Raw genomic sequence first — 60948 nt, forward strand, 5'->3', positions numbered from 1 at the left:
AAGTTAATTATATTATAAAATGAATTATATCAATTAGTTATATTGTAAACCGAAAGTTAAGTATTAATTTATTACATTATGAAATTTACATGTAAAAATTATTATTTTAAAAAATTGAAAGGATGGAGAAAAAAAATATATTATAAGACTAGATTTCATATAAACCATTTACCTTATATTTTTTGTTTATACGATTTTTTGAATACTTTCGGTACATGAAACAAACAATTAAGAGAGGAAAAAAAATAAAAACAATTTTTAAAGGTATTATTGAAATAAATAAAGTTATTAAATTGAAATTTTTCCTTTTATTTTAAAATTTGAAAATGGCTTAAAATAACAAACTCTTAATTGGTTTTTTAAAATTATTATTATGTTTATTTAAATAATTATGTTTTATTGATTGAAATTAAAAGATAATTATTAGTATTCAATTTTTAATATTTTTTATATGTTAAATTATATTTTAAATTGTAATAGTTTTAAAATATATGGCATATTTTTATATTTTATATTTTTTAATATGATGTTTATAATTAATATTAAGTTTAAGATATTACATAATGAAATGCTACATCAACAAACTAAAAAAAAAAGTAAAATATAGATGCTTGTTTTTTCAATAATATTTATATAGAAAACTATTTTTTTCATATATGAGATTAATCGAACGGACAACACAATTCTAGAGAGGTTAGAGGAAATATTACAAAAGAGGATTTATAGTCATCACATCACTACTACTTTTTTTTCACGTGGTTTGTTTTACATACCCACCAACAAAAAGATCTCAAATTTTTGTTGTTTCTAAAATTTTGGCGCTACAACTTTTTCACAAATTTTAGTTCGCTCCATTTTTTACAAACGTGTTCCTTTTCTTTCTCTCATTACCTTGTGTCTCCATTATCAATTATTGCTTCTTCTTTTCGATGGTTTTACTCTTGACTTGAAGAATCCCAAAGTATTTCTCTATCTCTAAATCTTCTATCTATATTAAGTTTTTAATAAGATGTTCTTAATTGTTGGGGGAAATTATTATGTTTATTTATCTACTCATGTTTTCACGCATTGGAGAAAGGGATTTATTTGTTTTGTCTTCCTTGAGCATCATCAAGAATTTTTTGTTTTCTATTTTTTTTTCATGCCTCTCATTTCTTAATTTAAAAACCACATTTCTTTTCTCATTTTTTGTATTTTTTTGAATTTCTATCAGTAATGGCATCCTTAAGTTTCATTACCAATTTAATATTTCAAAATCTATCAAATGATACTCAACAACAAGAAAGTGCTTTTATTAGTTTGTTATTTTATGGGATCTTCATTTTTCTTCTATGAAAATTCTTAATTATTATTCATATCTTTATTCTTTTCAAAAATGCAAAAGCATGTATTAATACAAAAAAATGGAAGAGGGAAAACAAGTGGTTTAAGTATTTCTAAGAAAAGAAGAAAAAATTCAATAGGAAAATTATGTGTAACTATTCGGGAAGATAAGATGGTAGTTGTTGGACTAAGAGCTACAGTTTTATCACTAAAATATCTGTTATTGTTCAAAAGCATGCTCCTTACAATATAGAGAAGTGGGAATTTATTCCTGATGTTGCAAAAGAAAGAATAGTTACAAGAGTTTTGTTAAATTCTATTTTAACACAATTTTTAATTTTCTTTTTTCATGTTAATAATACACATTTACATTTAGTTTGAATTTGATTATTATGTGTAGGATACTTTTAACATAGATGGTGCATATATAGAGCATTATAAGGCTGTTATTCTTGACAAAGCTAAAAGACTGTATTAAGTCATAGATGAAGACTTCACCAAAATTTCAAACAATATGAAACAATTGAGTTGGCTTTAGAGCATAAACCTCGGGATCTAAGTAGCAAGATTGAGAATATTTAGTAGATTATTTTTCAAGTTCTAAGTTCAAGGTATGTTACATATTTTAAATATAGTTAAATTAAATGTTTATTGATTATGAGTGTCAAAGTTATAACTATTTTTTATTTTTATCATTTTCAAGAAATAAGCATGAGAAATAAGTCAAATAAATCCAAACAAGTAATCAATCATAGATTTAGAAGAAAATCATTTCAAGTTAGCTTTGAAAAGGTAACTTTTTTGTTTATTAATTAAAAAATTTTCATTGCATAACTTAATTTGTTATAAAGATGCATGACTATGGTAATAACTTCTCAAAGAGACCCTGAAACATAAAAAGAACCCAATTTCCAAGATTTGTGGAAAATAACTCATACAAACAACAATGGAGAATGGGTAGATTAAGCATCAAAAGAACTTCATGTATGATTTATTAATGTTATTTATACTCAATTAATTTTTTTATCATTCTTAATTATAAACTATAATTGTGATTTGACTTTCTTAATAGATGAGGGTTCAAGAGGTTGCTTTAGAGAAGTTAGAAGAAATGAATGAAGAGACTGATAAAGATCAAGTTGTCAATGCGACTTTTCAATCAGTTGTAGGAGAGATCAGGATATTGTCATGGTCTTAGTGTTGGCATTCAACCAATAAAGGGAAAATCGATTACAGGTTTACGTGAACAATTAACAAATGAGCGTGAGAAGCGTCAGAGTATTCAAATGAAATTGAAAAAGGTTGAGACTCAACTTCAAGAAGAGCTTAATAGGAGAGAGGAAATGACAACACACTGATGGAAACCTCCCTTCCATTGATGAAGAAGGCGTCAATGGGGAAAGTCTCATTTGCCCAATGATCTTGGAACACCAAGAGGAACTAGTCTTCAAGGGTTAAATGGGGCATCAAGATGGAGGAAAGATTAGGTGTGTTGATGGAAGCTCATGGATGGTTGGCTCACTCCAAGGTGAAGGTGGAGGCCACTCTAGGGTTTTCACTCTCCAAGGGTGAAGATAGGAGTAGGTTAGCCAAATTTAACCTAGGGACTAAGGATAGGATTTTGAGGCATGAAATGCTCACTCAATATCATAATAATCCAAAGTGTTTACAAGAGGTGATGCCTAGGGTATTTATAAGTGAGGGTGAGCTCATAACCTAGGGAGGTGTGACGGCTAGGTCATCATTAGATGATCATTCCTTCCCTAAATGGGAATGACACCGAAATGAACCCTAAAAGGTGTCGCCCACTTTACCTTAAAAATGGTACCTTTTTTAGTTAAGCTAGGCTACATCTAGGTGCATAATGGAAGAATGCAACCTAGGTGCCCTTCCACTTGGGCCAATGTTTTCCTTAGCCCAAAAGGTCCATTATTATCATGGCCACACACTCATACCCTTTAGGAAAATAAAGCCCTATCTTCTAAGTGCCCCAAAATACAAAGGCGAAATAGGAATACAAGAAAAATAAATTCTAAGTCCTAAGAACCCCAAAATACAAGGGTAAAAATGGAAAATAACTTCAAGTAAAAATAAGCCCTACACTAATGGGGCTTAGCAGAGTAATTAGCACTTTATGATCATGAGGAGAGTGTTTCTCGGTGTGTGAGCTCCCTCCTCCTCTTCTACCTTCCTAGCCATGGACTTAGTGATGGAGCCCACATGGTTCTTCAATAATGGTCCTCCATCACACACTTTAAAAATACTCAGAGACAAATTGAAGAAAGTCCAAGAACACTCGAAGACAGAATGGAAAAGCATTTCAATGACACGATTATAGATATGTTTTTTAGAATGTGCACTTTTTCTATAAGTATGAATAATAATTAAAGCCTATAAAAAAATTTATTTTCTAAGAGTTTATTTACTATTCAAATTATTAATTATTAATTTATAAGCCTTTCTAACATTTATATAGGCCGGGCAATCTTTCATTGAAATCAACAATGTGTGCAAATCGAATGATAAACTTGAAGCAGATCTTAGAAGGTTTTTTAATTTAACATGTTTATCAATAAAAATGTTTCAATTTTACATTAGTTTTTGTTTATCATTTATTGTGAAATTGTATTTTGGCTTTATTCAGAGCTTAAATATTTTATTGTTGGCTTACGTAGAACAATCGAAAGATTATGTGTTATACATTTAAAGATAATATAAATTAGCATATAATAATGTTAATAACTTCCATACAAACATTTCCTCTTAATAATTTAATCTTTGAAAATTTTATATACATTTTTATGTTTAAATTAATTATAACTTTGAGACATTATTCTATTTGCAGGGATGATAATTGAAGCTTTTATGTTTTAAGTAATCACAAGTGATGTTACTTGTATTAGGTACATATGTATATCTAATACATTATATAAGGATAAGGATTTAGTCTTTATATTATCAATTAACTAAAATGTTTGTGAATAATAGTTAATTAATAGCTTTATCTATATGTACGTCGTGTCTTTGGGATGGTCATATAGGGGCTTGATTTGATTTTGATTTTATTAATTAGTAATATCGTACTTTATAAATGTCTCGATGAATTTATGTTTGATATGAAATTGCAAGAAAGGGTGTGAGGATTTAAGTAGAAGAATAATATATTAATGTTCATTATAAATTGGTCATTTTTGTCTTAAAATTAAGTAAATAAAAAAATTTAAAACCAAGAATGAGTAGGATGAAATTTTTTTAGAGCAATTAATGATTTTATCATCAATATTCCATTATAATACTTCAAAACTGAATTCAACATCCAATATATATATATATATATATATATATATATATATATATATATATATATATATTATTTGTTTAACCAACTAGTTTTTGAATGCTGAATTCAATTACATGTTTAGGGACATGCTAATTAGATAAAACATTTTGGATATCTGAATAAATATTAATTTTTTAAAATAATGTATAATTGTTAATAAAAATAAAATTTAATATATATATATATATATATATATATATAATTTTATAATGATGCACGTTGTTAAATAATGGTAATTTATGGCCACGACTTTTGTTATTAAGAAAAATTTTAATTGATATTATTGAGAAAAAAACTCTTTATTGTAACAATTTTAATTGTCGACAAAAAAAATACTTTATTATAACAAATTTAGTTGTTAAGAAAATATATTCAATTGTAGCGATATTAATTGTTAAAAAAAAGGTTATATTATCCTAATCATTTTTATTGATGAGAAATGTTGTCTTTTGTAGCGATAGTAGTCATTAGAATATGTAAAATATGGCAATGACTATAATGGTTAGTACAAATTACTAATGGAAACAATAATTATGTCAAATTATAATGACAATTGTGGTTGCTAATGTATAAGTAGTGAATTGTAACACCCCGATTTTCATAGATTATACGAAGGCTCAAAGTCTAATAAGAGTGATTTAGTAGCTCAGAACGGGTCGTTTCTAAACTGGAACGGGTCATTCCAAACTACTAAAATAGGTTGTAACCCTAGTTGGAAATGGGCTGTTCTGGTTTAAGAACAGGTCATTCCAAACATGGTCATTATGTGTTAAAACGCAATCCTAGAACGGACCGTTTTGGTTTAAGAACGGGCTGTTCCAAATGTGAATTTTACACATGACGAATGAATCCAGAACGGGTCATTCCGGATTCGCAACGGGCCATTCTGGCCACTTCTGAAATTCATAAATAGCATACTTTGACACTGCTTCTAGACACACTCTCTGAAGACCAATGAGAACCAAGAGAAGGAGATCAACCAGATTCCACTCTAGCTTCGTCTTCTGCTTATCCAAGTAAGGGGTGAGTGAGAAACCTCGCTCGGGGGTGTGGGAATAATTGTTAAGTAGTAAGATTGACCCCCAATCTCTTGCCTGATGCATGTTTCTAAAAACAGGCAAAATTTAAATATTTTCTATTTTGCCTTCTGATTATTCTATTGTGTTCTTTGTTGGATGTGATGTATGAGTATATGATTAATTTTGAAAATAAATAAGTTTTGATATGAATTAGAGTGCTCTGTGAGTTCTTGAGAGAACCCTATGAGAAACAAGAAAAATATAAATGTTTTCTGTTTTACTTTCTGAATGTTCTGTTGCGTTCCTTGTGTGATGTAGAGTGTAAATATGTATTTGATTTCAAAATTTGATAAGTTTGTATATGAATTAGAATGTTCTGTGGGTTCCTATGTGAAACCCTGTGAGGAACAATTATGAGTATGATTGTGTGAAATATGAACAAATGACATGAGACATGATGTGATTGAGATTGTGCTAATGAGATAAACTATGACTATGAGAATGTGAAATATGATAAAATGAGATAAGACATGAAACTCCATGACAAGTGAAATGTTGAGTCAATGAAATAGTGAATGTGTGACATGCATAATGTGCATATATGATTTATTCCAGGTGTGCCGCTTAGGCCGCATACCAGTGATGTAACAAGCTAAGTGATGAAATGACATATTCCAGGTGTGTTGCTTAGGCCACATACCAGTGATGTAACAAGCTATGTGATGAAATGACATATTCCAGGTGTGCCACTTAGGCCACATACCAGTGATGTAACAAGCTATGTGATGAAATGATTTATTCCAAGTGTATCTCTTAGGCCACATACCAATGATGTAACAAGTTATGTGATGAAATGATTTATTCCAAGTGTGCCACTTAGGCCGCATACCAGTGATGTAACAAGCTATTCTAGGTGTACCTTGAGTCACCAGTGATGAAATGATGAGAAATGTGAAACTTCTGTATGGTGCCACATGCATGAATTTATGAGTCGAGTCCATGACATCATTGCATGATAAATGAGTGTGCATGTGATATTGATTGTGTATGTATATTGCTTACATGTGATTTGTGCTTGTGCCTTATGTTTGTTGTGTGTGTGTTATCTAACATTTATTTCTACACCTGAACCTGAGTGAGATGTTTTTCACTACCTTGTTGTTCTTTGTATGTACTTAAATTGTGTTACAGGTGATCATCAGCATGAGGATGTTGATGATGAGGCTTAGACTTCAGTTGGGCATGCTCTGATAGGATATGTGACATCAGGGCATAGCTAGGCTTAGTTTAGGATATTATTTCCATTAAAATATTTGAAAACTCAGTTTTATTTCTTTGTAATTTCACTGACATGTTATTTGGATTAAGTTTATGATTGTGAACTCTTTACCCTTATGTGGTTGGAGATTTGGTTTTTAATAATGAAGAATTTTATAATTATTGTATATGTATGTTGGGATAGAGGGTGTCACAGTGACAACGACATCAAATGTCGTTACAAAACTTTTCGTAATAACAGTTCTTGCAACGACAACCAATGATAATTTTTTCGCGGGACAACATCTTTTACCAACGACAATTAGCATTTGTCAACAACAAATGTCGTTGGAAATGAACTTCCTTCTTGTATAGTAGTTGAAGATTATGTACATGTAGTCTTTAATGAATCTAAGCAACAAGAGATAAAGCAAACCAAAGTGGATGATTTAATTGAATTGCTTGATCAACCACTCTTAGAGAATGAACAAAGTAAGATGCCTAAAGAGAGTGAATTAAGAGAAACTGTAGAAAAGACAAGTGAACATTTGCCTAAAGAATAGAGAACTTCTAAAGACTTATCAATTGATAACATAATTGGAGATTGGTAAAGGAGTAACTACTAGAAGATCTATGAAAAACATATGTAATAAGATACCGAGCTAGGACGTTGTGGGGTGCCTAATACCTTCCCCACACGTAATCGACTCTCAAACATGACTCTGTTTATGAAGGCCAAAATCGAAGTTTTCAAAAACCCTTTTCTTTTTTTCGATGTTTTGTGTAAAATATTGATGACAACTCCTTCAAGCTTTTTTTTTTTCAAAACCATCAGACACGGGATTAGTATGATCTTTAGGCAATCCAAATCTAATGAGATTTTCAAATTGGAGGGCCAAACCATCTGATGACAAGGCTAGAACAAGTAGGTGTCGGGCAAGTAGATCCAATGAAGAACCGGGTCCATGGTTGGATCATCCATGGCCTATATGGCTCACCAAGCATAGTAGGCAAACATGGAGAAGATCCATAAGAGAGCTCAACAACAACATGATTTATCTCCAAAATTTGAATCTCCAAGTGTTGTCTCTCTAGGAAGTTAAGAGTTTGACCATCCACACCCAAGGTGGGTTTGATAGGTCAACCTTTAGACAAACAGACTCCACAGGTGGTAGACATTCAACGATGTATGGTTCGAGAGCATCTTGTAAATGATGATTCTCAAATGTGTTGAAATCTATCAAATGAGAAGTGAAATCCAAGTCTTTTAGAATGAGGATCCAACTTTCGTCTAAGTCTATGGTGGCCTCCTCAAGTAGACACTCAATTTCTAAGTCTACACCACCTGAATCAGACTCAACAACTTATGAAGGTGGTATGGTCGATACGAAATCCTCAAGTGTAGAAGAGGAGGGCTGAACCATGGAGCTATCAAAACTAAGGGGAAAAATAGAGATCACCTTAGTTGACACCATTAGATCATTGTCACGCATAGGTTCCACAAGAGTGGGGAACTGTGGAGCTGTAAGAACTATTGGCCTTAATGGTAGAATCTAACTATAGGCCTCAACTTCAACTTCATTGGCTGTAGAAGGAACTTCCTCTTCATCTGAAACCTAGTCTTTAATGATTGGACCGTCAGGAAAAGTCATTTGTGTGTCAGACAATTATGCATCAGCAACTACCTTCAAGGACTCCTCCTTAGCAGCTAGAACAAGAGAGTCTACAACGACCCCTTAGAAGAATAGGTTTGTAGATGATGACTCCTCCTAAGTCAAGTCTACAAATGTTGATTGAGCAGTTAGTTCCTGAAGAACCTTTGTTGGTGCCTCCAAGTCCTCTGCCTAGTCTGTAGTTGTGGCATATGCACTAGTCTCCTCTTAAGCCAAGGAAGATGAAGTTAGTCTTCCAACCTTGGAAGAGGAGGGCTTGCACAGAGACAATTTTAGAGAAATTTTCAAATGTTCCTACTCTAGGGAGGTGAATGTTGCATCAATGACATCTTGTTGTTGATTTTCAGCAATAGAGAAAAGCTTGGCCCTCTTTACTTCCCTATCTCTCTTTATCTAAGGTTTGAAGCCTCGCACCAGATGCCTCTTCCTCTTTGGTAGGGGTTTAGGCTAAGGTGTAGGTTGGGTAGGTGGAGTCGGTGGTTTATGTGTAGGATAAGGAGGTTGAGATGGACCAGTTAGAGGTTTGGAAGTGGTAGTGGTAGAGGATGATTTGGATAGTTGAGGGTGAGAGGCTTGGGTAGCAGCAACTGAAGGTGGTGTTAGAGATTTGGAGGGTTTTGGGGACACGTTGGTGAGGTGGTCGACATTTAGGCTTGGGTGGTTATGTAGGTGGGTAAGATGAAGAGGTGGATGATGGTGATTTGGGTTTTGACTAGGGAGGATTTGGTTCATGAATGGTGATGGAAGAGGAAATTTTCTAGTGTTTCTTTTGCAGCGATTATGCTTTGGGTTTGCTCTTGAGTTGAGTGAAGAGGTGAGTAATCCCCATTCACTTCAAGGTGGTGACATTCACCTTGCCACAATCTAGGCCCTTCTCACAGCCAGCGAAATCCACTCCATGGTGGATGAGGATTTTGGTGAAGAGCATGGCGTACATAATCGGAGCACTCTTTATCCTATCATGATCCCTTGAGGCCAAGCAAGTCTTCCAGTAGAGGTAGATAATTACAGGCAGATTAATCTTAGCCCCAACTGAAATTTTGTAAAGGAAAAACATGTCAATGTTTATGACATGGTCTCACGACCCAGTGTGAGGGAGGATGACATTGAAGAGGAAGTTGTGGAGCACTTGGTAGATTGGCTTCAGGTTCGCCTATCTGAGAAACTTCTTCAAGTCTCCTCACGAGGTTGGGCAAGGCCCATTCTATTATTGCAAAGCATCTACTATTCTTGGGGTGAAGGCAACTTCCTAGCCTTCGTCATACTTCTCTAGTTCCTTTGTTAACTTGGTGACAGACGCAATGATCAAGGGAGAGATCCTAACCATTATTTCTCGGACGTACTCAACAATGGCGTTCGTCTTCTATACAGTAGATGACGCCCAAATGTGAGCGGAAGGCGCATGAAACCAATTTGCCTTCAACAACACATAGTCTATGCATCTAGAGAGGTCCAACAAATGTTGGATTTGATAGCCACCAACCTAAAGGTCAACGATGGCCACGATCTTCCCAAGGAGGAAGACGTTAAGAGAGTACTCCTTTATTAGTACCTTTCATACTAAGGGTGTTATTTTGGGTGCCATTTTTGTGTATGTGAGGTGTTTAGGAAAATTTTGCATAGAAAAGCTGGAAGTTGAAGAAGATGAACAGGAGCAATTTTTCAAAACGAAGGGAAAACATTTTTGAAGAAGTTATTTATAGACTAAGGGAAAGAGAGGTTAGATGGTTTCTTTTCGGTAGGTAGGGTTTAACACGTCACCTCAACTCTTTTCCCCACATTCTCCTTTTTTGATGCTCGTGCACTAATGATGTTTTGCATTTATGAGCATTAACTACACTTGACACACTTAGACAAAAAGTTAATGCACATTAGGTTTATTAACATTGCCATGTCAAAATACACAGGTTGTCAGAACCCAAAAAATTTTGATCTTACCTATAAATGGTTTGGACTTCCTTTTTAAAAATCTCATTAATTAAGAAATATCCAGACACCAGACTAATGTCTAACTAATGGTTTTGAAAAGAGTTCATAGATTCTCCATCGATGTTTTACTCAAAACATCAGAAAAAGAAGGAGAGAGTTTTAAAATACTGAAATGGCCTTTACAACCAAAATTGAGTTCGAGGGTCGATTACGTGTAGGGAAGGTGTTAGGCACACTACGACGCCCTGAATCGGTACTCTAATGAAACTAGCATGATTGAAAACAATAATTCAAATATTAGGTTCCTTTTTTATTATCAATTAGTTACATGTTCACATGATTCTCCCTAAAATGTCTACATGATTGTCTTCATTTATGATAGAAAGAATAAATAGTAAAGAAAGGTACCTCTTAAAAATGAGTTTTTATAGATACTTCCAATATAGTAAATTTAAGATGCTTTTTGGCTACCCTTCACACTTCAAAATACCTCACAGATTTCAAGAAATACAACAAAAAGAGATAGAAGAATTTTATATTTTAAATGGACTATTCAGATACAAAATTTCTGACCCTGAGCACTGTGCTTGAGCCTACTATTTATAGGCACAAAAATCCACTAGAATGGGCCGTTCTAAATTTGAAATGAATAGTTCTGGACTTTTTTGTTACATGTAAAATTTGAACCTAGAACAGTCTGTTCCCAAAGCGGAACGGGTCGTTCTGGATTTGAGTTTTCCATGTAACAGACTATGTCAAAATGGGGCATTTTGACCTAGGGTTATAGCCCTTTTTCTCAGCTTAAAATGGCCCGTTCTAGTTTGGGAACGACCCATTCCAGGCTACTAATCCTAGCACCTTGCGCTTTTGATCTTTGGATGTCATGTTAGCCTGTTCTAACATTGCTTTCGGGTCTTTGGGAGCATCTTCTTCATGCTAAAAGTCTATTTCCTTGTTTTTTCCCTCTAAGATGTAAGCTCTTTTAACTGCTCATACCTATTCTTTTATCTTTCGCTTAGATTAGAGAAGGATATGGTCTATTGTTGGCTAACTTCCCACCATTTCTGAGCCTCAGATTAGGTCTCCGATAGGTCCTTTTATATGCGCTCCACTAGTTGTACTTGCACTTTGATCTCGAGTTCAAGGTGTGTCGATGGAGTTGGTTGTAGGTTTGCCTAAGATGCTTAAGAAATTTAATTCTATTTGGGTTTTAGTGGATAGACTCACCAAGTTTGCTCACGTTGTCCTTATTAATATTAGATATTCCTTGAAAATATTCATAGAGTTGTACATCAGTGAGTTAGTGAGGTTACATGGGATTTACTACTAGTATAGTTTCTGATAGGAAATATTTAGGAAAGTGTTATTTGGGAGTATAGAGTAAGATGCATGAGGTTTATCCGTTCTTGATTTTGATAAATTTCGATGACAAAATTTCTAAAAAGAGGGGGAGAGTTATAACACCCTATATTTCATAATTTATAATAATAATATTTTAGAAATTATTTTAATATTTTAAATGTGTTTATTAAAGGATTTTGATATTATTTAACTACTTATATGAGCACTATTTTGTTATAAAGCATGATTTGTAATTATTATTTTGATTGGCGATATATCGATAACTTTTATAATTTGTATTTTATTAATAATTATACTTATATTATTTGATTATAGAGAAGAGGTGATATATCTATGTGACGGGTACGATGTGGAGTATACCATTAGGGAAGGCCCTCCTTTTGTAACAGCTTGGGGGAGTCCTAGGAGATAGTATGGTTTGGATGTCTCGATTCCGCCCGTTTGTGAGCACGAGACGTAACTTGCACAGCTTCGCTATCCCGACCAGACCCTAGCAATATATCCTTCTAGTTGAGAGTGTATGGGTAGCTCCCTACATATACTCTTAGACTACCTTAGGTGTGTTGTTTAGGCAGCACACCAGTGATACGTGACATGTGACTGGCGCCACATGCATGCATTTGCGAGTTGAGTCCATGGCATCATTACATAATGAGTGACTGTGTATGTGCTACTAATGTATGTATGACTTGAGTTGTGCTTGATTAATGTGTGCTTTGTGTTGTGCTTTGTTATGATTTGTGTATGTGTTTCCTGATCGTTATTTTTACACCTTAACCCGAGTGGGATGTTTGTCACTCCCCTGTTTCTCTTTGTATGTATTTAAATTATGTTGTAAGTGATCATCAACATGAGGATGTTGGTGATGAGGCTTAGCCTTCAATTTGGGCATGCTCTAATAGGATATGTGACATCGGGGCATAGTTAGACTTAGTTTAGGATTTCATTATTGTTATTTGGTTTTGGAAAAACTCATGTTCCATTTTCATGTAAATTTCGCATTTGACCATGATTTATGTTTACGAATGTGAATTCTCTACTCTTATGTTAGTGGAACCATTATTTTAATTCAAAAGATTTATTTACTCCGAGAATATTTTTTATAATTATTGTATATGTATGTTGGGGTAGAGGGTGTCACAGAAGGTGTGTCGGGTGTGGTGGAGCCAAGCTCCATTTATAGGTGTCAGGGAGTGGGAATGACCATTCCAAGGGGAGAACGGTCGTCCTCACTCATTTTTGCAAGTGTAAAAAATTGTTTGGCAACGACCATACCCAATTTGGAACAGCCCTACTCAGTGGCATTGAGTATGGTTGTTCTCATGACCAGTATGATCGTTCTTAGTGTTCAAAAACTTGTTTTCTTAGTTCTTTGACTTCTTGGAATGTCTTATAAGGGTCCATTAACTCCTTTTGAAGTATTATTGAGTCTACAGCTCCTATTGGGGACATTTCCTTCATTTATTAAGCTTCCCGCTTTCGGATTCTCAACCTGGATAGAAACTGGTGTCTATAAATGGCACCCTCGTTCTCTCTCTCTCTCTCTCTATGTATAAATCACAAAATCAAGGCATGTCCAGTCCCTTGAACTACACTAAATGGGCATGTATAATCAAAGATATTATTTTTAATGTTATACATCTCTTTATTTCATTTCTTTTCTTCCTTTAATCTTATAATCTATGCCTCATTAATAAACCTAGAAGAGCAAGTACATTTGAAATAGGGAAGTCATTAGAAACAATAGCTCAATATGCGTTAAAATAAAAAAAAAAATATATATATATATATATATATATATATATATATAATAACATATAAAAATCAGTTAGACAAACATAGCATGACTTGTGGATAAAGATCCAAATCAAAATAATGAAATCAATGCAAGGGGCATTTCCTTTTTAGTGAAAGAATAAATGGTGATCATTTCATAAATGCTACAAAAATAATAATAAAAGTCTGACAGGAAACCCAAAAAGGAGGTTGTGCAAAATTAGGGCAAAACTCACTAGAAAGTCCACAGAAAGGGTAATCTAGGCAAAAGTTAGGGTTCAAAATAAAAGTTCACTAGGAAGCCCACAGAGGGGGTGACCTAAGCAAAAATTAGGACACAAAAAGTAGCATCCCGAGCTAGGAACAAAAAGGAAGCTCGGGAAGACCATTAGATCAAAATGCAATCCCAAGTCGTCGTTTGACTCTCAAAGAAAAAAATAATAATAAGCTAATGCAGAAAATGATTTTCCTATTTTGCATATGCTCACTCATTGGCCTAAACAATAGCCAACCTTGGCTAGCCATGATGCTAAAAACAATTTTGAAAAACCCTTCTGAACAAACCTTTTGCAAACATCAAAGATATCCCTTTCTTTCTCTTTTCTTGACCCATATGGCATTAGGGCAGTGTTGAGAGACACGCAGAGTTTTCATAGTAAACAATCATAGAGAAAGGTTAGAGGTGTCCCAGAACCAAGTCTAGGAATACTTGATCTAAGGTGCTGATAGATCATATCCTGTAAAGGCAAGGAATGGCCAAATTGTACAAACCTCAAGTTCAAGGAGGAATACCTGACAAAGATGGATTTGGCACAATTGAAGGCTAACAATCCATGCCAATAATTAATGCCATAGATTAATTTCTTGAAATTAAAAATTAATCTTCATTTTAAGCTTAACATAGAAGCATCATTGCATAGCATGCATATGACACAAGTGTGCAAAAAAAGGTTTAAGTTTAAAAGCCACGCAAAAAAATAAAAAATAAATAAATAAAAGGAAAAAAGAAGAAAATTTCCAATCCATTCCCGCTTTGCATTCTCTTTGCATCCTTGCATTATTTGCTTGTGTATGCTTGTTACGGATCACGAGGAGTCATCAATCCAAAACACTCGTAAACGCCAAAAAGCTCGACAGCCGAGCAAGGCTACATAAGGACAATGGGGTATTAAAAGCTTAATCCAACAAGAACATTCCCTAAGAATGGTTCTGTAAGGGCACACGGAAAACCAATAGCCACTAAGGAAAGAAAGGCAGGATAACAACATGACAGAGTAAAACCTACCCAAGAGGAATAAGCAAGTTTATAGATAGCATGAGGCACAAAAAGGCCACCCAGCTAAATGGTCAAGAGGCCAAACGAAAAACAAGTGAATCTCAAGCATTTACTTTGCCAAAGAGAGGCGTCATAATGACACAAGTCAAGCTTCAAACCTAGGAGGTTCTATCTTCAGCTGAACAAAGGATGATTCAAGAGAATGTTAAGGCCAAGGATGGCTCACAAAATAACAAAGCCAGGAATGGCATGGAAAGAATACTCATCAAAGCCAAGGGTGGCTCCAAAACAATACTCATCAATAATGCTTCAGCAAGCACCATCATTATGGAGAAAAGATCTATTCACCATAACCGACTACAAATAAAAGCCAAAAATAAAACAAAATAGAAAAAAACTAATAAAAGTAAAAGGCTAGCTTCAAGTATGTAAAAAAGTCAAAGCATTTAGAAAAAAGGCAAAAATAGCGGGAGAAAGGCTATGCTTCATTCATGTTGATAGAGTCTAAGCTAAGAAAATGAAAATTCAGAAACTCACCAACAAAAAGCCTCAACCAAGCCTCCAAAACAAACATTTATTCAGGCTACTGGATATTAGAGATCTAAATAAGGGGCAGAGTCGTCATACCTCCCTTATCTAAAATAAAGCCACCACTTTCTCCCCGAGAAGAGCTAGTTGAGAGCCAAGCAAGGACTAATAGCCATGTAGGCTACCAAATATCCAAAGTCCGAACAAGGGGCGAAGTTGCTCATATCAAAAATCCCTAGTCAAAAAAGACTGAATACTGAGTATCCAAGACCCACACAAGCAAATCTGGCTAATGAGTAGCCTACCCCCAATGGAGGGGACCAAGCCTAGAGAGGCTTTAGTGAAAGAACACTCACATGTCATAATTGCACAATCCCCAATGGATGACTGCCCAGACAGAGGCAAAGCCAGAAGCATCATCTACATCTCCTCCTAATTTCGCAACAAAGAAAATAAAACAACATTGTAATGATCACCCTACTAAGAGGATGATCTTTCTCCTATCAGCACAGGGAAACTATTCATGGATTATCCACGTCTTCATCAGACATCCCCGCCTAAGAGAAGAGGCAGTCAGCTTATGGAAATCACCTTAGGCCTAGAAAGGCTATACAAAGAATACTCACACTAGGCCTGGAGAGGCTAGCAAAGAATATTCACCCTAGGCTTGGAGAGGCTAGCAAAGAATACCCACCTTAGGCCTAGAAAGGCTAGCAAAGAATACTCACTCTAGGCTTGGAGAGGCTAGCAAAGAATACTCACCCAAGGCCTAGAGAGGTTATGCAAAGAATGTTCACCTTAGGCCTGGAGAGGTTGTGCAAAGAATACTCATCTTAGGCTTGGAGAGGCTGTGCAAATAATACTCACCCTAGGCTTGGAAAGGTTGTGCAAAGAATACTCACCTTAGGCTTGGAGAGCCAGTGCAAACAATACTCACCCTAGGCCTGGAGAGGCTGTGCAAAGAATGCTCACCCTAGGCTTGGAGAGGCTGTGCAAAGAATACTCACCCTAGGCTTGGAGAGGCTATGCAAAGAATACTCACCCTAATTTTTTGCGGTCTTTCCCTACAAGGATTGAGATACTTCTAAAACAAAGAAAAACAACCCCTGAAGGCCAAGGGAGGAACGAAAGCCAGCCGAGACAAAGCACGGGAGACCCGTGATACATTTCTACACAAAAAGGGCCAAAACCCTAATTAGGGCTTGGAACAGTTGTTCCCAATGATAATTTTTAACATAAATCCTAGGTTAGGAATAGTCATTCCACTTAACCTAATCTATTGTAGTTCTGAGGTGCGAAATGAACGTTCCAGTGTTGGGAATGACCATTCCCTTACCTAGATGCCTATAAAAGCGTGCCAAGGGCTATTCTTCCACACACTGGATTTCTTTCCCCTCCTTAAGTGTTCTAAGTGATGGTGAAGTTCTTGTAGAGTGAAAAGGCTGTCAAAAAGTGCTCATGTGTTGATTTACAATAAGGTTTATAAAAGCTTGCTTTGGAGGTCCCTAAATTCTTTTCTATTATTTACGACTTTATTTATCATTCCTCTTGTATGCAATAGAATAGGCATCATGTAGATAATAAAGTAGAATATATGCTATAAATTAGGAATAATGTAGAAAATTAAATCACTTTATGTTTAATAAGTAAAAGGGGTAGAATTTTATTACGTTATTATTATGCTAAATTTTTCATAGGGTATCGAATTTGGGCGTTGTAAGGTGCCTAATACATTTCCTAAACGTAACCGACCCTTAAACCCGACTATGGCTATGAAGGCCAAATTTAACTTTTTGAAAACATTTTCTTTTTTTGATGTTTTGTGTAAAATATTAGTGGCGACTCCTTCGAACTCTTTTCAAAACTATCAGACAGAGGATTAGTCTAGTCTTTGGGCAATCCAAAGCTGATGAGATTTTTAAACCGAAAGTCCAAACCATTTATTGGCAAGGTCAGAATTTTTTGGGTTCGGCATTGCTTGGTCTCCCAAGGACACAATGTGACATCCTTACTACCCCCAACACATATATCATGAAAACGTAAATAAACTAAGGAAATAAATTTTTCAACGTTGGTAAAAGGGTCCATGTAAAACCTTCATAATTGTTCTTCAATATCCAAAATAATTGAAAATAAAACTTAGAAAATAAAACCTAAGAGTTTACAAATTGTTTTCAAAATAATAAGTACAACTCCAAATACATATAAAAATACATGTCCTATAAATCCTCTTCCCCGATGTCACAATAACACACACATAACTCAAATGTTGGCATATTGGATGCCACTCATAGCCGAATCTTTCTCACCTAAAACATCTACAAATTATATGGTAAGAAAAGAAAACATTTATATGTAAAGCAAAAAAAGAAATGCCACGACATAATCTCATCATAACCCATTACATAATGAAATATTTACAACCATTTCTACATATCATAATTTTATCAATCATGCATCATCTTTACATCACAATTCTCAATCTCACCAATCCATCACATCATATAATTTGTACTATGTTAAGCTTACGCCACCCCTATAGCATCTCTTGCCCAAGTTCGTGCCACGCCAACATAAATGTGAGGAACCACAATCACATTTCATTCATAATTATCACAAATCTTGCAATTAACATTATGTCATGCTCATGCCACCCTTGTAGCATCTCTTGCCCAAGGTCGTACCACGCTGATATACATGTTAATTGTCTCACACATCCCACACTATGCCATGCTCATGCCACCCCTATAGCATCTCTTTCCCAAGGTCGTGCCACGCTGACATAAGTGTGAGGAAACACAATCATATCATATTCACATTCAACACATCTCATTTCATGCCAACATACTCACTTCATGATTAATTGAACAATTAAGCCATAACATACCCTTTGCCACATCATTCTATCAATTCAATACTAAAATGGTAGTTACAATATGTATAAATTTGTGCCAAGACATCACACCACAGTCTATAACTCAATTCCACATCACATACACAATATAGATAAGTCCACACAAAATAATGGTTCACATACCCCTCAAGAAATTCACCATGAATCCACATCTCATCATTATACATATATGAACTAAATCTACAACCTAGTATCATACTACTTTAAACAACTTTTCATTTCATGTGATAACACCTTAGAACATCAAAATAACATACGTCTCCCTTTGACAACGGTCAAAGAAAACAATACACATAGAGTTATACTCATCCAAATAAGCTCAAACCCATCTCAAAAGAAATTTAAGAGGGTCATCTATAACTCTTATGAAGATATGAAATTCTAAAAATATCATCTACTTAACTAAATATGTCAAAAACCGCAACAAATATAATCCACGCTGAGAGCTTGACCCCTGTTCACTAAAATAGTCATATCTAGAGTTATAGACATCTTTTTTGAGTGATTCCAAAGCCATTAAAAATATAACACCCACATATAAAACCTTTGTGAGGAATATGAAGCCTAAAAATGTCCTTAAGGTTTCCTCGCATGGCTGACAACACAAAACTTAATCTTTCGCGCACTAGAATGAAGACTGAACTTATAACTCGCATAACTCAATCAATTCTTGACATTTTTACACGATTCTAGAGTCTAAATTATAGCCCCAAGTGTCTAATTTCTAACCCAACAAACGAAAATTGATTTGTTTAATCACACAGAAATATACCACAAAAATACTAAGGTACGTCCACAAGGATAAATCTGCCAATTACTCATCAATTGATATAATTAAATGTGCTCATCAATCTACAAGAACCCTAACTTACAGAGCACATCCCAATGAATCCTGTTATCATCTACATCATCAATTTTACCAAATATTATAGCAACCACATTTATAAATCAATATAAAACATTATTGAATCATCAATTTTATAGAATTTTAACTCAAATAGTAAAATCTCCAAATTTCCCAAAACCTAACTCATAGACATTTTTCTACAATTTCATTCTCTCTCCCAGATCATCATTTTTACAAATTGTTTGCATATTCTTAATCCCAATACATGCAAAATTTAATGGGAGCATTAATTTCTCAAACAGAAATAATTATAAAATTACCCATAATCTTATGGGATTCCTCCTCTACCCAATTTTCTCATGTAACTTTGCATACAAATAATTCATTCTCTCCCGTACCTGGCTGCATTAATCAGAATACTCTCGATGTAGTAGAAGTTACTCCTAATCTCTTCCTGGGCACTCCTCCTCAGAGCTCTTGTTTCCCTTTTTTTTCTTTCGTAACCCTTCAAAATGCAAATGAGACAAATAAGGTTAACTGTACCTGACCCATTTCTTAAAATAATTCATTGGGCTGGGTCAACGCAACTCATCTTCTTTCTCTTCCGACCCCCTTCTCTTTTTCGTCAAAATAATTAAATAAAATAAATACATATATTATATAAAATATTTTTCCTCGATAATAATAATAATAATATTTTTCTGACCAAAAATATAATATTATAATTTCAATATTAAAATATCATATAAAGTCAATCTTTTAGATTTTATAATAAAATATATAATTTATCAACTCCCAAATTATCCCTTAAAACATAAATAATTATTTAAAATGCTAATAAAAAAATACTTATTTAATACGTATAAAATAATTATCCAAAACAATAATTATTTAAAATGTCTAAAATAATATTTCTCTATAATTATAAAAATAATTTTGACCAAATACCATATAATAATAATAATAATAATAATCATAATAATAATAACCTTTTTGGAAAACTGGGGTGTTACACACAAAAGGGCTTTGATTCTATCTTTGTGGTTGTGGATCGTTTTAGCAAAATGACTCATTTTATACCATGCTACAAAGTAGATGATGTCAGATTACATGGTTTACCAAAACCATAGTGTCAAATGGGGATACAAAGTTCCTTATCCACTTTTGGAAAATCCTTTGGGAAAGGCTAGGAACCAAACTTGTCTATTTCACTACTTGTCATCCCCAAATAGATGTACAAACCGAAGTAGTGAATAGATTCCTATCCACGCTATTGAGGGTACTTTTAAAGGGCAACAAAAAGTCTTGCAATGACCATCTACCTCATATAGAATTTGCTTATAATAGAGTAGTCCACAAGACTACTAATCTTTCTCCCTTTGGGGATGTTTATTGTTTTAACCCTCTCATACCTCTTGACTTACTTCCACTCCCAAATACTACTTCCTTATTTCATAAAGAAGGAGTATCTATGTTTGAGTTTGTCAAGAAGTGCCACGAGAAGGTTGAGAACCAAATTGAAAAATAAACTCAAAAATATGTTGATTACAACAACAAAGGGAGGAAAAAGATGACCTTTGAGGTAGGGGATTAGGTTTGACTTTACTTGAGGAAGGATATCTTCCCTACTCAAAGGATGCCCAAACTCAACCCTAGAGGAGAAAGTTCATTCCAAGTCGTCCAAAAATATTAATGATAATGCATATAGGCTAGATCTTCCCTTTGATTATGGACTGAGCCCTAGTTTTAATGTTAGTAATCTTACTCCTTTTGTAGAGGCAGTTGACACTAAGGATGAGGATGTTGATAGAGGTCAGATCCTTTACAAGAAAGAGGGGATAATGGAGGACCATCCTTGGAGCTACATGTGGGATCCATCACTAGGTCCATGGTTAGGAGAATGGAGGATGATAAAGGAACTACCATGCCTAGAGCCATACTCATCAAGATTATAAAGTATTTATTATTTCTTAAGCCTTGATATTATTAGTATAAGATTTATTGCCCTTTATTTTTATTTCCTGTTTTACCCTTATGTTTTGGGTACCTTAGATGGTAGGATTTATTTTGTATTTTCTATTTTCCCCCTGTATTTTGGGGTATTTTAAAGTATAGGACCTTGTTTACTAGGGTATTATAAGTGGGCTAGAGGTTAGCGTGTTCATGAGTGGTTCTTTTGGGCTTAGTGAAGCATTGGCCCAAGAGGAAGGTCACCTAGGTTGCATATACTTATCATGCACTTAGTTGTAGCTAAACTAAAACTCAAAAGACGCCATGTTTGACCTAGCATGTGCATCACATGGGTGGCACATTTAGGTCTCATATAGGATGCATTTCCTTCTCATTTTGGATGGAAATGATCATCCAATGATGACCTAGTTGTAACCTACTCCTAGGGTTATAACCTCACCCCTCACTTCACTAGTAGAAAATCAGTATTTTACGTCACTGTTTTCTCATCGGTCATAATAAAAACCGACGTAAAAAAAATGCGGTGGCAGTATTGTAATTTTTTTGAACTTTTTTACGTCGGACCTAATAGAGTCCGACGTAAAATATAAAATCTACATCGGACACATAGTGTGTTCGACGTAAATTTTATATTTTACGTCGGACTCTATTATATCCAACGTAAAATTACTTTCTATATACTCACTATCAGGGTCCCCTCTCGAGCTGGTACTTCATGAAGTGCCATGACGAAGTGGAACGAGAGCAGGGAGATGGCGTGAAGATCTTCCACCACTTCACGGAGCAGGGAGATGGCGCCAGGATCATGGCCACGAAGCAAGCAAGGTATGCTGAAAAGAGCTCTTTGTATAGGTTGGGTTTGCTGGGCTTTGATGCTTACCTTTTTTTTTTTGAAAAGGGGAAGGTTTGATAAAGGAGCTTTTAAGCCCTTTTGCTGGATTGTTGGTCTAGATCTGCAGCCCCGCCCTATAGAATGAATCCAATAAGGAGAGGCCTATGGATGACCGAGCCACTCTTATACTACTCCTTACCTCACCCCCTTCTCACTTAAGAGATTAAGAGCAGTGGCCAGAGAAGAAGAAGCTCAAGGCAGAAGTGAGTGAACCTCCTTTTGTTTACTTTCCATCTTCACCCTCTCGTTTCTTCCGCTTATTTGTTGATTTTGCATCTGGAACGGGTCGTTCTCCTTGCAGAACGGGTCGTTCCAGCATAATTTTTTTTGGGTTTTTGCAATTTTTTTACGTCGGGGTTCGACAATCTCCGACGTAAATTTACGTCGTTCTAAACCGCTGACGTAAATTTACGTCTCCCGCTTTTACATCACATGTTTTTTTGACGTAAAAAGCTTAAAATAGGCGACGTAAAAAGCCTCTTTTGCACTAGTGCTTATAAATATCCTAGTTATACCTTTTGTACACACTTTGGAGTATATTGATTTTGAGTGAGCCTTAGTGCCTTAAATTCTCTCCTTAGTCTCTTGGTCATTTTCGGTCAAATCCCTTTTGTCTCCACCTTGAGTGAGTGAACCCTAGGAGTGACCTTCATCAACCTTAGAGTGAGCCAAAATCCTAGAGCACCTCTCATACATTTCATCAAACGTAACCTCTATTTCCATTTTTGGCCATCATCATCATCTAAGGCTAGGAAGCTTGAAGAATCATGATCCTTGGAGTAGAGTAGAGGAAGCCTCCCATTGGTAGTTGTCATCCATCAATGGTTGGAGGGTTCCATCACACAATCATGCTTGCATTTGTTCTCATCGTGTGACGATAACAACTCACCGTCACCACTCACACCACAGAATTACAAGGTACCACTTCACTCTATAAGAAACCTTTCTCATTATGCTAAGATTTTTTTCTACTCATTTGTTCAAATATATTTACCCAACAAATAATTAAGTCTTTATTTTTTGTTATGACATTTTTTCTATCTCATTTCAGTTATCATTTGTTACTTTATTACCTGTTGTTGATGTTGTCCCCTAGTTTCAACTTTTACCAAATACCGAGTATGTTAATTTTTTAAAATGTATTTTTTTAATTATATTCGAGAAGTCACAATAACAACTTATTAGAGCAACAAAAGATTAGATTTTGTTATTTTTCATATTCTATTTTAACATGTTACTTTGTTTTCTATTTTCTATTATTATGATTTTTTTTTTGGACTTTATACTTATACATGTAGAGACCATTCTTTTTATCTTTGTAATATAATCACCTTTTTCAATAAAATTTTACTTTTCTTTTTCTTAAGATTAGATTATAATTAAGTTAATTTAATCTGATTGGTCGATGCTCTAACATAAGTCAGATTGGACCAAAAATTGACAACTTAAAAAGAAAAAAACAATAATAAAACACGTCATCAATTTAATCTAAAATAGAATTTAATTTATATAGATTGGAGTAGATAGCTCAACTTAACTTATTTGACACCTCTCATTAAGAAAAACCAATATATAAAAAGAGTAATAAAATATAACTTTGAAATGTAATTTTTATCGATAAAAATTACACTAATAATAATAAGATTCGAGTGAGTCATTGCCTTAATATTTTCCGTGATCCTAATGGTTTTTAATGAACATAAACTAACAGAGAAAAGAGGAAGAAATCCTTATCATATATATATATATATAACACGCCATCATATGCGGCTCAAATGGCAAGTTAAACAAAATGAGCAATAATTCGGTGATTTAAAATTCATGAGAAGACCACTGTTATGTTCCACCTCCTCTCAAAACAAAAGAACATAAACAAGGCATAATCTAACGTGTTGATAAAAAAAAAAAAAAAGTGCATCAGAAATTATAACGATAAGATGAAGTACGATGAGGTTAAAGAAAGAGAGAAAGAAGGAGTTAATTAGAATTGCAACAAGAAGGGACGAAATTTGTGATGGAAATGGTGGTGGGATGCAATGAGTTTGAACAGTGACGATGTCAAATGATTTGGAAATGATTTGACAAGTCGAGAGTGCATGTGAGGGATGTGATGCAGACATTTGAACTGACCCTTCAGAGAAAGGCTAGGCTGAGGGAGCATTGGACAGAGTATAATAATAAGTCTACGATACGTATCTGACTCACGCACGATGTCGATGGACAAGCCTTTTCACCGCCAAAACGGTTAACATATTTCGCACCATTCGTTTTCTCCTTACCCACTACCAGAGGTTCATTGCTCTTCAATTTACCACATCTTACCCATGCACCATGCCAATTGTTGACCAGTTACTTACGCTACTTTCACCAACAAAGTACCATTTGGAACACACCATTTATATATTTTTGTTCATGAATCAACATTTATATAATGAGAAAATCGAAGTGTGATAATGTGTTTCATTTATTCAAGTATTTAACAAAGACAGAAAGAAAAAAAAAATTCTTATAGATTGGAATAAATAACGTTTTGTATGTTAAAAAATTATTATCTTTTTTTCTTAACAAAGTTTAATATATAATATTTTATTTTAACATGTAAATATTATTACACTATTCTCTATTCTTATACTAAAATAAGCATTTTTCTCTTCTAACAAATACAAGGGTTACATTTTAACAATTTATCACTTGATTTACATATTTAAATATTATTTTAAAATTCTTATAATTTTTTCAAATTAATTATATATGTTAAAAAATAAATTAATTATTATTTTCATAAATCCTATTTAAAATTATCAAAATAAAAATATTATATATATATATATATATAATCAAAGACAAATATTAAGATAGTATTTAATTAATGTAATTAATGCAATACCTTTATAAATATTTAAACAAAAATAATATTTTATTATATAGTATTGATTATATATATTTTAAAGATAATATATAAGTATTAAGATATTATTTAATTAATATTACTAGTCAAATATTTTAATAAATATATAAATGAATAGGTGACTTATAAGGTATTATATATCATATTTAATAAATATATAATTCTAAATAATTTTAAACGAATAACTTTATATTACAAATCTATTATTAAATAAGATATAACTATTGCAAAATTTAATAACTATTTATTTATTTATATATATATATATATATATATATTCATTTATATTATATTATATATTCATATATATATATAATATTTTTGATCATTTTTATTTTATTTATCATTTTAAGAAATTACTTAAAATTTAATTATATTTTATATAACTTTTTATCGGGTAAATAAATTAAAAATATTTTACAATATACTTTAATCAAATGTATATTTTAAAATCTTATAAAAAAAATAACTTTTAGGAAGTTAAGGTAAATACTCTAAATTATATATTTAATATAATATGGGAATGATAGTATAATACTTGTATCTCTGAGGGGTGAATTGTAATTTATTCTATATTTTAACATATAAAAGGTAATAGTGTAATATTTGCATCTCTAAGTGGAAGAGAGTGTAATTTACTTTAATAATATTAAGTTAAATGAGAAAAAGTGTATATTTTAATATAATATGATACTCTTATATATGAAGAGTGTAACGTAATTTAATCTTAAAAAGATGAATATTATCAACTAAGTGTATCTTGTATATATATATATATATTACTCTCTCTCTCTCTCTCTCTCTCTCTCTCTATATATATATATATATATATATATATATATATATATATATATATATATATATATATCACTATCTATAAAGAAGGGTGATGTAACACCTCATTTTTCATAAAATATTATATATAAGTATTTTATTAGTAACCTTGGATTTTTTTTGTTAATAGGGGTTGTTTAATATTTATTTTATTATGTAATATATTTTAGAATATAATATATGGTATTTTATTAAATATTATTATAACATTTTATTAAAAAGAAAGAGAATTTGTAACTATAGTTAATTCTTTTAGCCATAAGGTTAAAGGAAGGTTAAGGTTTTAAAAGAAGGATTTATGATCAGTTTTTACGCTCTTATTTTTCACGCATGCATTTGCGCTTTAGAGCTTGAAAAGTAAGAGCAAGAAGGGAATCACCCTGAAGCTATGTACCTATCGTCTAGTGCTTATCCAAGTAAGGGGGAGTGAGAAAATTCATTTTGGGTGTGGGTTTGTACGTCGAGTAGTGAGATTGGCCCCTAATCTTGTGTATGATGTATGCTCATGTTTGAGGGGGTTTTCCCAATTGTGTCTATTTTTCTTATCGTTCTTCTTGTACATGATTAATGACATTAATTGTTTGAATGAATAATCAATTGTGTGTTTAGAATTGTAATTGATTGATTTGAGGTCCTATGGGTTCTCATGGCAAACCCTAAGAAAACTTATTGTGATGATAGTGATCGAAAAGATAGTGGTTGTATGTGTAAATTGAAAGATATTCAATGTTAATTGTTTGTTATAGAACATGTTTATCGATTGAATTGTGTGTTTTGGTAAATTGATGTGTGATTCAAAATTTTCTGTTTTTGTTGTGCGAGTCGTTTTTAATATGTTGTTGAGTGCCACTTGGGGTGCGTTAAGCGTCGTTAAGGTTGAGAACAAAGTTTGCTCTTGGGGTCTCTTACGTTGGGCATGGGATGACCCTCGTTAGGTGCAGAAGCTCTAGGGGTTCCCTATGATGCTTTCGTCGAGTGTAAGCTAACTCTTGTTGGATGTGGACACTCTAGAGAGCTCTTGGTAGTGTTCTTGCAGAGCATGGACTCGATCACCCTGAGTGTGGTCTAAAAAGAGACCAATATGGTCCTTTGGAGGTATCGCATCGAGTGCACAACATGTGTCATTGGGCGTCATTCTACCTATGATCCTTCTATTGTTCTTCTATTTAACCCTATGTTGTGACTCTTGTAATGCAATGATGATGTGGATATGAATTGATCTTTGTTGATGAATATATGAGAGTATGTGATGAGTAATGAGACATGATGAATGTGTGAAATTTGAAATTATGGAACCATGTAAATGTAATGCATAAAGCCTATTTGACATGTATCATATGCATACAAATGTTTTTGTAAGGGTACAATATGAAATACACCACTAAGAAAGGTCCCTTGTGTAAAAGCTTGGGAACTTACCTTAGGGATAGCTCGGTTTGAAAGTCTTAGTCTTGCCCTTGTGAACATAGGATGTATCTTGCGTAGCTTAGCTATCCTTACCAGACCCTAGTAATATGTTTTTCTAGTGAGAGTCCACAAAGGGCATGACCTGGCATATATTCCTAGACTACTCTATTGTGTTGCTAGCGATAATGCACAAGTGTAGTGTTTTTACTGGCACCACATGCATGTTAACATGTAGTTTGTGTCCATAATGTATTATAATGTATCTGTTGTTATTTATTATGTTATGAATGAATCAAGTATTTTGATAGTGTGTATTTGCAAATGCTCTATTTGATTGTATGTGATGTTTGTGTTTGGCTAGCCAGTTTGCATTCCTACACTGTGAGTTAGAGTGAGATATTTCTCACTCCCTTTTCTTTTGTGTTGTTTTCTTGTGGTTTCTATAGGTAATCAGTAGCATGGTGTTGAGGACGTTGGTGATAAGACCTAGTCCTCAATGTTGGATTTTGTTTTGATAGGACACGTGACACCGATGACTAATTAGGACTAGTTAGGATTTGATTCATGTTATTTAAATTAAGTAGTTGATTTTAATTCCTTTATAATTCCATTAAGTTTAGTTTATGTTAACAATGTGATCCCTTTTACCTGTATGAATTTTGAGTTCATTTATTATATCAAGCTTATTTAGTTTTATATTATATTATGTGTTATGACATGCAAAGTAGAGGATGTTACAAGTGATATTTCCCGAACACCTAAATAAATGAAACACTTCATTGACACTCCTAATTTATGTTTATCTCTCTCTTTTTGTCACATGTGTTTATCTCTCATCTCTTATCTCTTTCATACTTATTTGGTGTCCAAAAATATTTTTCAAAATGAAGAAATTGGAAATCTTCATATAAAAATCAATAGAAACATATGAGTAAAACACCAAAATTATGTTGATTGTAGCCTCATGCATTAGCATGTTGTCTCCTCTTAGCTCTTTTTGTGTTATAGTATGTGTTTCTCTCATTTGTTTTACCTTAGTTAACTATTATGAGACTATGATTAAGCTAATCCTACTCTCTCTTCTTTGGGTAACTTGATGGAAAAAGAAAGAAATGAATGAAGATTAGTTTTTTAAGCGTTGTTTGATAAAAGAGACATAAGATGAAAGAAGAACATAGGGAAAACTTTCCTTCTCAAATAATAAGAAGTGCACAAAAAATTCAACGATCATAAAAGAGATGTAAGATGAAAGTAGAACTCGACTCAATAACTCATATTTTATATCAAATTTCAACGATCTAACCATTACATTAAAAATTCTTAACATAAATGAAGTCTAGAAATTTTTAAAAATTTGAAAAATATTTGATACTTTGTTTCCTTAATTCAAATCTACATATAAATGCTTTTATGATTATCAATCAAATATGAATGAATTAATGAGACAAAGTATGAAATAATTTTCAATTAATGCATAGATCAAGTTTGCTAAGTTTTAAAAAATTTGAAAACTATTTGATACTTTATTTTACTAATTCAAATTGATGGATAATTATAAAAGTATTTTATAAATTGATTTGAATTAATGAAATGAAGTATCAAATATTTTTCAAATTTTTTAAAACTTTACAGACTTGAACTATAAAATTTTTTAATTTAATAGTTGAATCGTTAAAGTTGGATATAGAACATGAGTTATTAAGTGGTATAAGTTTATGTATATTTACTCTTAAAGTAAGTGGATCCCTCCTCGTGTCTCTGTGTGTGTGTCTATACACACACGAGGAGAGATCCATTTTCTCCAAGAGTATGTCATGGTAAACTTACTCTACTCAATAACATATATTTTGTATCAAATTTCCACAATTCAACCGAGTGACTATCATATTGTACCATTGCTATCTTTCCCCTCATTAGTGGGGAATTTAATTGTTAAGTGGGGTGTGGAAACTATGGCACCTGAGACATTTAAGGAGGGTCATTTGAGTATGAATTGTAGGAAGTTGTGGCATCCACTAGTAAAAATTTCACATTTAATGACTTGGTGATGAAAACCATTAGAGAGATGATTGATGATTTGCTCCAGTAATCTTCTTATTAAGCCTAATTTTTTTTCCATTGACCCAACAAGCTTTAGAAACAAAACAAGGTGGGGGAGATGAGAGAATAGGCTGCCACTTTCTTTAGAGAAAGATAAGCCAAAGATCTTGCCACAAGGAGGAATCCTTTGATAAAAGATCTTAAGGAGAGATTTCTAAATCTAGGATGGACCTATCCTTTGCCACAAGGAGGAATACTTTGATAAAAGATCTTAAGGAGAGATTTCTAAATCTAGGATGGACCTATCCTTAAGGATTAATATTTTCTTAGGGTTCTCTTGAATCCTTTTTGTTTTATCTACACTATCTATACTAAAACTATATTTTCCTAAAAGAGTTGTGTTACTAGGATCTAAAAAGATTTGCCTTGGGTGTCCTATATGATCACCTAAGCTCCTAGAACCTAAACTATTTACAACAAAAGTTTTTTGCCTTCCTAAGGATAAAAGTGATATAGAGCCATCATGACTAAGTAATTTCTTAGGAACAAAGTATCGTTCCCAAGATTGGATGTCTTGGAAAAGAGCAAGGAACTCTTTGTTATAGGTAGGATACTTAAGAGTGACACGAAAATAAGTTATCTTTAAAGAAGCAATAGAGTGCCCACCTTTAAAAAAAAACCAGCTCCCATATCTAGTCCGCATGCAAAATATTCTAGCTCAAAAGCTTTAGAAATGTTTGAAATAGCTAAAACATTTGCATTAGAGAGCTCAATTTGTTTGGGTTGAAAAACCTTCTCAATCTTTCCTTCCAAAGAAGAAGGAATGATGTTCTTCACCAACTCATTGAGTGGTGTAGTAATAGACTACTTAAGATAGAGAGTTATTTTGATTCATCTTTTTATAGAAAAATGACTCTCTTTCTTAGCTATCGCTTGTGAAGAAACATTTTCCTCTTTATTACTCCTCTCACTATTTTCTTTTTCCCTTGTAAGTTTTATTTGTATTTCATCCTCTTCCACTTGGATAGGTATAAGAGGTTGTAATACAAATTTCTTATCATTGTGAGTGAGAGATATTTCCTTAGTAAGGCCATTATGAATGCTTTTTCTATCAAATTGTCATGGCCTTCCTAACAAAATATGGCAAGCTTCCATGGAAACTACATCACATAAAACTTTATCTTTATATTTACTAATAGAAAACTTAACCTTCACTTGTTGATTTACTATTATATCATCATTTTCATTAAGTTATTGAAGCTTGTAAGGTTTTGGGTGAGGAATGGTAGTAAGGATAATTTAGTAACCAACCTTGTACTATAACAATTTGAACTTCAATCACTATCAACAATGAGAAAACAAGTTTATTCTAAAATTTTACATCTTGTATGAAAGATGTTCTCTCTTTGTGAAGTTCCAATTTCACAAGGTTGGCTTCCAAGAAGCCTTCTAATCAATAAGAATTCATCATCACAAGGATATTTTCCTCTCCACTAGAACTTACCCCTTCTTCTTCACTACCACTAGATGTAGTCTCCTCTTAACTAATATAGTGGTCTTTGTCCCTTAAGATCATAGTCTTTTTGGTGGACATTCAAAGGCAATGTGACATCTCCCAAGACACTTAAAAAATTTAATGTTACTAATCTCAGAACTAGTGTTGGGGCTTCTTTCTTTAGAGAGGTTTTTCCTTTGTCCTCTCTTTCCTTAGATGGATCACTCTGGGAGTGACTCTTATAAAAGTACCCCTCTTCTCCATGGTCCTTTCTATAGCATAACGATGATGATGATGATGAGGAATCTTTCTTATGATAAGTTTTCCTCAATAATTATTGCTATACTTTAATGCACATTTGGACCAAATCATTAAGGTCCCTATATGGCAAGAGTTCACCTTTGTCTCTAATTTTAATGATCAAGCCACTAAGAAACCTAGAAATGGTGGTTCTTTTATCCTCCCTTATACTTTCCCTTAACATGTATAACTCCATCTTTTGTTTATACTCTTCTACACTTATCTTCTTTTGATGAAGTCTTTGGAGCTTATCCATAAGCTTCCTTCCATAATAGGAGGATATGTGCCTTTTTCTCATTTAAGGTCATTCTAGTATTTGATCTCAAGCTCATTGTGAAGCCTTCTCTCTCTTTTTATGGAGGTCCACCAATACATGGCATACCCTTGGAAGCTAAGGGTTACCAAAGAAACTTTTCTCTCTTTTCTTACAATATGGTAAGAAAAGAATTGTTCCACTTTCATCTCCCAATCTAGGTATGTTTCCATATCATCCTTCCCATGGAAGTGAGGGAGATCCACCTTGGATTCCCTAACCTTATGCTCTCTCCTAGGTTTAGGAATATTATATTCAAGTTGGTAGTTGTCACTCATGTGAAGTTTATCTTCCTCAAGATGGGGTGTAGGTAGACTATGATGAGAGCCTTCCATGAGAACTACTATTATGACTTTTACTCTTACTCTTTTTTTTTTCTTTTAATGTAAGAGTTATTACATCTCTCTACATTCTCTAACTTCTTGTAGAATTTTGGCCTTCATAGCTTTAACCTCTAACCTTTTTTCTTTTATTGTTTTCTTTAAAGTTTTAGTGTCTTTAGTTCACTTTTGAGTTTCAAAATGTTTGTAGGTGAACTAGAGTCATTATCACATTGGGAAGTGTGTGAAGTGCTTCGTTGAGATGATGGGACATCTTGAAGGCTCCTAAAAAAAGTTTTAGTTTTTTGATGATGTATTATATAGATATTGCTTAAGCCTATGAAAAAGGATAATGTATTGATTATAATAGATATAGGCATCTATGTGTGTTTGTTTATAATTGATGATGATGATGATGAATGCTTAATTCAAGAACTAATCAAGCTTTTAAGAAACCAAGAACTTGATTACTTAGTATTTCCATGTATAAACATAAAATAATAGATTATCATGAAAAGGTAATTTACTACCAAGTGTTTAAACATAGAAATATGACTTGATTCAAACAAGATTTTTCAAGGTAACATTGTTAATTAATTACCATTCAGGGCAATAGATTACCAAGTCTCTTACTTGAGAAGGATATTCATATATCCTCTGTGTTAATCGATTACCAAAGTTGGTAATAGATTAAAACAAAACCTCTTACTTGAAACAAGGCTGAAGAATCAAGATTTTCATTGGGATAATCAATTACCACAAAGTGAAATACAATTCTAGGTTTTGAAAAGCTTGGGATAATCGATTACCATATCCCATAATCGACTACCCTGACTCTTTATGTTCTAAATTCAATTTTTAGATGAACTGGTAATCAATTACCATATCAGGTAATAGATTATTTACGTTATGAGTCCTTATAACTGAATTACGTCTTCCACTTTTAATAACTATCTTTTATGAAATTAAAAGAGAATTTTGTTTGGAAAAACAACATTAGAGAAAAAGAATACTTTCAGAAACAAGAACCAAAGGCTGATCAAAGAAATATTTTTTGAAATACTAAGAAGTGCAAAGCTTGAACATGTGTTATTGAAAGAAGAAATTCAAGAAGTAAATACAAGTGTGAAAGATCAATGTCTACACAAATTAGGTGATATCTTTCTGATCTTTTAATCTGTATTTTCGTTTTATATGGTGTATCTCTTGAGATAGGGTGTCTCAATAAGAGATCTTGAAATCTTGAGTAGAATTTCTCAAGTAATTTTTGTGGGGTACAAAAATTTGTATGTTTTTCAGTCTTATAGTGTCAAGATTGATGTGTGTTAACATTCTTGTAATATTGTGTGTGCATAGTGTTTGTAAATAATATTATAGTGAATGATATTTGATTTAGTGGGGTGTTAAATCAGAGAAAATTAGATGTAGGCCAAGTAGATGGCTGAACCAGTATAAATTTTTGTATTCTTTATCTTCTTACCCTATATCTCTTTAACAATCTTGTTATGAATTTGATTAAAGAATTCAACGATTTATGAGATATGTTATTTCAATTATCACTCATACTCTGAATATTATTCTTGTAATTGAACTTGATTAAGAAGTTGGTAATATAAAATCAACCTTGATTACAAGTGATTGATTAGTTGTGTTAACATTGAAATTTTGATATATTGGAATTTTTCCTTGTAATCTACTATAATTTGTTAAATCCAATTGATTAAAGGTTGAGTATTGAATATCTTGGTAGTCTATAATCAAGACATTTCAAAAATAGATCCATCTTAGGATAGAATCTATTCCTCCCCCTTCTAGATTCTAGTAAACAAGGACCATTAATGTACCTAGGCATGATGCAAGTTGATTTTAGAAAAGTGTTTTTCCTATTTACTAAACAAAATGAAACCTAATTTGTTTTTAAAAAGTCTTTGGAACCTCTTAAATATTCTAACATTTGACAAGAATTAAAAGAAAGCAATAAAGAAAGTAAGCATGTAAACTAGTTGTATTCCTATGTGAAAGTTTGGAAGGACACTTAGAAATCTCCGAACACACTTTCACTAGTACTAAATGAAGTTACTTAAATCTTTTCACTAATAAAAGATTCGAGTAGGCTATTAAAAGCCTCTCAAAACCACTTACAACAAAAAAACTTAAAACTCAAAAGAATTAACAACAATGACAATTTAAAATCGAGAACAAAAATTGAAAATAAGTCTTTAATCTTCAAGTTCTCCTATACAATGAACAAACTCATTAGTGCAGAAGATCTCTAGTATTTGCTCTCCACTCCACTCCAAGTGTTTGTCTCACAAACTCCTCCAAAAGATAGTTGTGGAAAATAGATAAACACTAGAGTGAGGGTTCAATAGTGTATATAAAAAAACTAGCATGGTTTTCATAGTGAAGTAGTAGCTCTAGTCAAATGGAGTATAAAGAGCAGACAGATGGAACACTAGAAATTTTTATACTAGTTCATCTCAACTACAAAGACTACGTCTAGTCCTCAATTCAACCAGATTAAGTTTCATTATTTTTAAACAAAGATCCAAGTATTCTTTCAACAAGACACTTATTCTCAATCCTAAATATTTTTTGACTGACCTCTTCAAGCAACTACCCGGATATTCTTTTAACAACAAGCTTTTGTAGACTTAACAATCAAATATTCTTTTACAGTCAATTCTCCCCTTAGACAAGTCATTCTAGACTCAACCTTATAACAATGGTTATAAAGGTTATACAAGTATTGTATTCATCTCACTTAGACATTATACAACAAATACAAAGTAATGATTGTTTACAAGAAAGAATATTTATAGAGAGTATGTTTCTATACAAGTGGATTTATAAGTCGATGTATATGTGTGTCTTTCTCTTCTTTCTTCTGCTTTGAATCTTCTTTATATAGTAGTTTAGAGAAGATAATTGTTGCAACACTTTAAATCCATCTCACAAGTTTTCTTTGTTTGTTTTCATCATTTTTCCTTGTAGTGGCAGGTGACTATTTGACTTATTTAATGCGAGCATTAAATGCATTTTCTCAAATAGTACCTTTTATCTAATGGAGGTCACTTATCAAAAACAAGAATCAAAGTATGATCAAAGAAATGTTTTTTCTGAAATTCAAGAAGTGCAAAGATTGAACATATGATGATGTGTTCTTGAAAGAAGAAATTCAAGTGAATGCAATTGTGAAAGATCAATATCTACACAAAATAGGTGATATATTTCTGATCTTTTTATCTATATTTTTCATTTTATATGGTATATCTCTTGAGATAGGGTGTCTCAATAAGAGATCTTGAAATCTTGAATGAGATTTTTCAAATAATTTTTGTGGGGTATAGAAATTTGTGTAGTTTTCACTTTTTTGAATCATGTTAATGGGACAAGGAAGGAGAATTATCAATGAATGAGACGATTTTTTAAAAATAAATAAATAAAGAAAGAACTTTGCATTTGTAATTGAAAAAGAAAAAATGCAAGATGAATAGTGTCAACTTAACTAGAATCTATGTCTGAGAAATTTCATCTACACGAAAACGTCTTTGTCAATTATCACTCTCGGATCTGATATGACACTTTTCTAAATCAACTTATTTTTATCCTTGCCTCCATCTGCAATTGAGGCCAAAATGGTAGTCCAAAGCCGCTATATTGTGTTGAGTTCCCATCTTGATCAAGCTTGTCTACAAACAAGAAATAAGAGCGTAGAAAGAGTTTCATCAAGGCTCATGACAGGCGCCAAAATATTTCAGCACAAAAATCACCCAAAAGAATTTAGTAGTCGTCATGTCCACAACACTACAAAATGTGTAACATGAGACCTCCCTCTTAACCCTAGGAGGTTACATGCATGTATTTAGATGTATTAAAATCTTAGATTCTCGAAATAATTTCCAAAACTCATAATTATTACATCTAACCTTAGAGTATATATCTCTAGCTTTCGAAGTCAAATTATTAGACATCTATTTTGGCTATAAGTGTACAATCTTTGAACCTCAAACACACAAGTGCAAAGAGGTTTATATAACCGACAGATTTAACTAGCCTTATCCATCTTTGAGCCTTGTGGATACAAATACCTAACTAGGGTTTAATATCTTGAGGAAAAATTGTGTACCGTTGTAATCGCCATAATAATTACTTCACTTTTCTAGCAACCATTTTGCTTTTATCTGCTTTCTGTTAATGAGAACCAGTTTTAATATCAGGAGCAATCATTTGCTTTCTTTCAAAGGGTCTACCAACCTATGTATTTTTCAGGACAAGAATGTTTTAATGCTGTGATCCATTAATCCAATAAAGGCTAAAATCTCCAAATGTAAATTCTTGCATAACAAGCCTTGGTAAAACAAGTAGAAAGTGCAGAGTCCCAGCCAAATTGAACGCATAAAAATCAAGTATGATGGACCTAATTCATGCCTAAGAAGCAGCAATTCATACAACTATATCAACGGAACTTCTCCTTCAGTTCCCCCCTTTCTTTATGCTTCCTATTTTAGATGTTATGAGTAACAGAACGAAAAGCTCAATCCAGCTCCTCTATGTACATAACACATCACAATTCTTTAAGCTTCTGAGTTCAACGTATCTGCCATGCAGGCAATATAAGCCGAAAGAAAACATTTATGCATAATAATCCAGATTGTGCACCAGATATTTTGCATCCCCAAGTTCCAACGTGAGACTGCAGAAAAGAACTTAGAATTGAATATACTCGCATAAAAATTATGGACAATTTGGAGAAACAACCAACCCAGAATTTATATGGTGTCTGATTGTGGGAAGAGCTTTTCCAACTTGTTATTTGAAAGAATCCTATTGGGGTCCAATTCCTTTCTTGCTTTATTGTATGCATCCACAGGAAACCGCTTTCTAAGTCTTGCTTGGAGAGCTGCGAGCTCCTCCTTGTCCTTTGGAACCTAGATACAGATAATATGCACAAAAATTAAGTATACTCAAAAGTTCAAACAGTTTCCTTTCATTTTCCAATTGACACATCTGGTGATAACAGCTGGATGCACCTTTGACACCCAAGCTGGAACTTAGCATTCAAGGATTAGATTATAGTTCAATTACAATTAGGGCTGCAAATGAGTCGAGCTGAGCCAAGCTCGGTTCAACATGACTCAGCTCGATAACATTTGGCTCAACTTACAATTCAATTCGAGCTCAACATAAACCTTTTTTTCTAACTCAAATTCGACTCGGTTCAAGCTCATTAGCAATTCGATTCAGTTTGTTGGCTCGAATCACATGAACTAAGACTCAATTTTTTTTAATCCAATACACTTCAAATTTTTAATTTAATAATAGATTTTAAATTAAATGATTGTTTATTTAAAACAAAAAAACAAAAACATAATTTTATTCTATTAGCTTTGCAAGATTACAAGACACGATGCTAAAGACACATGATTACAACTAAAGTTTGAATAAATTAAAACTACTCCACTTTGCATAAAATAATAGAAAACCCAATTCATAACCATAAAATTTTAAAGTGTTCACTTCTTTTATTATTATTAACATATAACTAAGTTTTGAAAGTTCTTGCAAATTTTAATAAGCTGAAATTTATATAGAAAGTTAATTGTATAACTTATATATATGTCAACTTGATTTATGAACTAAATGAGCCAAACCATACACAAATCAAGTTCAATTCATTTATTTATCGAGCTTAATATATAGCTTAAGTTCAATTCATTGGGTTCATGAACCAAGTTTAACAAATTAATTATCGAATTGAGTTTCGAACTATTTTCAAGTTGGTTCGGTTCATTACTACCCCTAGTTACAACACAAACCTTATAAACAAACATGACCAACATGCACTTGTGTGTTATTGGGGAGTCTGTGTGAGGGAGAGATCTTTCTGTTGTATAGAGCAAGTTAAATTGGCAATTCAGTATGAGGAAATTAAGGCAAAGATCAAATAAAATAGATTAAGACAACAATTGGTATATCATATCCAAATACCATGTTGGACCATTTTTCATTATTTATGATACTTAGATGATTACCTCAATCTTAGCCCAGTGTTCATATGCAGAGTAACGATCCCATAATTTCGCCTGAGTCAGATGTCTGTAATGAAAGAATTCTTCTGTTATATCTTTCCTCTGCCGAGCATCCATGGTAGGGAGGTACATGATTATACCTACCTGAAACAACATCAAAAGTATAACGGTCTCCAAAAGTTTTCCAAATGGCATTGTAATGTTGAAATTCATGGAAGTATCCAAGGTTTATATTTCAATTGATTTAAAAACTTGAAATTAAAGTTAATGAAAGGCATTACTATGGGAAATTGACTAAAATTATAGAAGTAGAGGATCTAACGCCTATTGGATTTTTTTTCTCAACAAAAATTGTTTTTCTCCACAAAAAAAAAATGCATATATGGAGAGCTGAGGTTTTAGCATTAAAAAAAAAATCTTTCTTTTCTAAAGGCTGATGAAAAAAATTTTAAATCTGAACTGCAACACCCCCCCCCCCCCCCAAAGCAAAAAAAAAAAGAAGTTTCTTTATACAAAAACATGAAAAATAAATAAATAAAAGCATCTAGACAAACATGGAGCTAAGCAGACTTCATATGACCATGTATACAAGTTCACCCATCCTAGCTTAGAGAAGAATTTGGAACTATATCTGTACTGCACAATTATCCAGGGGAGTTTTAGTACCCAAGAAAATATATCATCCTCAGATGGGCTTGAAGCGGGACTCAAGGGACTCCTACTGCTAGCCGTCCAGCGCTGCTCAATTGGAGCAGGTGCAGGTATCTCTTCTTTCTCTATAAGTTTCTTCAGCTCTTCAATGTATTCAAGGTCTTTCATGCTAGGATTAGCTAGTTTTCCAGCAGGGAAACATGTTTCTGATACCCATTGTTGGCCTCCACAATCAAAGCCCAATATTTCATCACTCCATCCAACCCTATATCCTTCTGACTTCTGCCAGAACTCAGCCTCAGCTTGATTAATGCTGATGATGTGATTTTTATTGAGAGGATCTAGGGCAATTAGCTTGTCTCTTAACTCTGTGAAAGAAAGCTCATCTATATTTTGTTCACCATCTTCCGCTGATTTACCCCTAGATCCTTCTGTTCTGTATACAATAACAGAAAGTCGTATGTAACTTGAAACAGAGAAGTTCACAACATGGCAACAATAACATAATGACACTATTCACTAAAGATAAAAAAGAGAATGAATGTTGTGGGCAGCAAGCTACTAATAAAGAATGTAATGAGAACTGTAGTAAAAGAAGAATCCCAATTTGAGATTACAGCAATTTGAACAACTGTCAGATCAATGAGAAAAATACATTGAAAAATACATTTTTATCCGACCATGCCTTACTAAATTACAAGAAACTGGTAGGAATTTGACGGGCCTACAAAAGGGTAAATATGCTACAGTTATAAATCTTTGGCAATTCCTTCAATCTGTCTGTTTCTACCTCTCAATGTAAATTCAAATCATATTCAAGAGAGAAAAAAATAATAAATGCCACTAAAGGAAGACAAAGTGTAATCAATTGCAGAAAAATAAGAGAGGAAGCAGCAGCTGCTTCTACTAGTCTTTATTCAGTGAAAAAGACTCGGAACACTTTCTCTCAAATCTGGCAACTTTAGTACTTCTTTAGCAAATCAAAATAAATTGATTAATCTTACAATAATAGATAAGGTGTAATTGTACCCATATTTCTGGAGGGACTCCCGGTAAAGGTCACGCACATGCTGTATCGCTTCATCTTTAGTATACTGTGGTTTGAACTTGGGAGGACCTTTCCACTTTGAAACAGGATTGCATCGCACAACCACAACGGAGTCAGTATAAGGGATATAAAGATACTTCACATGCTTATTCTCAGATAGCAATTTCCTACAAAAGATAGAAAAGGGCTAATAATCAAAATCATTGTCAGCAGATCCTTAATCACTTATACCAGAGGCAAGAATAATAGAAAACGTATGCACATTCATGCACCAAAAATAGATAAGTATGTGCAAGCATGCTAGTAAAATGCTACCAAGAATAATATTAGAGTAAACACAAATTTTGGCCAATCAAATGTGTATGTAACATCATATTGGCCCACTAATTATCAGGGGAATCTAATTGGTCACTCAGGATACGACAAAATAGTATAAATGAGAGATTATTATTGATGAAAGAAAAGACAATGAGCCTGAGCTCTTGCAAATGGAAAACCCAGAGCCAAGGCTCCTCAAAGAAAACGAATTCTCTGTCCAAAACCACCAGGAAAAATGACTATCTGTCCTCTGATACCCCCTCCCCCCCAATTATCTGCCAGCTCAGCATCTTTAACTAACTCTCCCCCCTTGGTATATTTCTTTTTCTTACGTATGTACACTTTCCATATTTTGCATGAATATAGCCCACCATCTGATCCACATCTTGCACTGCTTCACTTCATTATTCACATTAGCTTCAATACCCATGATTCTATCACTCCATGATAATTAATGCTATTAACTTTTCCATGTAAGCACAAATTTGATGGCATTTAAAGGACCTATTTGATGTTAAAAATATTTTGGGATGACTGATTTGACATAATTATACACAAAAAAACAATGAGATATTGTGTATGCGTATGAACTAATATTCATTATATTGCAATTTTTGGGAGTAAAGCAAGTTCTTGATCTTAGTTCTATGTTATAAGATCGTGTAATTAATGTGGTAACGATGATGTTCAGCGTATCTGTTATTTGATTGATGTTCCAAAAAGTATTAAAAAAATAAAAAATCCAACAATTACTTGTGATTTTTCTTTATCTCATTCATTGTTGAGACAACTGTGTGTTCTACAAGCTCCTGTCGATCAACACACTGAAGGGTGACTTCAGCCACAACTCCAAGTCCTCCAAGACCACATCGAGCAAGATAAAACAGCTCAGGATCTTTATGTTTAGAGATCTCTATTGTTCCTTTGGCAGGGGTGACCAGTTTCATGGCAATCACTTGTTCATCAATAGGAGGCAATCTTGCACCAGTGCCATGTGCACCAACCTAGAACACACGAATGCAAAGCATTCTACTTTATATGAAAGATGACAGGGAGGTATAGTACAATTTAAATTTAGCTCACAAAAGTACTAAACTACATCAAACAGAAAAACCTCAAGAACAGGAAGAAAACTCTGATTCCCTTTTCAATCAGCACTTTCACATTACTTAGCTAAAAGCCTAAAACTTGTACTCAAACCAATGCTCAATCTAAAAAATAAATAAATAAATAAATAAATAAAGCATAACTTCCATGATATTTTCAAACTTTTAAACTCAATTACGAGATAACACATCCGCCCATTCCAGATAAAAGTAATATATCAAACCATAACCAAAATTAAAAACAAAAGGATAAAAATTAAAATTTCCAATTCATCCTTAAAAGATTTAGGAGTGTGCTTTTGGGTAAGCTTTAGAAAAATTGAAACTCAAGTTAGCAGTAAAATTCTACAAAAAAAATTTCTCCAAAGCGAAAGTTACTAAGAGTTGCCTCAACTCAAAATCAATTTTAGACTCCAACTCAATTCTCGCTCATGAAATCAAACATCATTTAATCTGATTTTGCCTAATTCTGCATCACTTAGTCTATTTGAAATTAAAAATTGCATTAGAGTGTGTATCCGTAGCATTTTTGGTACAAAATTCAGATATTAGTGCCTAAAAATAATAAAACACGAACCATTTAGGGCCTATTTGGGTAATCTTCCCCAGAAGCACTTCTAAGAGAGAAAAATAGGAAGGAAATAAATTTTTCCATAAGCTGAAACTGAAATTACTTTATGCATAAGCTAATTTGTAGAAGCTATTTCTTATTTAGTTCTCCAAAAACTTATTTTTAACTCATGCATAAGCTACTTTTAGCTTATACACAAACTTATTTCAAATTTCCTTACTTTTTTTCTCTCTAGAAGTACTTCAAGAGAAGCTTATCCAAACATACCCTTAATGTAATTTTCCCTAATTCTCCGTCACTTATTCTATTTGACATTACAAAATGAGGAGTTCAAGAAATTCACCCTCTAACACGGTCCTTCTAACATAAAATAATCTTAATTTCCAATAAATTTCAGGTAATAGCAGCAATTATGGTACCAAATTCAGATATCGGTGGCTAAAAACAAAAAAAGAAGAACCTGAATAATGCCTCCAATTTGCTGCTCCCTAATGGAAGCAAAATTTTGCAAGGTAAGGCCATGGTCCTTGAGGCCATCAACAAGCTGCTGAACTCTGATCCCAGCCTGCACCCTCACAGTCTTCCTCTGCTTGTCAACTTCCAAAATCCCATCCATCAGCGCCAGGTTCACCATCCCCACCCGGGACAACCCGATCCCGTTCGGCGAAAGACCCGACCCGACCGGGCGGATCCGGGTCCTCTTCTCGTGCGCCTCCCTCACCGCGCGCTCCAGCTGCTCCTCATTCTCCGGCTGGAGGAAATTGCGCGTCTGCACCTCGTGCGTCCCGCTCCAGTTCGACACCGTGTGCAGGTCCTCCGGCAGCGGCGCGTACCGGAAGATCTGCGCCTTCTTGTGCTTCGCGTCGTCCGGCAGGGGGAAGGTGTAGTAGGTGGCGCCGCCGCAGAAGAGGAGCAGCGCCGCGTAGCCCGCGTACTTGCGGGTTTCCGCGTCGGCGGAGGAGGCGGGCTCCGGGGACGCGGAGAACCGGCGGAGGAGGCGGGAATGTGGGTGGTGGTGGGCGGGACGGAGGGTGCGCTTGAGAACTAGAGTTCTCAGCATGTCTGCTCTGCGCTCGAGTCTCAACAGACAACAGCAGAGGAGTGAGTGAGTGGCGGAACCTGGAAAAATTATGGACAAAACGGAAATGAGTGAACTATTTACTCTCTCTCTCTCTCTACCCAATTATACAAGTGCTGCCAAACATACTAAAATTTGAAAGAATTTATTTTTCATATACTGTATTTTTATTTTTCAATTAATTAAAAATTAGGCTATAATATTATTTTTATTAAAGGATTCAGTTTGATTTTTTAAGTTTAAAAAAATTTATTTTAATCTCTTAAAATATTTTTATCAGTTAAATTCATTCTTTGGTCAATATTTTGCACTAATGGTGTTAATTTTGTCTAAGTTCATAATTTTTCACATACCACTAAATTGATAAAATCAATGAGATAAATTGATAGAAAAATTAAATTAGAGACTAAATTGAAATTAAAAATAAAAATAAGGGATTAAATTGAATTAAAAATAAAAATAAGGGATAAAAATATATTTTAGCTTAAAAATTATTTAAAATAATTTGTAAAGTAATTATTATTATAAGAGTTAATAATTTATTATATAATAATTAGTAATTAAATGATAATTGAAGGTTAAAATAAACACATGAAATGGTTTTGAATGTATCTAAGTGAATTTTATAAATCTTTTTACAATATGGTCACTCTTCAACATTTGTTTATATGCTTCAGGGTTTCATAAATGTTTTGGCATCATAAAATAATGAAGTAAAGAGCAAAGACTTTTGAATGCATTGTTGTATATACCGAAAATTCTCTTTGTGACTAACATTCCTTTTTTGAACACTACACTTGGTTCAAATGCATTTGTGGAGAAAAGATAAACACTAAAAGGAGGATTGAATAATGTATATCAAAAACTCACATTTCTATAATGAATTAATAATGCTAGACAAATGAAGCAATAAGAGCAATAAGATGAAACACTAAGTATTTTTATATTGGTTCGTCTCAAACATCGAGACTACGTCTAGTTCTCAATCCAACTAGATTGAGTTTCACTATCTTTAAACAAAGATACAATTATTCTATTAACAAGTCACTTCTAGTTCAATCCTAAGTATTCTTTGACTTGTCTCTTCAAGTAACTATCAAAGTATTCTTTTAACAATAAGCTTCTTCAGGTCTAACAACTAAGTATTCTTTTATAAACAAACATTTTTAGGCTCAAAACAAGTATTATTTTACAAACAAGTCTCTTCAAACTCAACCTTATAACAATGGTTATAAAAGTTACTCAAATGTTGTGTTTGTCTCACTTAAACATTATACAACTAATTATAGAGCAATGGATGTATATAAGAAAGAATAGATTTTCAAAGAGTGTTTCGGTACATATGTATATGTATCAATTACAATTAGTATTTCTTTATTTCTTGTGCTTTGAATCTTCTTATATAGTAGTTTGGAGAAGATGATCGTTACAACATTTTGAGTCCAACTTACAATTTTGGTTTTGTCTATCTTCATTATTTTCCCTTGTGGTTGTAGGTAACCTTTTGACACATTTAATATGAGCATTAAATGCATTTCATCAAATAGTACCTTTTATCTTATAAAGGAGACTACTTATAAACTTTGCATACCAGACAGAGCTTCTAGAAACAATGTTAGTATAGAGTAGCTATAATAGTGACTTTATTTGTTTTGCTCCGTGATTTTAGGGATTTGATTATAGTAGAAAACATGATTTTTCTCTTTAATAGATTTGTGAGTTTCGAGACAATCTTTTGATTCAATCTATTAAAGAATACGACATTTAAAGCGAACTTTATCATTAGTCTCAATAAATAATAAATATTTAATGTATATGAGACAAACTATATATTTTGTCTAATTAATAATCTCATATATATTCTGTCTAATTAATAATCTCATTACGTTGGTGTCGTAAAGTGTCGCTGAATGAAGAAGGGCCATTGCTTGTAAATGAGGAGCAGGGTGGAAATAACAATAAAATAGACATGATTGATCTTTTGCAATGTCGTCCAAAGTCAAAGACTAAAGGGCGTCCAAAGCAAAAACGTTTAAAGGGTGGAAAAGAATTAAGCATCAACAAATAGGTGAAGAAATTTAGATTATGCAAACATCATGGTCATAACTTCACTACTTGTCGTGATAAGGAGAATTTGGAAGGAGTTTCTAACTTTGAAGGAGGAATAGGAAATGAAGCTTTGAATCCAATATTTCACTTATATTAGACATTATTTTATATATTTTTTTAACTCTATTATATTTTTGTTATTGCTGATTTTTTATTGTTGTTGTGATGTATGTTTTAAATTATACTGATGTTATAATACAGTGTGTATGTTCTTCATTTTTTAAGTATTCTATCTGTGTCTATATTATTGGTTTCAAATTATACTGTTGTTCAATTTTTGTTTCTGTTTAATGTAAAAATAGCTAATTAACCATAGTATTGGTCACTGCACTGTACACACACATGTCAATTTTTGTTTTTGTTTGTATACACTTCTAGTTACATAACGAAAACTACATATGTGAAAGTTGCTTTTCTGACTAAGCTATATACGTATTAAAAATAATAGAAAATTAACAAAAACTATAATATTAGAAGGTTGCTTTTTTTTTTGTTAAAATATATTTTATTATTATTTTGATTAGGAGTGAAAAAGACAAATGGAAGAACAAGATTAAAAATGTCATTAAATTAGTTTTAAAAATTAGTTAAAACTATTTATTATTTTTTACTTTCTCACATAATAAATATACACTAATGAAATTACGCATAATGAATTTTAATCATTGTTAATGTGTACCCAAAACATATATTAGAAAAACTATATAAATAATTATCTACTATTATAGAGTCCTTTTATTATTTTTTTAATATTAATTTTAGTTTTTTTAAAAGCGAGTCTAACTTTTTCCTAATAATATTTAAATAAATAAAACATGCTTTTTTCCTTGAATTTTTTACTCAAATAATACTATTTTAAAAAATATTTACCCAAATAGCAACCATGCAAATTTATTTTCCAGATTAGCACTATTTACTATTCATGTTCCAGAATGGGTCGTTCTGATTCCAAAACTATCCGTTCTGATTCTAGAACGAGCCGTTCCAGATTAAAAAATAACACATGACGAATGAATAAGAACGAACCGTTCCGGATTCAAAAAAATGCACATAAAAAGTGGAACCAAAACGGGCCATTCTGAATCCGGAACGGGCCGTTCTGACCTACAGATTCAATTTTTTTTCTCTAATTTTTACTTATCAAATAACAAAACTCAGAGACTACCATCAAGTGATTAAATTTATTGAATATTAACATTGTAAATATAACTAAATAAATTTATTAAAATTTAATACAACAATAAAGATCAATGGTGGTAGAAACTAATTATGTTGTTCTGTAATGTCTATATCTGTTTTAATCCTGTTGGACTTTGGCCACCCTTGAAAGTTCTATTGAATTTTGGATTTGGCCACAAAGTTGGACCAATGTATGTAGGCCAATAATCTTCATGTTGGAGTTCTCCAAACTGTCATTCGTATACTTTTGCAATTTGTTGTAAAGTATATATGAGAGATATGTAAGTTTGATAGTCGTGATGTGCATGTAAGCATGAAGCGAGTACATGCGAGCAAGGGATATGAACTTTTTGAAATTTGTCACAATCACACCACATTACATTTAGTCTACTGTAAATCTCCCAGCGAGTCATGCGAGCAAGGGATATGGACTTTCTGAAACTTGTTGCAATCATACCACATTTAATTTAGTCTTATTATAAATTTTTTAGCGGGTCAAACTTCTCTCGGATGTTGCGTTTTTTCCAACTTTGTGGCCAAATCTAGAACGCAAAAGAGCTTTCATGGGTCGCCCAAAGTCCAGCAGGATTAGAATAGAGATAAACATTAGAGAACAACATAATCGTGTAAAAAATTGTTCCTATTGTCACACTCCTGGTCATGCCTTACTGTAAATCTCCCAGCGGATCATGCGAGAAAGGGATATGGACTTTTTGAAACTTGCTGCAATCATACCACATTTCATTTAGCCTTATTGTAAATTTCTCAGTGGGTCAAACTTCTCTCGGATGTTGCGTTTCTTCCAACTTTGTGGCCAAATCTAGAACACAAAAGAACTTTCAAGGGTCGGCCAAAGTCCAGCAAGAATAAAACAGAGATGGACATTAGAGAATAACATAATTGTGTAAAAAATTGTTCTTATTGTCACAGTCACGCTACCATTGATCTTTATTGTTATAATGAATTTTAATAAATTTATTTAGTTATATTTATAATGTTAATATTCAATAAATTTAATCACTTGATGGTAGTCTCTGAGTTTTGGTATTTGATAAGTGAAAATCGAAAAAAAAAGCCTGAATCTGTAGGCCAAAACGGCCCGTTCCAGATTCAGAATGGTCCGTTCTAGTTTCACTTTTTTATGTGCATTTTTTGAATCCAGAACGGCCCGTTCTGATCCATTCGTGTTATTTTTTTAATCTGGAACGGCCCGTTCTAGAATCAGAACGACCCGTTCTAGAACGTGAACAGTAAAAGTGCTACTTAAAAAAATAAATTTACGCGATTGTTATTTGGATAAATATTTTTTAAAATAGTATTATTTGAGTAAAACAATTTTTTCTTCAATTTTCATTTTCCTTCCGCTGAAAATCCAGTCGAAGTTGGAGTCGCTTACTGACTCAGAAAATCAGACAAGAGTGACGTGTTGGAGTCAGTTATTTCAAGTATCAACAAAATCTAAGCAATAAACGGTGCAATCTGACCCTCTTCACTTTGTGGCCATGGCTTCTCTCACGTGCATTTCGAACCGCTGCTTCAGCCATTCCTTCTCGCCAATCCGGGTTCACTACGCACACTCTCTTCGAACCGCTCCTCCACGCGCAATGGCCAAGCCCGGTTTCTCGCCGGCTAAAGACCAAGTCGCTTCTCGTAAGTTCTACGCTCCGCATACCGAACTCTTCCGCTTTTGCTTAAACTTCAAACCTTAGTTTCTCTTACTCTCTCTCTCTTTCTCTCTCTCTGTTTATTTTGAAGCTGGCGATTTTGAATTTGTGCCACCTCTGAAAATTTTGGAGTATCCAGACCCGAAATTGAGGGCCAGAAACAAGCGCATAGTGACCTTCGATGATAGTCTCAACAAGCTTGTCCACGAGATGTTTGATGTGATGTACAAGTAAGCTTTCTCCATCTTTAGGTGTTAGCAATGTTTGAGTAGAAATTATGGGGAACTTATGTTTTTTTTTTCGTTGAATTAGTAATGAAATGTGGCATTAGCAGTTTTTGTGTTTAAGGGCATGGTTGGTTCGCCCCTGTTCATTTTATTGGATGTAACTCCAAGGGAAATCATGCCATTTGTTTAATGTTTGGGTTTGGTTCATTTTAGTGCTTGTTTGAATTTGGATTTAGTTTATTTCGAAGGAAGGCTTGCATCTTTTTCTTTTTCTCTTTATTTTTAAAAGCTCGGTTGCGTAGATTTTGATTATAAACTATTTTGAATACAGAATAAGCTAATGCAAATAAAAACTTATCTAATCCTGAAAATAAGTCTTTTTCAATAATGTTTTCTTACAAAATAAGAGGGGTCTTTTTGTAAGAAATATGTATCATATTTTAAATTTGTGGCCAGTTTGCTCATTCCAAACTCTGTAGTTTGCTTCAGGGCTTTTGGCTAAAAAAACCAAGTAATGTTACACATACAATTAAATTGTACACCATTACTTTTGTGCCTATTTTTCTACATCATTTCATTTATTATGGAGAGAGGTATTATTAATGATGAAAATATAGGCACAAAAGTAATGTTGTTCAAGTTGTTGGACAATTTTTTTTTTTTTTTACATATGACATTACTCTAAAAGTCCCTATACTAAGTTCGAGGAAAAAGTCCGTTTAATTTGGAACTCGACATGCAATGTAGTTTTATTATATTGAATATATGTAAGTTATATTAATGGATATGTTAATATTATCAATATTGTAATTCAAATAGCACCTTTGAAATTTACTGAATGTTAACAATATTGGTTGGCTTCCTTTTCCACAGAACTGATGGTATTGGTCTCTCAGCACCCCAAGTGGGAATTAATCTTCGACTTATGGTATTCAATCCAGTAGGTGAACGTGGTGAAGGAGAGGAAATTGTTCTTGTAAACCCAAGAGTTAGCAAATACTCAAAGAAACTGACACTGTTCAATGAAGGTTGCCTATCTTTCCCTGGAATTAATGCTGACGTAAAGGTATCAAACACAATTTTTTTCCCATCATTCTTTTGACATTGGCTTTCCTTTTAGGCTATTCTGTGTAGAACTATAGCTAGCCTCTTTTGGACCTTAGTTTAAAAAGTTTCCCTTATATATTTTAAGTTTTCCTTATTCATACTAGTGATGTTTCCTCCTATGAACTTGGAAAATGTTGGTCCCTTATTTTGATTTCCTCTAATTATCGCAGTTCCTCTTGCCAAACAAAGATTTAATGATTTCATTTGGTGCATGTAATTACTTTGGGCTAAAGAATAGGATGGATTTATTGTTATTTTTGAGAAGATCAGTTTGTATGAGTTCTCTAATTGTTCCTTTGTAAATGGAGCTGCCTCAGAATTTGATGATTTCTCTTTAGTCTCCTCAGATGTGGTCCGAAAAGTGCTGCTTTTTCTTCTTTATTTCTTAACTTCGCCAGTTTCCCATGGATTTTCCAGATAGTCTCCGTTTTAGGCCATGGCCTTTTACAGTGCTCACACCATGATTTCTTGCATTTATACCCATGAGCAATACCTGTTCGTCACAAGAGCTGATCTTTCTATTTTTGGTCTTGCATAATCCTTCTTCTTGATTTATGTCTAACTTAAGATAAGACTTATTGGATGGGAGGGTAACAGTTTGCAAACCAGTAACCTTCCTTGTACCTTGTCCAAGCTTCGATTAAGAGCATTGAGGAACATGTATGATTCGATTATACTCTTCCCCCTTTTTAAACTGAGCTGCAGCCTCACCCTTGGGATTTTCCCAATCATTCTCATAAAACTAATCCAGTTCTTGCTAGAGTCACCATCACACTGCAATAAGTAGTGCTTGCCATGATACACAATGATTTGTCACTAGTTGGTGCATGTTTCTTGGACCTACACTAATCTCTTGGAAGAAGAAAAAGCAGTCTCACAGATGCTTAAATAAGGAAATAACAATAATAAAGAAATACGGAAACAAAATAATAAAGAAATGGGGAAACAAATATCTAAAGATATTTAGAGATGTTCTAAATCTTCTAAGTATCTATGATAATGATATTTACAACACTATTTATATTTGTAATAACTTGGATACAGTGGAATAAGAGGTATCTAGAGATTTGTACATATGAGATTGTGCAGTTGATGATGACTTAAAGGAATTAACTAGTGCTATCCATACCAACAAGATGCATCTACTTTTTAGTAGCTCATCACTAAAGAAATCCATAGTAAAGTGTGATTAGCTTGGAGTAATTTAGGGATGAGTGACCTTCTAGGAAGTTTCCTAGAAAGTGTGAGTGAGGAAAAAACATGTTAAAAACTGTGTTGGTTTGTGGAGTCAGTTGTTGATTCTAAAGACAAACAAGCATCACAAAAAGGGGCTACTCATAGAGGGTTCTGACTAGTGAAAGATTCTGACTAACGAGAAGTTGAGTAAAGTGCATGTGAAGTGTCATAGAGTGAAATTGTTACGTCAAATCTAAAGTGTTACAATACACAATTTTCATTTTTTATTCATTACAAAATATATTAAAGAAAAAGGTACGGTAAGGTCTATTTCCCATCTAGCATAGGATAAAGAAAAGAAAACAAAACAAGTTTTCTTTTAACCTAGGAGTTAGATGTATAGGATAAATCCTCTAAATATATAGGTTATATTTAATTATATCTCTTAACTAACTCAGTCTTTGGAAAATTTAACTAATTATAAATAATTAAGATTTATATTAAAAACTTTTTTCATCTATTAATTTTATCACAGTTTCAATTTCAACTTTTTCCTTCCATTTTCGATTATTGTCTACTTTCTTTTTTAATTTGACTTTGGAAAATGAGTTTTATTTTAAAATTAATTTCTCTTAATTTAATGATTTATATATATATATATATATATATATATAATTATATATATATATATATATATATCTAGATAAATAGAAGTGAGCTAGTTATCTCAATAAGTGAGTTGATGAGTCAATGGAGTTGGCTGGCCCATGGATATATGGAATAGGCTAGGCTAACTTTTTAACACTAAATAAATATTATGAAAAATTAATGCCCTTGGGCTGACCCTATCCCAATGAACTTTTGGGACATTTTGTCCCCCAACTCACACAAGCCAGGTCCAAAGGGTGGGTTGGGCCATTTTGACAGCTTTAGTATTTTGCTTGGGTTCTTCTTGAAGGAATTGTTATATTGGTCATACTTGATGAGCTTCATTGGGGATGTGTTGGACTGCTTGATTTTCCCTTTTAACCAATGTTCTGTGAATCTGTGCTGAACTTTATTATTCTGTTTTATTGAGTTTGCTATATAGCTAAAAATTATGAGTGTTTTGTATGTAATTATAGTCTTTTGTTTTTTGTTGCTTTCAACATGTGCTCAACTGCAGCAACATGGTCCTCTTGTCATTTTTTCATGATTATTTACTTCTCTACCTACTTATATGTGTCTCATCATTGTGGTTTAGCGACCAGAATCTGTGAAGATTGACGCATATGATGTCAATGGAAAAAGGTTTTCGGTCAATTTGTCTGACCTTCCTGCACGGATATTCCAGCACGAATTTGACCATCTGCAGGTCTGTTTTTCTACTTGGACATATAATGCCACTAGTATTTTCGTTTGTGCATTATACTAAAATAAATTTTTATTTTATATAGTTAAAATTCATAATTAATAAATATTTTTGAATACATAGATTATATCATAATTAAAATTTATAATAAATAAATATATTTGGATAAATAAATTAGATGTTGAAACTTGAAATTATTTAATTGTGATATAAGGTTATACTATTGACAATCTTTTTTAAAACAATACTATTGAAATTCAATTTAGAGATACAGATAAAAGATGATAGGTCTAAAGAGATACACAACTAAGAAGTTCAAGTGTACAAATAAATATAAATGGAGGGTACTTTTGGATGGTTAAGAGAGAATATTTTTTGCTAGTCGCACGAGTAGTATGTCAAATACACCTCAAAGGATTGTATTTTAATATATAATATAGAAAGTAAATTTTTTCAGATGAATTTGGTTTTTGACCTTGAAATTGAAAGCACTTATCACGGATTGTGGAATGCTCTAGAACCCATGGATAGATTTATTCTAGGGGTGTGTTTGATATGCATTAAGATATAGAATAATGAGAACAATACAAGACAAGTGCTCAGGTTACTGGACAATGTTTTGTTCTGTGCATTGTTTGGGAGATAATGAACAACACAAATAAAATAATAAATTTATTACAATATTATTTTTAATATTAATTATTATAATGAATTAATATTATCTTAATGGAGACAATAGTGAATTGTGATGACAAAAGAGCATTAGTGGTGGTGGTAATGGTATCGATGACGCCAATATCAACAATGATAGTGACAAGGTGTGAAGGTGGACGACGGTGGTGGGTTGTAGTGGCGGTGGTAGTCGACGACAGTGGTGGTAGGCGGTGATGTTGTTGGTGTTGGGTGGCGATACTAAGGGTTGGGGTGACCATGTTAGGACATGATTTTGTACTTGGGACACAAAGTTGTTGGGTGATTGACCAATTTGGGACACTTTCCCAAACTATTTACGTAAATGGGGCTGTGTTTCAAACTATGTATACTTTTGGGACATTTTTTAACGGTGTCGCTATGGGCTATAGCGACACTAGTGACACGTGGATTTTTTTAACTCTAAAGAAGCCATGAAAGCCATATTTACAATGTCGCTATAGCCTATGACGACACAAAACGGCTTCAACGAAGTCGCTATAGCCTACCGCGCCACATTTTTAATATAAAATAAATATTTAAAAAAAATATAAGTAAATAGTTTTTTAAAAAAAACGAAAAAGGAGGTTGTTATAGCCTATAGCGACACAATGTCGCTATAGGCCATAGCGCCACTTATTTAAATATTAAAATACATAAAATTAAAAATATATATATAAAATAAAGAAATTACAGAGAAGATAAATATAAAAATATAAATTTATATTAAATTCATAATATAAATTAAAATTTGAAAAAAAGAAATTAAGTTAATAATTTAAAAAAAAACGTTCAAATGAAAAAAAATATTTAAATACATAAAAAGGAAAAAAAAATATGTATAAAATAAATAAATTACAGAAAAGATAAGTTTATAAATATAAATTTAAATGAAATTCATCATAAAAATTAAAATTTGAAAAAAATAAATTAATTTAATAATTTAAATAAAAAAATGTAAAAAATAGTGGCGCTATGGCCTATAGTGACACAATGTTGCTATAGGTCATAGCGCCACTTTTATAAATATTTAAATAGATAAAAAAGAAAAAAAATATGTATAAAATAAAGAAATTACAGAAATAATAAATTTATAAATATAAATTTATATGAAATTGATAATATAAATTAAAATTTGAAAAAAAAGAAATTAAGTTAATAATTAAAAAAATAATTTACTAGAATTAAATAAATTTTTGTAAAATAATTTACTGGAATGTTGAGTATATAATAATTTTTAACAGATATATTTTATTTGAAAATTGTGTATAGTGTATAATAAAAAATGAAAAAAATAAATTTTTTCTAAGGATAGAATTTATTTATATAAATGGAAATAATAAAAAACACAAAAAAATGAATTATAATATAATTTTTTAAAAATAAACTAGTACAATAAATCTGGAGATAAAAAAAGATCCAATAACCCAAAAAAACAAAAATTTTTATAAAAAAAAAAGGCTGATGTCGCTATGCACCATAACGACACACATCAGCCTTTGTTTTTTTTTTTTTTTTCAAAATTTTCGTTTTTTTTTTCTACCTAAAGTCGCTATGGGCTATAGCGACAAAAAGTCGCTATGGCCCATAGCGACATCAGCCTTTTTTTTGTTTTAGTTTTTCATTTTTTTCTACCTTTGTTTTTTTTTTTCAAAATTTTTGTTTTTGGTCAATAGGTCATTTTTTTCTCCAGATTTATTTTACCAGTTTTTTAAATAATTATTTTTTGTGCGTTTTTTATTTTTTTTTCCTTCAGTTAATTAAAATGCATCTGTAAAAGGAAAAAATAAAAGAAAAAATATCAAATATCAAATTAACTGAACGAACAAAATAAAAAAAATGCATAAAAAAATAACAATAAAATATAATTTTTCAAAATAATATATAAAATAAATCTAGAAAAACTTTAAAAAAATAAAAATAAAAAAAGGAAGTCGTTATGGCCTATAGCAACTTTGTGTCGTTATGGGTCATAGCGCCTCCAGCAAATATATAAATTTTATTTTAAAAATCTTCTTTTGTTGTACAAAAATTATGAATATATTTTTAAAAATCAAATTTTAAATGAATTATATTTTAAATAATATTTTATTTCTATTAAAAATTATTTTTTATTATAAAATTTAGCCATTTAAAATGGTTTTGGAGCCTGTAACGACACTAGTTAAGTCGCTATAGACCGTAGCGACTTCTACGTGGCTAAGTTAAAGCCGTTCTCAATTTAAAAAAAAAATTGCCACGTGGCAAGGATGTCGCTATGGCTCATAGCGACATTGTACAAAATAGTCTCAAAGGTGTAAATAGTTTCAAAACAACCCCATTTACGTAAATAGTTTTAGAAACTACCCTACAATGGTCAATCAGCCAAAGTTGTTGCATGGTTTATTGAATAACAAAAAAATTGGACTTTTGTCATGTCCTTCTTTATCTTTTTTATCCTATTCCATGACTCTTGTAAATCAAATGCAAGATAAGTATATTTGTCTTATTCAGTACCATAATTTTTAGTGAATCAAATGGACTCTATGATTTGATATAGTAAGAGGGTCTGATTCACTAATGCAAAAGTTGCATATGCAGAAGTTCCAATAAGATAGATCCAAATGCTGCAAATCTAATTTTTCATTCTTTCTCAAATCCTTGACTTTCTTGGAGAAACCAAATATACTAGGGGGAAAATTACGTGACTCTATAACCCTAATGTTAGACTATATGTATAGGCCACTACTGTAATTATCTGGCCACACTTCATATTGCATTTCACCTTGTTTTGTTTATCAAGGGAAAAAATTATAATGGCAGATTGTCTATTTATTCACGGAAGCCTTCAATACTAATGAAAATATTGTAGATATATTTACCAAAGCGCTTCATTGGAGTGGGATCATTGTGATCGACTATATTTAAAACAATTTGGGCTGTTATGTCTCCCTGTTACACTAATCAATCATATCAGTGGTGATTTTTCCATCTACAATCATTCTAATGATGACTTCTTTCTCACAAATGAATCATACTACTAGTGATGACATATGGTGGGTTGGTGGCTATGAAGCCTTGTCTTTGTGCTAGATACAGTCTAACCCTTATTTATTATTTTTTTCAATAAACATTCTAGCCTTCATCTTTGCCTCATTGCAGCCTAGCCCCTATCTCAATCCCCTAGAGATGTCGTCACATGCATTGCATTATATTTTAGTTTTTTTTTTAAATTTTTTTTAGAGGGTTTAATTGTAACAAGCTTAAAGTGTAGCAAGGTTTTGCTAGAGAAGGAGTGTGCGAATATCAAGAAAATGTCTCAGAAAAAAAAAAAGAAGATTAATGAAGGAAAAAACCTGAGTGTATCTCACTTTGCTAAGTTCTGCTTCAACTGTGTATTTATATTTAAATCAGAAAAACAGAGGTAAAATGAGTAGAAAACATACAAAAAGAAAGCAAGTCTGACCCCTATGAGATTATGACAGCCAACTACAACAGTGAAAAGTTAAAAATTAGCTTTATACAAAACAGATAGGTGATGCCATGGCTGATTCCCGTTGTCAAGAACCAATGTTGGAGGAAATGACTGCTTTACACGCCAGTGACACTTGGGAACTAGTTCCCCTACTCCCCAACAAGACTACTGTTGGTTGTCACTGGATTTAAACAATGAAGGTTAGCCTGAATGGTAATATTCACCGTTTTAAGGCTCCCTTGATGGCTAAGGGCTATACATAAATTTTTGGTCTTGATTATGGAGATTTCTTTTTCCCAATGGCCAAAATGTTCTCAATTCATCTTTTTCTTGCTATAGACGCTATCCGCCATTGGCTTCTTCATCAAATTGATATAAAAAATGCCTTGCATGATGATTTTCTAGAGGAAGTTTATATGGATCAACCATTGGGTTTTACTCTATCAAGTGATTCTTGTCTTGTCTAGTGTCTTTACTGCTCTCTCTATGGATTGAAGTAGTCCCCCTGCCTGGTTTGGCTGCTTTAGCTCTACTTTGCTCAAAATTGGCATAACTCGTTGTGAAGCGGATCATTATGTATTTTCCCTCCACTCTTCGTCTGGAAAAATGTATTTATCTTGTGCTCTATGTTGATGACATCCTAAACATAGGTGATGACTCGACAAGTATTCACCAACACAAGTTCTAAAGCAAGTATTCTGTAGACATTTAGAGTGAGACCAGTATGCTTGATTGTCACCCTAGTGATTCTCCTATGGATCCCAATGTCGAGTTCTTTTGGGTCAGAGGAGCCATTGACTGCTTTATTGTCGCTAGACCAGATATCATGTTTGTAGTGAGTGTGGTAAGTAAGATCTTGAATGCCCCTTGTGATAGTCATTGGGGTGTTGTTATATGCATCCTTAGCTACATCAAAAGTGCACTAGGCCACAAACTTCTATTTGAAAATAAAGGCAATGCCAAAATCATTTGTTACTTTGATGTTGATTGGGCAACATTACCATTAGATAGGAGGTCCACTTTAGGGTATTGTGTTCTTATTGAAGGAAATGTGATCTCATGGTAAAGTAAGAAGCAAAATATAGTCACTAGATCTAGTGTTGAAGTTGAATTGCTACGGCAGTGGTCGCATGTGAGATTACATGACTTAGGCAACTTCTCCAATGACTAAACTTTGGAGACATTCATGACACTAAACTTATTTGTGATAATCAAACTACTCTCCAAATTGCATCAAATTCGATCTTTCTATGAACAAACCAAGATAGACTATCATTTTATAAGAGAGAAAGTGTTCTTTGGGAAAATCACTACTAACTTTGTCAGATCTATAGATCAATTGGCAGACATGTTCACTAAATCCTTCAATGGCTTATGTTTGGACTACATTTGTAATAAGCTTGGCTCATATAATATTTATGCTTCAGCTTGAGGAGTGTTAAAATATGCCTTTATTGCATGTAAATATGGAAATATGTAATGTATCCATTGCTAGAAATTTGGGATTGATTTATTCTTTGTATCCTTAATTACTTCTTATCTTGATTATAAATCAAGATCAGATGTGTGGTTATTTGACACATTAAAATAAACATTTTTATATGAACGACATGCAAATTTGGCTCAGCTTGCTTCCACCTACTCTTTTATAAAATGTCTGTCAATTTCTACATGCTTGGTTTGATCATGCTGAATTGGATTCTAGGAAATACTAATTGTAGCCTTGTTATTGCAATACAACATCATGGGAAGAGTCATAGAAAGTTGCAACTCTTTTAAAATTCTTTCAAGTCATAAAATATCACAAGCTCCGTGTGCCATTTCCTATATTTGGCCTCTACACTACTTCTAGACTTAGCATTATGTTTTTTGCTTCTCCAAGTAACCAAATACAATTCAAAGACAGAACTAAAATAACACATTTCTTATAATACATTGAACTGATTCTTATTGAGTATTAATACGATTCAATTCTCTACAATATGCTTCAATGTCCAACACGTGTGTACATAATTGCTCTATCTTTGTGGGAATTGTAGAAATAGTTTATTTTGCATATATTGTATACTTTAATACTTCAGCTGTTATACAATTGTACAATATTTCGAGTGTGTTTATTCAAAAAATTTCCCTTAAATATCATTTTTGAAATATGTTAACATGTTTGGATAATATTTTAAAAAAAATCCTGATTTATATATATAAAAAATCAGATTTTAGATTATTTTAGGAATCTATAATTTAAAAAAACCTAAGGGTGTGTTTGAGAAAGTTGTGAACATTCGATATTTCAATAATCGATTATTGTTATAATTGATAATCAAAATGAATTTTGTTTGGGTAAATTGGCTAAAAAGAGATTTTGAAATATTTAATTTCATTTTGATACAACAAAAAATTAGCTTTTATATGGTAAATAAGTTCCAGAAGAGCAAAAGCTGTTGAAAAATAATTATAAGCTTAAAATTTTCAGATTATTGAAACAGCTTATTTTTCACGAAAAACAAAACTGCTTACGAGTTTAAGCTGTTTGCCCAAACATTCAGCTTTTTTCTAAAAACCACTTTTTTCTCTAAAAAAGTCACTTTTTTAAACAATCACTAAGTCACTCTTTTTTTTTTTTTTTTTCCTCGTAAAGCTTAAACAAACATACCCTAAACTTATACATAGTCTACTTTCTTGAGGTGTACAATGATGCACATTCACAAAAAAGGGTTTCTCTCTCTGCATGTGTGGCACTTGTATTAGTGGTGCTGCACCTATTATAAACCTACACTATTACTCAGTAAACATTTCGGGTTCACTAAGTTAGTGCATCCCATTATTCATCAACCTTCTCTCCTTTGCTCTTCTATGGATTTCTTCACCTGATGATATGGCTGAGTTTTTTTTCATAGCCAAACTTTTAGCCATATGCTTACATATGATATAATTGTTGTGTTTGCAGGGAATTCTTTTCTTTGAGAGAATGAATGAAGAAGTTCTTGATAGTATTCGTGGACAGTTACAGGTTAGAAGTAACACATTAACACTCCTTGTCTTGTCATTTTGTCATCAGTAATCGACCCTAATTTCTACTTGTAGCATTGCTTTACTTTTTTAATTTAGAAAAAGATTCATGGCAAAGGTTGAGCCTTGGCCTATGATGTCACAACAAAAGTAATAGCAACATAATCATCCTCGTACACTAAAAATACAGTCATATCCCCTGAGGTTGATTGTTTGATGAATAAAGTATGGACTCCTTTGACTTTGTATCCTTAGCTAACATGAGCTTGGTAAATCTCCCAAACCATGCCCAGGGGGATTGTTTCAACCCATAAAAAGTTGTTTTCAAACTGCAAACAGAATGGGCAACAACTTCATATTCTGGGGGCACCTCCATATAGATGTTCTCCTCAAGCTCTCCATGTAAAAAGATATTTTTCATATCAAATTTTTGCAGTTCCTAGCCATAATTTGCAACGAGAGACAATGTTACCCAAATTGTATTCATCTTTGCAATTGGTGCAAATGTCGCTGAGTAATCTATCTCATAGGTCTGAGTCAAACCTTGCAACCAGCAAACAGCCTTGGCTTATATTTCTCAGTTGACCCATTCCCATAATTTTGCAACAAGAGACAATATTACCCAGATTGTATTCATCTTTGCAACTGGTGCAAAGGTCTCTGAGTAATCTATCTCATAGGTTTGAGTGAAACCCTGCAACCAGCAACCAGTCTTGGCTTGTATTTCTCAATTGACCCATCTTCCATATATTTTACTGTATATTACCATTTGCAACCAATTGACTTATTTTCTTTCGGCAAAGAAACTAGCTCCCGCGTTTTGTTCCTTTTCAATGCCTCCATTTGTATATATGTGCCTTGCTTCCAATTTTGTCACATAATGCCTCAATAACATTATTAGTGGGAATTGAGATTGAGTTTTGGTTTGCAAAATAAGGTTTTCTAGGTTGGAGAAACTTTGTGAAATGAGAGATAATTTGAGAGAAAGGTCATTATCTAGGTTTGGGATTTCTGTTTCACTTGGGGAACCTAAAAAATTATCTAGTAAAATTGGAAAATCAAAATTTGTTACCTAATCAAAAGGAGTTGGATTGATCTCTAAAGCATGTGCTGATTCAGGAATGTTATTTGTTCTTGTGTTGAACCTACCTATACCAAGTATTATCAAGGCATCGTGGAAAAAAAGTAAAGGAATTCCTATTTTCAACAAATTACGCTGCAACCATATATACACCAAAGTTGGCTTCACTCCTTCAACCAAAACCAGTAAAGCAACACAACCAAAACGGTTCCAAATCCAATACCTGTAACAAACACAACACTCCTAAAATGCCATGGAAAGAATTCTTCAAATAAACTTATCCGAAAAGACTGGGATCCATTCAATTGTTGGATCAAACTGATTATATCTGTATTTTTGGAGAACCAAAATTTGTGTTTACTCAAAACTTACATATTAGTAATAAGAATAACAAACCAATCATTCAAGACTATGTATCAAATTTCTATTTTCTAATATTTTATTTCAACAGTCAGACAAATTGAAGATCTATCATGTCTACAATGAGTACACGTGAATTAAATACCAGAGAGAATATTTATATTTTTTTTTTGTTCAAATTATTACAGGCCCTAGAAACGAAGTACGAGGGAATGACTGGACTCCCAAGCCCTGAAAATATAGGAAACCACAGGAGGAGAAAGGTCGCCGTTGGTTTTGGGAAATTATGATCTTCAAGGTCTTTGTGATGATAAATTTCATTTTTCCCTTTTGCACTGATATATAATATTTACATTGAATTGAAAACTGCTTCTTGATTATCTTAAAGGTCAATATTAGGCATAATACTAAATTCATCACATACCAAACATTTTTAGTTTGAAGTCCTTCATAAGATGAACCATAGATTTCAGATACTGTATATGGTTGGTTATATGTTGAAGATGTATCATTTATATAGAGAAAGTGGACTAATGACACTGATTATCACTATACTCGACGAGTTTTCTCTAGGTGCACTTCCTTGTATTGGTGCCATTGTTTATACATAGTCATGGTGAGACATCTCCATTATAACAATGAATTGTTATTTCATGTTGCCCTGAAGGGGAGAATTGTCTTGAAGGGCTATTTCCTTTATTCTTTTGCTTTCTATTATTTTAATCTATTCTAAATATTTAGCCCTAGTGCTGATTGGGAGTTGATTTTATTTTTCTGTAGGCATTTACAATGTATTATTTTTATTACTTGTAAACAGTTCACTGAATAGAGGAAAACCTTTTTTTATATGGTTTGCTTCCAATATCCTAAGGCAGTAATTTTTTTGTAATATTGGGGTAATTGCACACGGTAATAACTTGACAAGTCTTAATGATTATCTCTGCCCGTGTGGATGGGGCTGCTTTCTTTAGAATTCTTGTGCAATCTACACTATTTATACTTATTAAATATAG

The 60948-nt window shown here is 32.8% G+C and overlaps 2 protein-coding genes across 4 annotated transcripts; one reads left to right on the plus strand and one right to left on the minus strand.

Moving 5' to 3' along the window:
• Nucleotides 1-35167: 35167 nt before the first annotated feature.
• On the minus strand, nt 35168-42633 carry GLDH (L-galactono-1,4-lactone dehydrogenase). 3 transcript variants are annotated; one of them, XM_020367752.3, is made up of 7 exons: nt 41911-42633; nt 40527-40777; nt 39437-39622; nt 38423-38843; nt 37760-37900; nt 36490-36655; nt 35168-35416 (listed from the first exon to the last, which is right to left on the minus strand). In XM_020367752.3, the coding sequence occupies exons 1-6, from the start codon at nt 42508-42510 to the stop codon at nt 36497-36499; spliced, it is 1758 nt and encodes a 585-aa protein (XP_020223341.1). In that variant the 5' UTR covers nt 42511-42633; the 3' UTR covers nt 35168-35416; nt 36490-36496. The 3 variants fall into 3 exon arrangements, with proteins under 3 accessions (XP_020223341.1, XP_020223340.1, XP_020223339.1); XM_020367751.3 differs by lacking the exon at nt 35168-35416 and adding an exon at nt 36005-36420; XM_020367750.3 differs by lacking the exon at nt 35168-35416 and having other exon boundaries at nt 36005-36655; nt 41911-42632.
• A 4590-nt stretch (nt 42634-47223) lies between these two features.
• PDF1B (peptide deformylase 1B) lies at nt 47224-60634 on the plus strand. Its single transcript, XM_020367753.3, has 6 exons — nt 47224-47466; nt 47572-47710; nt 48581-48773; nt 51234-51344; nt 58433-58495; nt 60124-60634. Exons 1-6 carry the CDS (start codon nt 47319-47321, stop codon nt 60223-60225), a joined length of 756 nt encoding a protein of 251 aa, XP_020223342.1. The 5' UTR covers nt 47224-47318; the 3' UTR covers nt 60226-60634.
• The last annotated feature ends 314 nt before the right edge of the window (nt 60635-60948 follow it).

Source organism: Cajanus cajan, chromosome 7, assembly GCF_000230855.2.
Source record: "Cajanus cajan strain Asha chromosome 7, NIPB_CcT2T_4, whole genome shotgun sequence".
Classification (NCBI taxonomy): Eukaryota; Viridiplantae; Streptophyta; class Magnoliopsida; order Fabales; family Fabaceae; genus Cajanus; species Cajanus cajan.

Coding starts and splice junctions, on each gene's coding strand:
- GLDH (XM_020367752.3), bottom strand. CDS start 42,510: ATGCTGAGAACTCTAGTTCTCAAGCGCACCCTCCGTCCCGCCCACCAC. Junction 39,623..40,526: donor GAGATAAAGAAAAATCACAA/GTAATTGTTGGA, acceptor TATCTTTTGTAG/GAAATTGCTATCTGAGAATA. Junction 37,901..38,422: donor AGGATGATATATTTTCTTGG/GTACTAAAACTC, acceptor ATGTTGTTTCAG/GTAGGTATAATCATGTACCT.
- PDF1B (XM_020367753.3), top strand. CDS start 47,319: ATGGCTTCTCTCACGTGCATTTCGAACCGCTGCTTCAGCCATTCCTTC. Junction 47,467..47,571: donor TAAAGACCAAGTCGCTTCTC/GTAAGTTCTACG, acceptor TTTATTTTGAAG/CTGGCGATTTTGAATTTGTG. Junction 51,345..58,432: donor ACGAATTTGACCATCTGCAG/GTCTGTTTTTCT, acceptor TTGTGTTTGCAG/GGAATTCTTTTCTTTGAGAG.